The 71295-nt window shown below is 41.7% G+C and overlaps 3 protein-coding genes across 7 annotated transcripts; 1 reads left to right on the top strand and 2 right to left on the bottom strand.

Moving 5' to 3' along the window:
* Positions 1-4954: 4954 nt before the first annotated feature.
* Positions 4955-28190, bottom strand: GPBP1 (GC-rich promoter binding protein 1). Of its 3 annotated transcripts, none has more exons than XM_083576203.1 (13): positions 27704-28190; positions 25522-26537; positions 21815-21884; positions 17090-17210; positions 12402-12525; positions 11464-11687; positions 10624-10690; positions 9615-9799; positions 9105-9242; positions 8755-8904; positions 7874-8061; positions 6820-6922; positions 4955-5835 (listed from the first exon to the last, which is right to left on the bottom strand). In XM_083576203.1, exons 4-13 carry the CDS (start codon positions 17150-17152, stop codon positions 5677-5679), a joined length of 1401 nt encoding a protein of 466 aa, XP_083432329.1. In that variant the 5' UTR covers positions 17153-17210; positions 21815-21884; positions 25522-26537; positions 27704-28190; the 3' UTR covers positions 4955-5676. The 3 variants fall into 3 exon arrangements, with proteins under 3 accessions (XP_083432329.1, XP_083432330.1, XP_083432331.1); XM_083576204.1 differs by having other exon boundaries at positions 27692-27877; XM_083576205.1 differs by lacking the exons at positions 21815-21884; positions 25522-26537; positions 27704-28190 and adding an exon at positions 21331-21557.
* An 11695-nt stretch (positions 28191-39885) lies between these two features.
* On the top strand, positions 39886-61477 carry MIER3 (MIER family member 3). Of its 3 annotated transcripts, none has more exons than XM_083576191.1 (13): positions 39886-40211; positions 41089-41166; positions 43416-43561; positions 44667-44801; positions 45696-45816; positions 47613-47698; positions 49011-49086; positions 52259-52410; positions 53699-53780; positions 54752-54843; positions 57191-57318; positions 57484-57629; positions 57732-61477. In XM_083576191.1, exons 3-13 carry the CDS (start codon positions 43463-43465, stop codon positions 58187-58189), a joined length of 1575 nt encoding a protein of 524 aa, XP_083432317.1. In that variant the 5' UTR covers positions 39886-40211; positions 41089-41166; positions 43416-43462; the 3' UTR covers positions 58190-61477. The 3 variants fall into 3 exon arrangements, with proteins under 3 accessions (XP_083432317.1, XP_083432316.1, XP_083432318.1); XM_083576190.1 differs by having other exon boundaries at positions 40118-40211; positions 41089-41113; XM_083576192.1 differs by lacking the exon at positions 39886-40211 and adding an exon at positions 40620-40688.
* Positions 60987-70773, bottom strand: SETD9 (SET domain containing 9). The gene is made up of 7 exons (XM_083576272.1): positions 70027-70773; positions 66705-67069; positions 65494-65617; positions 63893-64008; positions 63369-63474; positions 63040-63167; positions 60987-62051 (listed from the first exon to the last, which is right to left on the bottom strand). The coding sequence occupies exons 1-6, from the start codon at positions 70110-70112 to the stop codon at positions 63080-63082; spliced, it is 885 nt and encodes a 294-aa protein (XP_083432398.1). The 5' UTR covers positions 70113-70773; the 3' UTR covers positions 60987-62051; positions 63040-63079.
* Between the last annotated feature and the right edge of the window lie 522 nt (positions 70774-71295).

Raw genomic sequence — 71295 nt, 5'->3', positions numbered from 1 at the left:
AGAACTATCTTCTGAGTAAACAACTTACTACAGAATCAGATATCAGAATCTGCTTCTTTATTGCATAAGACCTTATTATTATTATTTTGCATTAAAGGGACTTTCAACTGCGTCAAAGCACTAATTTCTAGTAAAGTTTACAACTGCCCAGAGATATTGTATCAACAATGGACAGCTTAAACTAAACACAAATGAGCCAAACTCAAGAGCTGGGGGGGGGGGGGGGAGGTGAAATGGCTTTTAATGTTGTGTGATTACAGACTCTGCCATAGGACCATCTATGAATCACCTTGCTTTGAAGTATAAACAGGATATAGCTCTTTCAACCACTGCACTGTTTACTAAAACGCCTGCAAGTAAACTGTGCAGTGGTTTAAGGTGAACTTAGGCAAAGCAATCATTCTAATTATACCAGTTTTGCATCTGCTTGCACCAGCATTCAGAGTTCAGAGCTGATGCCTACGGCTGTTCCAGCTTCACCCAAGTATTTCTGTGCAAGAGAAAACTGTTCAGTGTTGCTTCTTGAAATAAGACCGTTTGGAGAGTTCTCGTCGTGCACAAGCCATACACAAACAGCTCATTATATGGGTCTGGTGGTTTGTGATTCCACACCAAGAATTAGCAGAAGTGTACATGCATGCCTTGCTCCATGCTGTTGGTGGCAGAATGCCTTTGACTACCAGTCGCTGGAGATCAAGGTGGAGATTGCACTATTGTGTTTAGATTCATGAGCATCTTGGTGGCCACTGTGAGAACAGACTGCTGGGCTAGATGGGCCCTTGGCTTAATCCATCACGCCATTTCTTCTGTTCTTATGCACCTGCTGCAAGATTGCTGAAGAAGTTTCTCCCAAAGAACTCACAAAACTCCTGACATGAATTTCAGACACTTGAAAATGCTGACTCCCACATCTCCCCAAACTTCTTTTTATGACATCCTTTGGCCATCTTCTTCCAAAGCATGAGCAATGAAGAGTGATTACAACTGAGGGTATAAATCTCAGCATAAGCGGGGCGGGAAGAGAAAGTAGAGCAGAAGAAATATTATGAGACAAGAAGAAATTTGGCTAAAGAGATTGACAGGAACGTGTTAGAAATAAACCAAGTTCTCAAATAGGCACAAAGGCAACCAAAATACTTCCTGGATATAATTTCTGTGAAGAGGCTACTACTGCACTGACATCTTCTGGCCGTTTTGGGCTCAGCAGGAAAATGCGTAACTGTCTGAACCATCTATTTTAACCTGTTGTGGGGTTGGGCATAGAACAGTGATATTTATGTCAGTCTTTCAAGAACTTGTGGGATTCTTATCTAAAAGAGAGTGGTGTTGCGGCATTATTATTATTTATTTGTGAAGCCCACAAGCCATGTTTGACCACAGGGATCAGGAACCTCAGGCCCAGAGCTCAAATAGGCCTCTTTATTTATCCCTCAAGACTCTTGCCAGACATACACCTCACCAGCCCTGCTTCACACCCTTCCTGAGTGCTTTTGCCTGGCTAGAATGTGTCCCTGAACTCAGATCCTGCCCCTTGTTTGCCTGGATGGAGGACAGAGGGCTGTGTGGCAGTGCATATAGAGACTCGCTTGAAATTATATTAGTTGCTCTGCCCACCACTGTGGCATGTGGCCCCTAGAAGGAAGAAATGTGGCCCTCCAGCTGAACGGGGCTCCCCACCCGATTCACCATATTGTAGCCTCAGCTTCTGAGTTACGTCCCAAGAATCTTCTTCCTCTGGCCTTACGGTGTATTCTCTCAGTCACCAATACCAACCCTGCAACCGGCTGACGAAACAGTGGGATGAAAAACTATTTGAACAACAGCAGCTGCACCAGCAGAGGCTGGTCTGTTAGGATGTGTGCAGCACTGCCCCACCAAGCCCAGTCTGCCCTCAGCCTGCTTCTCTCCTGATATGCTTCCTACCGGTCTAGGGGGAGGTATTGGCTGTCGGCTTCCTTCTCCTTTGTCTCAGCATCATCCTTGTAGAATTCAGCAGGAAGGAGGACAAAACCAAAATTAGTTGGCTCCACGTATTATTGGCCTTTCCGTCTTCTGCCCTCCCGGTCCCAATGGGCAGCAGCCTCCATTGGCAGCTGGTATTGTACAGTAATACAGAATCAGAGCCAGGTTTGCCGAGAGCCAGAATAAAAACACATTTTACAAAGGAACAACTTCAGCACCACCTGGTGGTTAGCGAGACTCATTCACCATCAACTAGCACATCTTGCAAAGGTACACATTGGCTGCAAAAGGGAGCGTGTATCATTTAGAAATGGAATGTTGAGATAAAAGCTGGATTGTAGCGTCTGTAGTCCTTACAGCGTACAAAGGTGGGGCGGCAAGTCAGTCTCTCTCTCTCCTTCACCTGGCATCAGACTATATTCAATGTGCGGTTAGAGTTATGCCACGGGAGCACCTCTCCTGGTTCATGATATAAACATGCATACACCCACGCCATTCCTACAACTGGTTGTCCCGCCAACCTAGCAGTTTGAAAGCATGCCAGTGCAAGTAGATAAATAGGAACTGCTGTGTCAGGAAGGTAAATGGCATTTCCGTGCGCTCTGGGTTCTGTCACGGTGTTCCATTGCGCCAGAAGCAATTTAGTCATGCTGGCCACATGACCCAGAAAGCTGGCCACATGTGGACAAACACTGGTTCCCTCAGCCTGAAAGCAAGATGAGCGCCGCAACCCCATAGTCGCCTTTCACTGGACTTCACTGTCCAGGGGGTCCTTTACCTTTACCTTTTACAACTGGTTGGCAAAACAGAGCTAGACAATAAAACCGAGCCAAAGTTTCACCATCCTAGTAACAGAAGAAACCCACAAGAAATCATGGAAGTGCAAGCTTCCTGCACATCTGGCATTTTAGGATACTTGATTGAGAGAGAAAATGTAGCCACCCATGCTTAGTGCTTAGAGCCTACTGGTACATCTCACTATGCCCCTCACCACACAATTCTTCCTCTGCCTGCCTACACCTATAAGGCTGCATTACATGAACCTGTCTGTCCTGTGCAGTGGGTGGAGATAACCCATGTCTTGATCTGAAACATATCCAGTTTTTAGTTTAGCACAATGAAGTAATACACTTCACAGCATCCACACTAAGGGTAAAGGTGTTCAGTGTGTTCTCCGTAAGTTTCACTTTGCTCCTTCCCCTTCTGGAAACTCTTCATTAGGAGAGACTAGAATATTAGGCAGCATTCAACTTAGACTAGTGCAATAACTCTTGGCTGCACAAGGTAACTTTGCCACCCTCTCCTCTCCCCACTGGAGACGCGGGTGCTGCTGCAGGTTAAACCACAGAGCCTAGGGCTTGCCGATCAGAAGGTTGGCAGTTCGAATCCCTGCAAGAGTGAGCTCCCGCTGCACGGTCCCTGCTCCTGCCAACCTAGCAGTTCGAAAGCACGTCAAAGTGCAAGTAGATAAATAGGTACAGCTCCAGTGGGAAGGTAAACGGCGTTTCCGTGCGCTGCTCTGGTTTGCCAGAAGCGGCTTAGTCATGCTGGCCACATGACCCAGAAGCTGTACGCCGGCTCCCTTGGCCAATAAAGCGAGATGAGCGTCGCAACCCCAGAGTCGGCCACGACTGGACCTAATGGTCAGGGGTCCCTTTACCTTTACCTCTACCTCTCCCCACCGAGTCATAGTCTGCTCCGGAGGATTGAGGACACACATGGGCTAGCTATGCTTTAGCTGAGTACTACCAGTGATTACTTACACCAGGTTAAGTATCATCTCTAGTTCAAGATAAAATCCTATCAAAACAAATGTAGTGGTAAGTGCGTCATACTGAATTAGAGGCACATGGTGACGTTCACTTGTAATATTTACAATATTTGCAGCCTGGCTCTTCCAAAGTGAATACAAACCAAATCATTTTCCAAAGATTATCCAGAGCAACACCTTTAAAGCACAATTGGTAAGATAGCATGGGGTGTAAGCATATCCATCTGAGAAATCCAAAGGAACACTTTAAGAAGCATCAGGTCTAGGTGTTTTGTCACCAATCCTGCTTTAAAACTAGTTAGTCAACACTGAACTTGAAAACCTTCATAGTTAAAAGCTAACTTTCAATGAAATGCTTGTCTTCATTTTTGTGAAAATGTTCATTTCCTGCCATGAGGCTTCAATAAAGGTGTTCAGGTCCAAACAGCCCTTGATTTTGTAAACTACCACCAAGCCATGTCTGTTTTAATAGCTAACTAAAACTCTGGATATTGTCCATTTTCTTAATGATACTACTTTTGAGGATTACTGCCATATTTAGAAGTGTATTTTAATATTCCAGTAACTCTTTCTGGTCATTCTAAAAGCAATTCTTGTATTTGCCCAGGTACCATCCATAGCATAATCACATCATTTTCTTTTGCAATGCTTGTAGCTCCAAGTATTTATAAGTCAGCTATAAGGTGCCAGACTAATCCTGTTTCAAGTTAAAATCTGAAATTGGGAAGGAAAAAATAACTAGATATTCTATCGTAGTAAGGCTGTAGGGGACTATGCACCTATCTTTGTTGGAAGCCACCCAGAGTGGCTGGGGAAAGCCAGTCAGATGGGTGGGGTATAAATAATAAATTATTATTATTATTATTATTATTATTATTATTATTATTATTATTATTTATTATCATCATCTGCATGGGATATGATTAGTGTGAATATGACCACAGCCAAATTTCATACAATTATTTAACCATGTGTACATTAAATAAGATTTCATATGCAAAACCTTAAGAAGAAAAACCCCTTCTTGTTGTGCAGAAACACAAACCAGAAGTTAGAATTAATTCTCAGAAGTGTGGAGGCAGAAACCCTGGATAATTAAAAGAACCACAAGGTATACACAAGTATCTTCAATGTTATCTTCCAATATATTAAGTGAAGACATTTTATTTTTGCATGTGTTAAGATGGATCCAGTCAGAGAAATAAGCTTTCTGCATCTGAATAATTTATCAAAATAATGTTTATTTTCCCCACAAAGAATCAGCACTCATTGTGGAGGATCCAGATTCCTGGGTCTTGCAGCATCCAAATAAAGCTTTTGATTTACACCAGTTCTGTGAAGTTTAGAATTGAAGCAAGTCTTTTCATAATTACTGTAGTACAAACTGCTAGAGAATTACTGGTATGTGGAACAATTACAACAGTTCAGGAAATGGATGTCTTAGTGCACTTATGTCATATTTTTTTTGTTTAGCAAACATGCTATATTGTCTATTGTCTGTGCACAAAGTGAAAACTGTAGATTCCCACTGTAGAAGAAATCCGTCTCAGTAAGCAACACACTGTGTCAAGCTGCCCTTTTCTCCCTTAGACCTGCAGTCTCAAGACAAAAACTTTGCCAAACATTACATAATCTTTTTATTATTATTAAATGAGAAAATCTCATTCTCTTACATTGTCACATTGCTCGTCAGAGAAATGCTGCAGTGATGAAGAAAGTCAATGTTGGGGCAAAGTCCTCATTTCTACAACATTCATTTACAGAAATTATAGTCATGTTCAACACAGCTCATCAACACAACATTCTTAGGTTCCTTCACGAGGAGTCCAAAAGATCCTTCCTCTAAGGGGGCATGTCACTATGTAAAATTATAGTTCTCCCCTCTTTTGAACGATTCATTCTCAAACTGCACAAGATGCAAGGCAGACATCCTCTAGCAATCTTCACACATCGTCATCATCTGATGTGTCACTGCTGCTTGTCTCCGTGTCTTCATTCTCAATTGTTGGTTTGAAAGTGCTGTTTTTCCAGGGACTGAATTTGAAGTCACAGATGAGGCCATTTTTTAGAATACCATTTTTCCTAAGGCCATTTTTTTGTAACTGAAATTTAAAGCACAAATCAATTTAGCTATCTGAAAATGGCAGATTGAAAAGCATTTATTTTTGTACAAGGTGTTAAGCATGTGTATTTCACGTGTGGCAACAAAAATTAACTTCGCAAGATTCAACAATGGCATTAGTACTATGTTTTGTAGATGCTTGCATTTCCAGGTTGTTGTTTTTTTAGTAACAAACATGAAAATAAACATGTAATTAGATTCCTGCCATTAGATCTCAAGTCAAAGTGTGAGGTTAAAGAGAGCCATGAACATAGATGTAAATCCCAATTACAATTCCATTTCCCATAAAATGAGTATGGTTTACATATTGTCTGCATATATACAGTAAGTTGTCTCTACTGCCACATCCCTGAGTCTATAAAGCTGAACTGGATAAAGAGGGGAGGCTACTTTAATATGAATACACAAAACTTTCTGCAGCTATTAGTAAGCTGACCCCCATTTCAAACCCAATTCAAATAGTTCAAACATCCCTTCAAATAGGGGTCTATGGTCTTATAGGAATTACCTAGTTTCTAGATAGCCATCTTCCCCTCCTGTATCTCTGAACCAGTAGATTTACAAAATATTTCCTCAGACTAAATATTGGAAATTCCCCCTGCAATATTCAAGGCTCAAATCCAAGGGAAGGAACAGGAAAAGTTTAAATAAGAAGTCAACCAACAGTAAGAAACATCTTGCCCTTGTAATTTAAAACACTCACCAATGTGTATCTAACAAACAGGCTCTTATAGGAAAACAAGATTCCCATTGCCACCATAAATAGTTGTGCCGGCAGCACAAAATATGGAGGCTTATATGAGCTATCGGTTCTCTCAGGCATTAAGAAGGTACTACAGTTGATCATTTTAACACTGAAATGCTTCAATATGGAATGTAAGAAAGATGTCCATCTCCTATCCCACTCAATAGAATATTTCACTTGAAACATAACAAGTTATGTAGGGCTAGCTTTCGCTCTCACCTGTTCACTAATGACCTGAAATTCCCTCATTTCATCCTCAGTTAGCGGAGCACAGGTCTCATCGTTTTCACTGTCTTCCTGCCAACCCATCTCCTTTAACAATCTTTACAAAAAAAATAAAAATGTGGACATTTATAAAAAGATCAGCAACTTTCATTCTCCAGACCCAACCTAATTGCTCTGAAGGGTGCAATTTAATTCATCTTCTGGCCAGCTCTCACAACCTTGCATTCTTAAGACTTTTTGAAGAAAGTGGTTGAAAAAGCAAAAGGTTTGCTTCACTTCCCTGCCCATTTTTTCTTCATGCCTCTCTTCTTCCCATTCAAGAAAGAACAGTACAGAAAGAACATCAATACATCAGAAAACCCAGTGCACGACAGGGGGTCTACACATGGATGCTTATCTAATGTATTTCTAACCCATTCTTTAGGATACAACAGAGGCAAATGTTCAACTTAAAACAATATAAATAAAACAACACTTCCAAGGACCATACAGCTGAATGACAATAACTATTTATGTGCAGTATGTGAAATACTGAATCAAAACTATCAAGTTAATTCCTATTGTTAGCCAGCTTAACCTTGTATACAAGGGGTGGGGAACCTTCAGTCCTCAAGTCAAATTTGGCCAGGCAAGGGGCTAAATTTTGCCCATGATACTATTTTCCCCAAACCAGAGACACCTGCCCTACACCTGTCATTATGTGACATCAGGTGTGGGGCAGGTGGAAGTATGGCTTAATCAGCTGCGCTGTTGTTCCCCTGAGAAACTTGATAGCATAGCTGATCCTTGCAGAAAACCAAGATGAAGTCACTGCCCATCAGCTGAGTTCAAGCCTACTGGATCAACTGCATGACTGAGTTCCACTGGGAATTGATGTCAGTCGACTGACAGGTTGTCCCACCTACCTGTCAAAAGTTGGCCCATGGACAGACAAGGTTCTGCTCCACCAGGTCAAAACATTTCCCTGCCGCTGCTGTATACCTATCCTTCCAGCAAGCAGTATTTTTCAACAGGTTAAAACCATGTCAATAATTGGAAAAATACATACCGATGCTCTGCTTCAAGTGAGCTTGAAAGGACATCGGTCTGCGGAAATGTTGAAGACCGAATGATCTGCTGAGACATCATTATAGCATTTCTATTTTCTTGAGGAATTTCATTTTCAAAGTTTCGGTTTATGTCCCTCTCTTCGTGACCATTGTTGCTGTTATGTAAATTAAATTCATCATCATCATCCTGTTAAAGAAGTCACATATTTGAGTAAATTCCAAAAAGATTTGTCCACGATTTGCATGAATATAAAAAGATGCAACAAGCCTACATATTGCATCCCACTGGAAGTTAAGCCCATAGAAGAGCACTGCTAGTGCTTGTCCAGCATTCCATTTTCCACAAAAGCCAATAGATGTCTCTGAGAAACCCACAAGCAAGACAAGAGTGCAATGGAACTCTGCTGCTGCTGCTCCCACCGAAGCAAGTGTCTTTCAGGGGCATACTGCCTCCAATTCTGGGGAGAGCATATAGACATCGTGACTAACGAGACTGTTATCTCTGAATTGTGAAGCACAAAGTACCTTTGTTTACTTTTGGGGTGTGATACAGGACTGACTAAAACAGCTGAATTTTAAGCTACATAGGATAGAGGCAGTAAGTTCTGATGACCAACATATGCTAAGCTCACTATGGAAGATATTCCTTTAAGTAGATTCCAAATAGAAGACAATCCTTATCTACATTTTACGTCACTCTTTATGATCAACATGGCATCACAAGTCTTAAAGACGCTGGCAATCCCACCTGCCATGGAACCCATTGACTATACACAATTTTGGCTTTATGCACTATCCTCAGAACGCAGCCCCCATGTAAGCTGAAAGTCTGTAGTAAAAAATGAAACACACGTGACCCTCTGTACAAAATTTGTAGTACCTTCTCTTGCCCATCATGCTCCTCTTCCACTCGATCCCGTTTCAGTGTCTTCAAGAATTCACTCTTCTTATCAGTGCGCATTCGAGTCAATTTGGTTAAGCGAGGCTGGCCAAGTTTATCAACTGGAGATGAGGAATTTGATCGATTACACTATGGTGGAAAAACACACAATACTGAGATGAAGAAAAACTTCATGGCAATGCTTCATTTTGTTCAGCTGCCAGTATTTCTGTTTTATTTATGTATAGTTTCAAGTTTCCATTTAATTCTCAAAAATCACAAGTTCATGAAACATAGCTTCTCAAAACTAGAAATACCCCAAATAAAAAAAGTAACCAATTTTTCTGTACCTCTTTCACTGAATTTTGTGATCCAACAGCCTTAGCAGTAGATTTGAAAGCACTAAAGTTTCCAATACCATATGGAGAATCATGAGGAAATGGAGGGCCAAGTTTGTTGTCTTTTGTTTGGCTTTTCCACTGTGTTGTCTAAATAAATCAAAATGATGAATAATTTTTGACCATGTTAATAAACTAAATTCTTTACATTATTTAATGTTTATGACAAGAACCTGAACATGTTTATATAGCACCATCAGTCTACATGACAATATATGGAAAAAAAATTTAATTGAAGAGAGGGGTTGGCGCCTTCCTTGAGAAGCTTAGAATCTAAATTTTGAAAAAGAGAAGGCAATGAGAAACAGAGAGAGGTAACAAGAGATAAAGGAGTAAACAGGGTTGCATTTATTTTGGTTTAATATGTGTCTTACATGTAATGTTTTAACACAGAAAATGAAAAACATTACAAAACAATCTGCAATCCCCTCCTCCAAGACACATTACTTATACGCATCTTACCTTTGCAGGTGGAATGACAGGCTTAGGAACTAAACCTTTATAGACACTTGTACCAGTTCCATTCTTGACTGACTGTGAATGAATATTTCCTGCTACAGGGAATCCAGATATCTGTAAATCTTTCGTACTGCCTTTTTTTATAACCAGCATGCGTGGAGATCTAGATTTTGGGTTCAGAGGATATTCTGCAAAGAAACAAAAGTTTCATCTTATATTGCTTTGATATTTTTTAATTCAGGAGGAAAACACTGAAGAGGCTCAGGTGATACGGTTCTCCTTGTACTCTGTAGATCATCATAGCAAAACAAGTGTTCATGTTTATAACCAGGTATCATGGAACTGAAAGAAGCCGTCTGACCTAAGAAGAGACAGTATTTAAAACAGTCCAACAGCTTTAGGAACAGAACATCATCTTGACCCCACCAAAAAAGACTGCCAGCAGGACATGAAACAAAACAAAATGATTTTAAAAAGAGGGAGGCATCAGCATACTTGAAGGAACCCCAAATTCTCTGTGAAGTACAAAAAAAATTAAATACAAAACCTAAGGTGAGAAAAAACCCAAAACATGGCCCAATAATAACCAAGCATGCTTAGTAGCCATGTGATGCTGCATGATAGTTGGAAAATAAAAACAGAATGGAGCATGGAATGGACTATCCTGGGAGGAGGGCACAGCTGGCTGACACCTAATTCTTGTTAGGTGGCATGCATATTGAATCAGAAATTTTCTCTATCAATGCACAGCCATCATGGTTTCAGGAACACTAACACGTGATGGCTATCTTTAGTGCAAGAATGTGAATATGAACACATTATAACTCCTTATGAGCAGCACAGCCACATTATTCTGATAGTTCTCAATGCTCAATAAATGCATCACAAAAATCAAACAGCATCACAAAGTATAGCCGACTTAAAGTGCAATAATAAATATCATTTCAAAGGCACTTTCTAACAAAATGACACTCAAAAGGCTTTACTGTAATTTAAAGCCCAGTGCTCTTACCCCAAACACCAGCAGCTAATGATTTATTCTGGTTTGGTTCTCTCTCATATTCAGGATTCAGGGATGGCTGAAAAGAAGGGGGGAAACAAAATACAGTTTGATTTAAGAGCTGCTGGAAAATATCCAATATTTAAAATTTAACGTGCCAGATCATAAATATTACAATTTAGAGAGATGACTCAGATCTGGCAAATGATGTTTACCAATGAGGGTGCTGAATCTTATTTCAGCATCACTCAATGAAACCTACATCTAACAAAATGAAATCTACATAAAACCACCAATAGAGGTCACCCAAGGTTTTGGGGTTCAAAGTCATCACTATGCAATATCCAATTTCTATCTTTACTTTCCATCTCACTCCAGGGAGGCTGTAAAGCAGGGTTTGGGAACAGAATCCCACTGGCAGACCAGATCTTGATGTCACCTACACCACACAGGCCATTTTCAGACCAGATCTTGATGTCACCTACACCACACAGGCCATTTTCACAGGCTGGCAAGGCCACTCACCTGTTAATCATCTGGAACCACCCTGAAATCATAACTCAAGCCAGTCTGAAAATTAAGATCCCTGCTGAAAGTAGGGCTCAGCACTGACTGCAAGCCCCTGCTTTCACCAGATTGGCTGTACTAAGAAGTTCCCAAATGGGAACTCCCTACTGTAGCTGATCCCAGTGGGGGCTTGCTCTCAGCACCTATCAGCACTGACACCAAATTCCCATTGTCAAGTAAAGGTCAGGAGTGCACTTCTACCAATGGAGGTCTTGATTAAAGCTCAATGAAAGCACATAAATGATTCACTTCTGCACGTGAATGAGTTCATTATGATTAACTTACAAAATCTTCGGCTTCAAATTGTTTGGGTTCTTCCTTGTCTTCCTTTTTCAGAGTCTCACTTTCCGGTGCATTTTTTTCATGCAACCCTTGGCTTTTTCCAGACTGAAAGCTACTGGCGCGAGCACGTGAACCTCCGCTATGATATCCCACTCTGTGGTGTGTGTTTTCAGTGCCATTTCTACCTTGTGAACGCCAGCCATTTCTCTCTTTTCTTCCCAAATGCCCTTGAATTTTAAAATGGCAAAGTTACAAGCAGTTTCCAAAAAAATTACTTTGCAAGGGGGGAAATGTAGCGTGCTAAAAATAACTGAAGTTTAGTGGAACTGTAAATTAGGAACTGAAATAATTGAAATGACTGATGAAATAAAAAATTAGAATAAGATCCCATGGTTAGTCGCTCAGCAAATCTAAGAGGAGTAGCGTCAAGAAAAGACAAAAGTATGTTGTGTAATAAGTGAGCGGCAGCAGAAGTATTAATTTCAAAAGAATAAACAGAAGCTATCATCCATAAAAGAATGGAAATAGGCAGTCCAGCATAGGATTTCAATGTATACATTTTTAAAAAACTTTTAGAGAAGGGACAGTGAACATGCAAAAAAACTCAGCAAAACTTTGAAAAAGTTTGTTCTTTCTTGGTGTAGTAATATGCAATATACAAATTGGGGTGGTAATTTTATAAAATACATCCAAGTGTCACTCACCCTCCTATAGCTATACTACAGAGGATAAAGCACAATCTATGACTCTTCGTCCAAAGAGCAGTTCTGTAGTTGTGCTGCATGGAGTTTTCAGTTTATCCAATACAGTCACCCATATCAATTTCAGCTTACGCAGTGAACTGTTCAGAGGATTTATGAACTAGGAGCGACTCAACACTTAAAAAACAGTAAAAATAAAATAGGGTTACACTGTATCTGGAGGATTAAACACATACAAACCTCCATTTGAACGACCACTACTAGGATCAAATCCATCAGAAGAATTGTGTCGCCTACGGTTAACTTCATAACGATTCTCTGTCCATGAAAAGCTGTCGGAATGCTTCTCAAAATTCAGTGATGACTAAAAGTAAACACAAATATTAGGTGAGGTCTACAACAGCAACACTAAATAAATCATCTTCAGCTACTTTGTTGGCATGCAAGAGTGCAAAGGTTTGCTGTTTAAACACTTTTCAGTTTTTCTAAATCTGAATCCACTAAAATATTATTATTTTTTATTGAATTTATATACCACCCTATACCCAGGGGTCTCAGGGCGGCTTTAAGAATAAAATCAAAATATAAAACCACAAAATACATAACCAAAATAAAAACAACAACCCAATAACCCCCCCCCCAAAAGCCACATTTTAAAAGAGCAAGAGTAAAGGGGGGATAAAGTCATAAACTTCCAGAGCAACTGACAAGCAGCACTCTGCCATTTTACCTGCGTTCCGTGGCTGCCAGGTATAACTGTCATGAATTATATTTGTCTGTATTTACATATATTTATTTATCACTGCTTTTCTTCAAAAAGCCTCTAAGGCAGTATACAGATAAAGAAACTTCATTAAAATGCATTGTAAGTATATACATGTATTTAAATAAAAATAAGCAGCAAAAAAACCTAGTAAGCACAACAACAAACCAGAAAAATGAACCTGCTCTACAGTAAAAACATCTCACAAAGCACAATTTTAAACCAACTATTAGAATACAGTATCTGTAAGATGAGCAGCAGACTGGTTTCCTAGATGAGTAAGTTTGAAAGCCAAGGCTCCACTATCAAAAAGGTCCTACCATATAGCCTCACCTACACAATGGTGATGAGTACAGGGTCTCTAACTTATTACCTCATCTGGCGCTCCCTCCGCACTCTGTGTTGCTTTCGCTGAAGCCTGGAGAGTGAGAGGGGTCGGTGGGCACCGACCCCTCTCGCTCTCCAGGCTTCAGGGATAGCCGCCTGAAGCCTTCGGAGCACAGCGCAAGTTCCCGCTGCGCTCCGCAGGCTTCGGGTTCCTTTTGCTGAAGCCGGGAGAGCAAGACTCTCCTGGCTTCAGCAGAGAGGGAGAGCTGCGCAGCGCCCCTTCAGCCAAGCAGGAGGAGAAATGGAAGGGGCTCCGTTTCTCCTGCCGCTTCGCTGAAGGGGCGCTGAGCAGAGAGGGGGAATTTTTTTCTTGTTCTCCCCCTCTAAAACAAGGTGCATCCTATAGAGCGAAAAATACGGTATACAGTGGTACCTTGGTTTACAAATTAATCCATTCCAGAAGTCCATTCTTAAACCAAAGCGTTCTTAAACCACGGTGTGCTTTCCCATAGCAGTGGGGGACTCAATTTACAAATGGGACACACTCAACAGGAAGTGAAACATGTTCTTATTCCAAGTCACAAACCAAAACACCTACTTCCGGTTTTGCAGCATTCTTAATTCAAGTTGTTCATAAACTAAGCTGTTCTTAAACCAAGGTACCACCGTACTGGCCAGCTAAGACTGCCAACTATTTGTAACCTCCTGGATTTTCATCCTCGTGACCACCTATTCTTTGAGGTATGTCCTATACAGGCGTACCTTGGAAGCTGAATGGAAGCCGTTCCGGAAATCCAACTTCCAAAATGTTTTACTTCCAATGCGCGGCTTCCTGCAGCCAACTGGAAGCTGCGGAAGCCCTGTCGGACATTCAGCTTCCATGTTGGCAAACCAGAACACCCACTTCCGGGTTTGCGGCGTTCAGGACCCAAAATGTTCAACTGCTAAGTCAACCAAGGTACGACTGTTCAAGTCACTGAAAGATCTGCTACCTTGTGTAACTATTTCCATACAAGTTTCAAGAAATCTTGCACCTAAGTGCAAACATGCAGTCTGCAATTTCAGCACATGGTGGAGCTAGTGTTCCATCAAGCATGCTGATATTGCAAAGTGAGTTGTTAAAAGTTTGGTTGATTTATGACCTTTCAAGCTATTATTGATCTTTACACTATTGCAAGGTAGAAAACAAGTTGAGACCAAAGAACAGGGGCAGAGAAGTATTACATCTTGCAAACAGAATCTAGGTGGCATTTTCACTTTAAAGGTTTACACAGCAAGATCTTTTCTGGGTTTTGTTGGGGGGTTGTTTCTTTACACACCACACGTATTTCAAAGTGATAAGTTGCCACCAGAAAGTCATTTTTAGCTTAAACTACTCTACACATTATTGGCATCACAATGTATTTCCAGTTTGCTTCTCCCATTCCCTCATGAGGTTTTAAATGAATGTTAAGATAAGGTCAATGAGAAACAAATGAGCACTACAAAACATATTTACATTGACCGGTCACTTTAGTGACACAGCCCCCACCCCCGATTTGCGTGTGGGTTGCATTCCAGGTTATTGGGTGCAATGGCCACTTCCAGGTTGCCACAATGTGTCTGTGTGTGGTTGCGCATCAATTGGACACACAAAAATCGTTCGTTGCCTGTACTATAATAATGCAGCTGATGTTGCTTTGCAGTCACACCAAATACCAAGAACTCATGTCCAGAACAAGTCAGAGTGATTAAAAACAATAATTACATTCAAAGCCACTCACACATCAAACTTCACTTCCTCTCCTTCCTCTTACAGGCCCCTCAAATTTGCTCCAGAGGGTCCTGAACCCTTAAGCCAACTTGAGGGTGCAGATAGACAGCTGCAGGAGGGAGGAGAGGAAGATAGAAATCCCATTGCATGAGTGGAGCTCCACTTGTACGAAGTTGGATTCTGTCCAATGTGATAAACACCAGATTTAAAATATACATTTACTTTTCAAATAAGTCCCACATTTCAGTAAATGTGCATAGGTTCAGGCTCCAATAAATGTCAAGAAATGAAGGCTAGGCAAAATTATTTCTCTACAAGTCATCCATGCTGCTTGATTTGAAGAGGTTGATTATTCATAGTTAGAGAATTTAATCATTTTCAATCGCATGTAAGTTGCAAGCATAAAGCAGGACAAGAACTTAATGAGCTTTGTCTCTAAATGGATGTCAGTTCCACTGCAAAGTCCACATTAACACAACGTATGACTTGTTCTTTTAAACCATGGTGATCTTTTGGGGGCATCTGACTAGTCAAATACCGAATTTTCCATGTATAACACGCCCCCGTGTATAACACGACTCCTATTTTTTGGGACTCCAAATAAAGAAATCTCCCATATGCGCTATCCATGTATAAGATGACCCCCCCATTTTAAACTTGAAAAAATATGGGGGAAATATAATCTTATACATGGAACAATACGGTAATTATCAAGTATTTTTCCAGCAAAACACTATGGGTAGGATCCAGAGACAATTGAGTAGAACTCTGTTCACACATCAGTTCTTCTGGCTCTTCCCTAGATCCAAATGCTGTGACTGAAGATTAATGGACCCCTGGAACAGAGTGGAGTGGGACAAAGGAGTCAGGAAAGGGAAACTGGACAAATCAGGCAGATCTACTTTGTTCAAGGTGAAGCACTTTTCCACTTGTACAAAAAAAAATCTCTGGATCCAAGCTGATGAGATAAACAGGGTTGACACTTATGCCAACTACACACACACCACAAAACCCCAAATTACACAGCTGTTACTGTGAAACAATGATATAAAAAAGAGCAATAAATTATTGGGCAGATCTGAGCATTACATGAATGGACTTCTGCTAACAGAATGGGGCTTTGCCTTCCCAAAATCTGCTCCAGAGTTCCCCAACCCTCTAGAGCAGGTTTTGAGGATGTGTGGAGAGCTGCAGGGGCGAAAGCGAGGAAGGTAAAGTTCATTGAACTTGCACATGGACATGGTTAAAAAACTTTTTAAACCAGTCCTTCCTCCAGAGAACTGACGGTGGCAAACATGCAAAAGCTGAAAACTATTCATAAAAATAAGCACCACAATGCAATTTGGGGAGGCAAAGTGGTAAGCTCTACAGAGTGGGATTCCTACTGCTGTAAAATAATGGCCAATTTACAATGTTTTACCTGTTTAAAACATAATTCTATTAACATGCTTGTATCATAATAATGTTTCATTTAAACTAGGCTATTTTTACAAAGAGGGGCATACACCAATAGGATTTTAAACAAAAAACCCCAGAAAAATCTGGAAGAAGATGGGGTCAGCACCAGCTGACCACTTTTCTTGCCTGTTTGCTTGCTTACTTATTTTAAATGAATTTTACAGTCAAAAGGAGGTGAGCCAGGCATGCACTTTTGGTGATTATTCCCAAGTTAATTGTAGTGTTTACTATTAGGGCAGCAGAGACAAATTACATTTGATTGCTGCAGTCAACCGCCCTGAGACCTACGGGCATAGGGCAGTATACAAATTTAATAAATAGTAATAACTATCATGGTGGCATGATCTGTTTAAATTGCGAAATTTAGGCTCCCTTTTGGAAAACAGTTTTTCTTTGAGATTTTTGTTCTAATATCTCTTGAATATAAAAACCAATGAAAAGCATGGGGGGGGTTGGGGGGGGATGGACGAGAAAAGGGTTGGAGTCATTACATCATGAAGTCCAGGATCTAACAGTAGCTGCACTACTGAGTCTAGTATACTAATCAATGGTTTACACAACCTCTGCTAATTTCAAAAGTGAAAGATAAGTTGATGCTGATACTCGTAATGAACTGTAAGAACAGACCTTTGATGATGATGGTGGAGTAGGGAAATTAAGCCAGGCTGGAGCAAAGTCATGCTGCGCCATTTAGGTCCAGTCTCTCCAAATCAGTGAAAACAAGGCTTCAACACCTCATGGCAAATACCTATCAGAGAAGGGAAATGTAGGATATATATTTTTAATCACATATCATGCAGTAAGACTAATATCCCCAAAGAAACTTAACAAGTGAAAAGAACCACAATAACATTCAAGAATCACAGCTAACACAAACACAAATTTAAAAAGCTATTCACCATGTGTACTTGGAAAAGCACTGAAATAAACTGGGAGTCAGTGAAGATTTTAACACCAGCAATCTTAATGTCTTAGACTGCAATTCTAACCACACTTACCTGTGAAAGTCCCACTGAATTCAGCAGGACTTGCCTGTAAGGAGACAAAGTTAGGATTCCTCTGTAAGTTCCGTAAGAAGCCACTGCTTCTGTGTGCCTTCCTCCTTGCTTTTCACCTCCTGGTGCTGTTGTTGCTACCACAAATTCAGAAGCAAGAGGAAACAATTCCTCCTGCCACTCTTTATAGCAATCCATGGCAGCAGCACCAGATTTCAACATCAGCCACAGACGAGGAAAGTGGCCAGTAGCAGCACCAGCTGGCCTGTGGATCTGGATCCTGGGCCCTGAGACTGACAGATGAAGGAGCTAGCAGAGCTGGAAGACCACTGCAGGCTGTTCTGGGAATCCCTCTATGAGCTACCTATCCATCACCTCCCAATACACTGAATTTTGGATTGCCACTTATCTATAGTCAAGCAAACTGCAGTGTGAGATTATTACATTTTTATTATATGGGCAGATATATTTTGAGCTTAGCCTGTCTGCTAGGTTAAAGGCAGAAAGACTGAAGAGAGGCATGCTCTCTACCACAAAAGGCATGTCACAAGTCAGTTTTGCAGCAACTCAGTGAAGAATATTCCCTTCTATCATACGAAAATGAGGATTTTCGAATGACAGTACCAATTCCTACCACAGAGTAAGTGCTTGGTATCTAGCATTTAAGTTTTCTGAATCTTCAGATACTGTGTGTATTCAGACTTCCATTTTTATGTGACCCTCAATACTGAACAAAGTTGCTCAGCCCTTTTACAGGCTACAATGATCTTAACTGCTGAGCAACAGTATGTGACAGTTCCTTTTCAGTTCAGTTCATATTCAGTTGCAGAATATCTGATAGCCATCTTTATCTTCAGCACTTCATTAATTATGGATTTCATGTATAATATGGAAGTTTTACAAGGAGTTTCTCTAACCAACTGACAAAAAGTAAGATCTGCACTCATTTTCACTATGCCACTATCTCACACCTGGCAATGCCAAGGCCAAGCTCATGTAGTAGTTTTAATACAAGCATATGCTAAAATCCACCCCAGTAAACAGTCATTTGACAACCAGGTTGCTTCCCACCCTTCATATTCTTAAGGGCAGTCACTGCATCCAGTCCCTTCTGCAAGCTTTCCATTCACAGAAAATCAAGTCTGGATCTAACCTAGTATAAACAAAAACAGTTTTAAATTGTTTGTGTGTGTTTTTGTTGCTTTTGTTTCTAGTTTGAAATAAAACAGTCCTCATCATTAGAAACTGTAAACTCTAGGGAGAGTGAGCATATCAGGTTACAATCAAAGTTGACAACCCAATAAAATGTCGCCTAAGTTTAATTTTATTCCACATCAATCCATACAATCACGGGTGCAGTTATTTAAACTGCATCTCACAGCTCTAGAGTTGAAGGTCACCACTTTCCGGAAAGTACTACAGCTCAGTCATGTCATCATACCAGCTACACTACACAATTCAAAAGCAAGAGTGGATGGGGTTTTCTATTAAGTATCTATCTAATGGCATGGAGATGTTGTCAGTGGAGCGTGGGAGCCCTAACATCTTGTAAGCAGCAAGCTATATTTGATGTGTTTCCAAGTCTATGTTGAAAAGCACTTAAAAGTTGTTAATGACTTGCATGAGTTAATTTCTATAACTATTAACTGAATTTGCAGAGCGGTTTACAAAAATATAAAAAACTATTTATAATCAGAAGAATAAGGTGAGCCCATATTACATGTGTGTGTGTGAGAGAGAGAGGGGGGGGGAGGGAGAGGCAGAGAGAGAAATTTCAGGATATGGAGTACCCAGGTACTTATCACCCTGAATTGATTACTTTCAACAGTTATGTTACTAAGAATTAAGAAGAAATGCATCACCATCAAGTCTTAGGGGTTGCATAAGAAAGGAAATGCAGTTCAAAGAAATAGCAGAGAACACTAGAGCAATGGAGAGCCTGGCTTATGACCATACCATGTACACTTAATTTGCTCCAGGGCTAGAACAAGGTGAAACAGCCCTGAAAAGATATCCAAAGTAGAAAAAGAATCACGATTATTCAACTCTTCAGCCTTGTGCACCTCATTTGCACCACATGGCGTGATAGGATCATGGAAACGTGCAGGACAACGGAGCTAAGCCAAGGTTGGCACCAGTATTTTGTTTGTGGACACCTCACAGGCTACAGACTTGTTGTGCATCAGCTGTCATTTGCAGTGTCTTCATCATGAATAGCAGCAGGACTCACTTATAAGCATACCATGCATATACACAAGACTTGGCCAAATTGTGCAGTTTCAAAACTGTATTTTTTTTGTCAGTAAGAAACAAGAATGCACTTATAATAAAAATCATAGCTCCTTGGGTGTGCTAAATTTAGTTGTAGTAGGAGTTTCACATTTCCCAAGAATAAAGTAATTAATCGTAATTATCGATCCACAACTACACCATCCTAGAATGAACAACAGTCATCTCATCACTGTACTGCATACGAAGATCCTTACAATGCCTAACATTTCTAAAATACCATTTGCAATGTTAGGAGCCGCATATACTGTGATGTGCTAGATGACCAATTTATCATGTATGCACTCAATTCGGGCCAAAGAGAGAACCTGCAGGAATTAACTACAAACCCCAATGGATAACATGCTATGATTTTGGAACACCAAAAACCCGAAAGTAAATGCCTCAGTTTTTGAACACGCCTCAGAATTCGAACAGGAAATGCAGCTTCCATTTTGAGTTTTCCATTTTGAGGCTTCCGCTTTCAGTTTTTGTTTTTTTGAACATTTTGGAACTTGAACAGACTTCCGGAACTGATTACATTTGAACACCGAGGTACCACTGTATAGGGCCAATCTCACCTTTCTTAAGTGGAAATTCCACAACTGGAATGCTTTGTGCCATGCTTCCACCAACTTTTATTCTTTAGGTGGTGGTACATAAAACAAAGTCTCAGAAGACTATATTCTACAAGTGGGTTCACAAAGGAGGAGGTGGCCTTTCAAACCCTGGCCTCAAGTCATTTACTGTTTTATAGGTCAACATTAAAGGTAAAGGTAAAGGTACCCCTGCCCGTACGGGCCAGTCTTGACAGACTCTAGGGTTGTGCGCTCATCTCACTCTAAAGGCCGGGAGCCAGCGCTGTCCGCAGACACTTCCGGGTCACGTGGCCAGCGTGACAAGCTGCATCTGGCGAGCCAGCGCAGCACACGGAACGCCATTTACCTTTCCGCTGGTAAGGGGTCCCTATTTATCTACTTGCACCCGGGGGTGCTTTCGAACTGCTAGGTTGGCAGGCGCTGGGACCGAATGACGGGAGCGCACCCCGCCGCGGGGATTCGAACCGCCGACCATGCAATCGGCAAGTCCTAGGCGCTGAGGTTTTACCCACAGCGCGACCCGCGTCTGAATTGGGCCCAGAAACAAATTGGAAACTATATAACTAAAGCAACACTGCCTACAAAATACACACCAGAAAACAATTGTTTTTACATACACGGGGATTCTAATACTGTAAAAGCAACCACATGAACTCACTGAACGCAATGGGGCTTACTTCCAGGGAAGCTGGCACAATAACTCAGGCTAAGACAGATAACTTGCATGGAACTGTTTCTACACAATACAAAAGTTTCAGTTGCATAATCAGAAACTATAATTCTATGACTTCTATCAGGATTTGTCATCACTGTAAGATGCGGCACACATTCTGAGGCACACTTTTTAATGCTTCTGTGGAAGGAAAATTACAGAATATCCTGTTCGGGACCAAGATACAATCTATGTAGCTGGTTCTACTTCAAGCTGCAATTAAAATTAAAGACCTACATAGTAAGAAACTGCATACATTATATACATACTGTACTATATAATTCAAATTCTTACTTTTGATGCCTGAATTAAATCTGAAATTCTTGCTAATCATTTTAGCATGCACAGGTATGAAGATTTCCTTCACTTCTGTACAAAAATTGTACAAAAACTCTATTGATGTCAACATTTTAGACCTCTAGCCAAAGATCCACAGAATCGTCAGGGGATTTCTGCAAGCACTTTTAGGAAAGATGGGAAATGTCTGCACTGAGATCTCAACCAAGTATGCTGTACAAGGAAAGGGGAGATTCACTGTCATATCGACAGACACAAAGAAAAAGCTAACTAAATAGAATTTTCAAAGATAAGTAGTCCAAGTCAAAATATCAACAGAGATCAGAAGAATTGTTTATTCACTGAAGAATCTTCACTCCCAGGCTTCACTTCAATCTCTGATTTAAGGTTTTAAATTGTCAAATTTGGGGGGGGAGATTAACATATGTAAATATGCTGGAGTTTAAGGTGATTTGAATAGTGCCAAATATCAGTCACTTACTTTGTAACTAGGTTGTTTTGTCCATCTTATATATTTTTTGAGGCAGCACTGGATTCTGTTGAAAAGAAACCTGCAGGAAATTTAAAATGTTATAATTAAAGACAACTGTATTCTCATTGCCCTAATGAAGCTATCCAAGTTTTACTTCTAATAAAGTACAGAGCAAGATAAATTTAGAAGTAGTTAATCTACTCTGTTGACTCAAGTATTCTGCTGGAGAAGAAATTAAAACGGAGGATCTAAACAGCCAACTAAAACAGAACATTCTGTAGCCAAGCTAAAGCTTAAGAGACCAATCCTATTTGGTATAGAGAAACCTTTTGCCCATCCTATCATGTATAGAGTGATACCAAGCCCTTGGTCCAGTGCAGACCAGCCACCACCATTACTGCATAAGCACTAAGGCACCCAACATCATCAAAAGGGGTTTCACATCTTTAGCACAGCCATACTGCATAAATGCACTAGCAAAAATGTATTTTAAATCCCAAGCCAGTGGGATTGCTGTGGACCCTAGCAGGTGTTTGAAGTATTTTGAAATATATATTTTAGCATGCCTGAACAATTTCATAAATTGCAGTGTGCTCTTGAATGCCTTTGCTTTCTACACCCCTCAACAATTATTGGGGAAGTTGTCTTATACCATTTCAGTATTCTAGCATCTTCATTAAAAAAAAAAAAAACAACTAACAGTGTCTGAGCCTGTGTCTACTCATAAGCAAGTTCTACTGAATTCCATAGTACTTAGTTCCAGTAAGAGGGGCTAGATTACTGCCTTAACATAGCAGGGTTCCAATTTATCCCAATTGAAATGAGCAAGAAAATGAAACTATCAAATGTGTGTTTAGTAACAAGCCACTGCAAAGTACAGTACAGTCACACCTCAAGCACATTTAACTTGTGTTGATTTCAACCATACACCACATAAGTGCAAGTGAAATCCAAGCAAGAAAAGAGATTAAAAGTTATTTTCACGCAGGGTTCACTTGGGTTACCCAGCAAAAAGAGTTTTCAAGCACTCCAGCTTGCTTGCTAAGCAAGGCCTGCTGATGTGCCAGCTCCAGGAGTACTAGGAATTCTTTCTCTCTCTCCTCCACCCTCCCCATCTGCTATCCATTTGGGTTTGGGTATACGTGGAACCACTGGAACCAAACCTCTGCATAAGATGCAACCCTACTGTACTGCAAAGGCTCATTTGACCCTGGGGTAAATATTCTTCAACATGGTGGCTCTCAGACACTGGAGTATAACTGCTACGTCTAAGACTACATGGCTAATTATCTGGAATAATAGGAGGGCACTATTTAGGCTAACCCTGCTCAAGGGGGTGAATTCTTCTTCAAGCTGGGCTTTATCTTAGCATAAAGAACAATTTAACTATACAACTAGATAAAGAACTATGCAACTTTACTATAAGCCCAGTATTTCAGCTAGGTATTTTTTTGTTTCTATTTTATTTTCTCTTCTGTTATGAGTCAAGTAGTTCTCCTGAGCATATTAAGTTTCTGTTTTACTTTCTCTTCTGTTTTCTCCACTCTAACTTCCAAAGAGGATTGCTTCTAAATCATGAGTTGTATCCTTTCCATTGTCACTTGCCACTGGCTTGTCAACAAAATTAACAAATGCTCAGCTATACATCACCAGACACCAGCAGTTGCTTGGCATAAACAACTCTCTGTATGTGCTTTTTCTGGAGATGAAATATAACAATGAATAATCAAAAATCAAAAATATTAAGTTGATGTTGGCCCAGTTTGAACGTTAGCAGTAAATCATGGTCTAAAACAAACCACATCTCACCACAAACAAGTAGTGTGCTAGCACACATGGATCAAGTGTGCCTGCCCCTCTCTTCTTGTGCGTATCATAAGGAAGCAAACCAAGCTTAGCATTTCCAAAACAAGCTAGAAGCTAGAAGCAAAGAACAAACCTTGGCTTCTTGAGTTAAATGAACCACAAGTGCTGTAGTTTATGGCTTACTATTAACCAGGCCAACATGGGGGCCAATGCCATCTTTGGAAAGTGGCACCAAAATCATTTCAGAATCATATACAGTGGAACCTCGGTTGTCTAACGTAATCCGTTCCGGAAGACCGTTCGACTTCCAAAACGTTCGACAACCAAGGCACAATTGCCAGTTGGCAAAATCCATTGAAAAAGTGGGGAAACGTGCCTCAGAAGCCATTCGACTTCCAAGGCATGTTCAAAAACGAAAGCATTCCGAATCGTTTGACTTCCGAAGCATTCGACAAGCAAGGTTCCACTGTATATATTGGCAGCTAGGGCTTTAAAAATGCTTTCTGTAAAATATCAAAACAAATTGTGTACAAGGTTAATGGGCATTTAGAGGCAAAAGGAGCAAAGCATCACACATCTGCACGGGGGACAGGATATGTCAGTATGTAAAAAAAATTATTGATATCAGGTGAAGATCTGAGTAGGGTCAGGGTTCTATTTTAATAATCTAAAATTGTTCCAAGTGGCTATGGACTATCATATTATTGTTAATATTAACTATAATATCTATCATATTATTGTTAATTTCTATACCGCCCTTCATCCAAGGATCAAAGGGCAGTTTACAACATATAAATGTATACCATAATAACATACATAACATAGTATGTACATTCATAGATACTATAGTAACAAATAAAAACAATAATCCCACTCGAACACACAGTTTAAAAGGCCATAGACAGGGTAGTTAAATACAGTGGTACCTCGCAAGACGAATGCCTCGTAAGACAAAAAACTCGCAAGACGAAAGAGTTTTTCGTTTTTTGAGTTGCTTCGCAAGACGAATTTCCCTATGGGCTTGCTTCGCAAGATGACAACGTCTTGCAAGTTTGTTTCCTTTTTCTTAAAACCGTTAATACCCAGGGTGCATTGCTTGAAGAGGTGCAGTTCCATGCTTCGCAAGACGAAAAATTCGCAAGACGAAAAAACTCGCAGAACGAATTAATTTCGTCTTGCGAGGCACCACTGTAAAGGCCTGTCTAATTAAACAAAGGCCTGGGAGAAAGGGAATGCTTTTGCCTGGTGCCTAAGATGAGGGCACCAGGCAGGTCTCCCTGGGAAGAGCATTCCACGTTCACAGAAGTGTTTCTATACCAACACTACTATATCTACTACATACACATAAGAGACTAAACAGAATGAGAATTCTATCTAGACAGCTCACAATCAATTTTATATTTAGTGGCCAGACGCAATCCTCTTGTGCCAAGCTTTAATACAGCTATCTTGGATTAAGCTAACCAGTTTTCTGGTTCAGACCTTACATGAAACTAAGATATTAGTACTAAAATCAGGTGGGGGGTGTAGAGGAGAAAGACAAATAAGGCTTAATCCTGGTCCAAAACTATCATCACAGCACTATCAAGATGCCTGGCACTGACCTAATGATCACTTCTGCACATGGTTCAAATCCTAAATAGGATGCAAGTCCATTTAAGTTCAATCAGATTCATTTTCAAGTAGTCATGAATCAGCTGAAACTTCAAATTTAAGTAGTAAGTATAAGCTTCCTTAGAATCCAAGCAAGTTCTGATATAGTTAAAATAGATTTTCATGTGTTAACATGCCTCTCAAACTTTTGATAAAGAAAAATATTAACACAAGCAAAACAAAAAATGAACATCTTCAACAGTTTACCTCACTTACAATTAATATTTGTAACAATTGTAGTTTCAGGCAATACTTACAAAATCCAAGAGAACTGCACAGATTGGCATTAACTCTCCGTGATTTGCGTTTTCCAGTTTGCTTCCCTTGCAGTAATGATCCGAGTTCCTTAAAGATACTACATCCGTAGCTATGCAATACAAGGGCTGATTATTGGAAATCAGCTACCCATTCTTCACATTTAAGGACTCCAAAAAGTTATTTTCAAAAAAGTCAGACAAGTCTGGTTTTAACAGCCTGTCTTATCTTCTGACACTTCTTCACTTTCCTATTCCGCGTATATCTTACTATCATAAACATCAGTTCCAAAAGAAATAAATACACCTTTTATGACATAAAGAATAGAACTGAGAAGTCAAAGTCTGCATTCAAAATGAAGTTCATTTCTAAGAGTCGATTCAGACATCCACACACAGCAGCTATCTGGATATTCCCATATTGCTTCTTCAGAACACTACCAAAAAACCCCACTAAAAAATGAAAAATAAAGCTCTTTGTCTCTTCATTTAGGAAACAGACATCATTGTAAAAAGTAATTCCAAATTGCCTAAAAAATGAAAGCAATATTTGCCATAAATTCTACATCAATATTAGAAAAATTGGGAGCTACATTTAATATAATCTTCTAGACTTAGTTGACAAATCAAGTCAATCTCTGTTTTGACTGAAATGTTTGAACTAGAAAGCAAAAACAGTTCTTGAAAGTAGCATGCAGAACTTAAGAAGTTTATACAATTATCCATTCCATATGGGGAAAAATTAGTCCAAGATGATATCCTGAATTTAAGGGGAAGCAGAAGAAGAATCTCAAAAGTTCATAAACCGGGTTCTGCAGGCTTCAGAAGTGTTTGAAGTGGAAAAGCAACTGAACAGGTTATAATCCCAATTCCCTTTTTAGTCAACGTTTTCCCTTTCAATCGAAGCAGACTCTGCAGGTCAGCATCCAGCTACCTTTTTTTCACAAGCTGAGGCAACAGGTTGCAAAATATCCAAGCTCATGTTCAGAATCCAGATCACCTAGAAGTGGGGTAGGAGGCTGGGAAAAAGAGACAAGACATACTGCAATTAATGTTCCTTTCTCGAGACATCTAGGAAATCTGCAACATTATGAATCTGCTCTCTTGAGAATAATGAACACCATGTACTTGTGAACAAGGAAGCCTTAAAATAAGGACATGCAACGAAATCCACGCGGATTGCGCTGGAAGCATATGCTGGAGTCAGCAGCGAAAAGGGGAGGGGAGGAGGTCCTACTCCAGGGTGAAACGGCGGTTGGCGTAAGAGTACTATCATGGGAGGCAGGCGCGAAGAAAACCGGAAGAATTAAAAACTCCCACCAAGCACGTTCCTTGGCCCAATTTCGTACCAAAAAAGAAAAAAAAGAAAGAATAAAGATAAAAGCTACAACGAACCAACCGAACAAAAGGAAGATCGGTGAAACGGGAGGACTTGCAGCTGCAACCCCTAGGCATAGTCAGTCGGGAGAAGTCCCCACTCCGCGCCGCTGGGCTTACTTCCGAGTAAACACACGATAGGACCCCCCCCCCCCAGGTAGCAATCTCGGATCCGGGACCCGAGCAAAGTAGGAGGGGCGCGAGGAGGAAAGGCGTCCGCGGCTCTCCGAGCGTCTAACCTACGGGAGTGCGCACGCGTTTCCTGCCCAGGTTTCGCTCTCCCTCCTCCTCCTCCTCCCGTCCCATTTCATGGCCAGGTAAAGTCGGGGACGAGTCCTCCCGCTGGAGGTTGTCATATTTACACCCTCGCTCGCTCGCAATCCGCCCGCAGGGGGTTCGAAGCTGCTGCCTCCAACTGCCGCCCCTCGACCAAGCCGGGGCCCAACAGAGCTGGTGTCCCGTTTATCCCCCCGCTCCGCTTGGAAGAGGAAGGGAGACGGAGAAAGGACGGAGAGGCCACATGCCCAGGGCTCGATGCAGGCCGGGGGGCGGGGGGAAGAGACCGAACTACGGGAGCCGCGCTCCGGCCGAGGATCCTTCGCAGCCGCGGAGCCTGAGAGCCCCGCTTCTCCTGCCTCTTCACCCCCGGGGACGGGCCCGCTCGCCTGCCTTGCTCCGGAACCCCGCGCTCCGCACACGCAAACATTGTTTCCTCCGCCACCTCTTCCCTCAGACCGACCGACCGACCGGCGAGGGGGTGGCATGGAGGAAGGAGGAGGCGGCGGCGCCGGCGTACCGCGGCTCTAACCTTCCAGCCAAGTCCCGGCCAAGCACAGCAGCTCCTGCGGGGTCCCGGATTTGAAAGCTCCTTTTTGCCGCCGCTTCTCCCCCGCCGCGCGCACAACTCCTCGCTCCAGTCAGTCAGTCAGCCCCAAAATGGCGCCGCTCCGAGCCGCAGCAGCGATGCCCTGCGCCCAAGCCTCGCGAGAGTTCGCCGCCAACAGCCGCCACGAGCAGCTAGACGAGGCTGGGCTGGTGTTGGGGGCGGGAGGGAGCGCGCGAGCGCCCGACGTTCTACGACACTGTGTACATGTGCGAGGGAGGGAGGGAGAGGGAGAGGATTCTGGCTTGTGCGAAGCGGAGAACTCCAACGACAAGACACATACGACAGAACGCGCGCGGAGGTTTTAAGGGCCCCCCGAAAGGAGAGGTTTCGTGGAACCCCCCGCTTCACGCCTCGCGCTCCGAAACGCCACCTTTCTCCTCCCAACACCTTCGCTTGCACGGCGCTGCTTCGGCTGAAGGCGCACCAGCCCGCGAGCAGCGCCCCCCTCGCGTGACGTCACTCGGAACAATCCCGAACGTTCGGAGAGCGGCGAAAGGGGGAATCCCCTCAGCGAGCGCGCTGCTTTTTCAAGTTGGAGGGAGGAGGGAATCCCCGGCTGCCGGCTTCTGCAGCGCGGCGAGCGAGAGGAAGCCAGCGCGGCTAAAGTGGCTGTCGTTTCCCACCCTCCGCGACAGCAGCTGTATATTGCATGAGATAAAACGCGCCCGTCCCCGCCCCCCGCCGTTTTATTTGGAGATTTATTTATTTTTGCCATAACTGGTGTTTTTGTTTCGTTTTTTTTAAAAAAAATCTGTTTAATCTGCTGCCTCCTAGTTTATTAGACTGCATGTTGCATTTCGGTGGATTTGTTTTTGTAAGCCGCCTTGAAATATTATTTGTATTTTTTAAAAAGAAAATAGACTGATGGCGTGCTTCGCCCGCCTCCCTTCCCACAGCTTTCATTGTCTGGCTCTGACAGAAGGAGCGTAGTGACTCATTATTCTGCGTCATGCTATGCTGAAAACATTTGTTTGTTTTTAAAACACCATACCCTGCCATTGATTAAATAGCAATAAGGCAGCTTTATTACAAAACACTGAAACAGATTGGCCATCGTTTTAAAAACAAAAACAAACTGCAGAACAGCAAATCCAATCCTACAAAGACAGCAATTCAGGGTTACCCACCCATAGGTGCACCAAAGTGCACGTGGGTCACATGGATTCACTTTTTCCATATGTGCTTTTGTGCACATTTATCCATGCATGAGCACTTTCAATTCAATCCCAGTGTTTCCCATGCACACTAGAAAAAAAAATATCAAAATTGTTTTTAAAAAGAAAGATGTAGGTACTGCTGAGCAGGTGAAGAGTACATTTGCTTCACTGCTAGTTTGCTTCACTGAGTTTCACTTTACCTCAAGACATTAGGGCAGTGGTTCCCAATTAGCTAAGCACTGCAGACTCCCTGTTTTTCAAAAGCCAAGCAATGGACCCCTCTACTTTTGAACATTTTAATACCTCCGTGGTAGTTGTGGTTATGTGAATGGTGCCATGGGCACCCTAGGTGGGTTATGTGGATCCCCTTGGGTCCAAGGACCACCAATTGTGAACCACTGCATTAGGGGAAAGGACCCAGGCAGGACTATGGAGGCAGAAGTCCAGCTCCCCACTTGGCATCATGAGCAGTAGGAGCTCAAATGCAACATGGCTGGTTTATCACAGTAGCACAGGGGCCCCTCCATAAAACAGTTCTATCCCAAATCTCAAATTGTCTATCTACATTGTTGTTGTTGAAGTCCCATTATCTCGTTTTCCTACAAAGCACGGAGTAAGCAGTTTGAAGCAGAAAGACTGCCTTGCACGGAATGTCACTATAGCAACAGTGGTGCACAACACTCAGTGTACTATGCAGGTTACTTACATGTGCAATAGTGGGGTGAAAGTCCTAGGACATCAGTCAGATTTCATTCAGAATTAGTCTTTAATTCGACAAGTTAATGGATAGATACGCGCGCGCACACACACACAGTGAGAAAGAACATTTTCTTTTTGTTTTTTAACAAAAAACATTAGTATTAGTATTCCTATCTTTATAAAGTATTTTTATACTTATTTTTATAAAAGTGCTGTGGGTGCCAGCACAAAGTGATTAGCCTGGGCAGCAAAAAAAGAAGGTGAAAGTATTCTATACCAATGTATACCATCACAAAAAGCACTACACACACGTAGAATAATTGCTCTTTTTTTCTTTATTTCCAGTTTCCATTGGCTTTGTCAAGGGATGTGTGACCTTTCTATCACTCTTTGCATTCTTGGCAAACAAGAATTCCTTCATCATGAGCACTGTGCAAACAACACAGATGCGTTCTTGACATCTTATTTTCCACCCGGTTTCCTAAAAACAGAACCAACAGACCTGTCTCAGAAGAACTCAATCACTGTCAAATACTATAAAGTCAACAACATTCTTTGTCAGCTAGGAAAGCAGCATGTCAACAGTATGAGTCAAGATGTGGCCAAATATGGCCCATTCAGTCATGCCAAATGAAATCAAAAGCATGGATGAGGTTGTGGCTCTTCCAGTCATTTTTATAATCATGGATCACAACTTAATATTCATCCCGTGCAGCCCAAAGGCATGTAATATTATTTTGTTCCTGCAAGCAATTACATGTGTGGCCAAACTCCAAAAGCCATATGAGAGATTTGTATAAGCCCCAAGGCTTCTTTTTTATAACACCCTCCTCTGTTGTTGGAATTTTTTAAAAAGAGGTTCGTATACTGGAAACCCTAAAGAAACCCAAAAGAAACTTAAGCATAATACATAACTATATTTCAATTTCCCCCCTTTTCATGCTCGTGGTCTATAAGACGCCTGAGCATGATTATGAACCAAGAGCACCCCAAAACCTTCTTTCTTATAACACCCTCCTGTGTCACCCTAAAAAACAGAGCATCAAAAATAGCAATAAATAATGCAATAAAAAGAGAACATTACTGAAGATATGATGCATGTACAGAAGTGTTTGGAGGACTCATGCAAATAAGATAGAGTCCAGCCTATATCACTGATTTTTAAAGTTATTAACAGTGCAATCATATGCATGTCTACTTAGAAGTGTGACTGACTGTAAATCCAATAATTCAATAAAGCATTGTGTCACTGTTTGCAGGCGGAAATTTGAATTCCCTGGGAGAAAGCCAACTAGCACAGGGGCTCACCTCAGTTTTAGACATACAAAAGCATCTATCAATCACCACTAATTTGGTAGGTTCTCCAGTTCAAGACTTTATATGGCTCACATCAATAGGCCTTTATTTTGTTTTTCTTACAAGCTGAATGGTTTCTCCATGGTCTAACATGAATGAATGCAAATGAGAGTTTCACTCTGTACAATTAAGGGCCAGTTTATACAGCCAGCAGAATCAAGTGGTAAAGCTTTTTCTGAACACCCCTATTTCTGGCTGCATATAGGGTTGCATATCATATTTATCAATGGGTGGTGATGAAACATATACAAAATACAAGATCAGGCTGATGGCAAAGCAGAACTCTTATTCCTGACATCCCAGTTTGCTGGGGTAAGGGATATATATCTTTTGTATTATCTAGGGTAAAAATGTTAATGTATTGCTGATCCAGTGTTTGGAAGAAAGCCAGCTGCTATCTGAAAGATGACCGACTACAGTACTTGGAACTGGAAACTGAAATTGAGAATTATATGGTTAGCTAAAGCCATATTTAAGTACATACACAGTCTATCAACTGCCAATCTATGAACTGCAACAATATGCTTTGCCACTTCAGTTTAATTTAACTGATAACTCATAGTTCATTGTTCATAATATTCAATTATTCACACTTACCTTTAATGCTTGAAAATTAATCAAGAAGAGTTAAGATTTATGGCCAAAGATTCAAACATCAGAACACTGGACATGATGGGATTTCCCCTTCTTCAACTTCCATCTGCAGCTTTTGCCCCAGTCCACTTCAGATAGTCCCCTGACCTTCCAGAGCAGATTTTTGGACATGCAGGTTTGCACAAGCAGACATCGGTTGCACAAGTGGGACACCATAATTAGATGTTTGGTTATTTGTGTTTGGTTATTTCCCCAAACTGCATCTCTATGGAGTTAGGACGCTTCCAGACTGTCACTATTTTGGGGTGGGATTCAATCACATATTGGCAAATTCAGGCTGCTGATTATAGTTGATTGGAAATCTCGCACAACAAACCTACTTCCACCAAAGATCTGATTTTCTGAGAAAATGTGCTGGAAATGCAGGATAATACTTGCTTTGACGCATTGTCATCGGACCTCTCTGCAAACTGATTCAAGATGAATGTTCAGTAAATAGCCAATGTCATCCAGTCTCCCGGGGAAACAAATCAGAATGGATGTTCCACAATCAGGTTCACCTGGAAGAACCCTCAGTTTGGCATTGTTATAGGGCTAGTAGGTTGATTTGGGTGATGTATTTGCGTTCCAGCCAAGCCTGTGATTTTTGTACCTGTTGTTGTTTAGTCGTTTAGTTGTGTCCGACTCTTCGTGACCCCATGGACCAGAGCACGCCAGGCACTCCTGTCTTCCACTGCCTCCCGCAGTTTGGTCAAACTCATGTTTGTAGCTTCAAGAACACTGTCCAACCATCTCGTCCTCTGCCGTCCCCTTCTCCTTGTGCCCTCTATCTTTCCCAACATCAGGGTCTTTTCCAGGGAGTCTTCTCTTCTCATGAGGTGGCCAAAGTATTGGAGCCTCAGCTTCAGGATCTGTCCTTCCAGTGAGCACGCAGGGATAATTTCCTTAAGAATGAATGCATTTGATCTTCTTGCAGTCCATGGGACTCTCAAGAGTCTCCTCCAGCACCATCATTCAAAAGCATCAATTCTTCGGCGATCAGCCTTCTTTATGGTCCAGCTCTCATTTCCATACATCACAACCGGGGAAACCATGGCTTTAACTATACGGACCTTTGTTGGCAAGGTGATGTCTCTGCTTTTTAAGATGCTGTCTAGGTTTGCCATCGACTTTCTCCCAAGGAGCAGGCGTCTTTTAATTTCGTGGCTGCTGTCACCATCTGCAGTGATCATGGAGCCCAAGAAAGTAAAATCTCTCACTGCCTCCATTTCTTCCCCTTCTATTTGCCAGGAGGTGATGGGCCCAGTGGTCGTGATCTTCGTTTTTAGATGTTGAGCTTCAGACCATATTTTGCGCTCTCCTCTTTCACCCTCATTAAAAGGTTCTTTAATTCCTCCTCACTTTCTGCCATCAAGGTTGTGTCATCTGCATATCTGAGGATGTTGATATTTCTTCCGGCGATCTTAATTCCGGCTTGGGATTCATCCAGCCCAGCCTTTCGCATGATGAATTCTGCATATACCTACAAGTTTGTGATTTGTAGTAAAGGGGATTGTTACATAATGGAGTGTTGCTCTTTATTGGTTCAAGGTCCGCACAAGTTTCACACATTCAGTTCCTTGGCCGGCTGACAGCATCTCCAACTTTCAATTTGCACCTCCACATTTGAAGATGGATGGAGTATTGCTATTCTTCCTGAGCGATGCATGATTCACACATGTTCCCCTGCGCAGATCTGTTTGACATTCCCCTCCCCTCCAGCTCTCATGCTGTACCTATAATGAGTCACTTAGCTCAGGTTCATTTTTGGTCACACGTTCTCCCAAGCAGCTGCCACATTGATTTACACCTGGTTAAAATCCATCACTGAAATATACTCAGAGTCGCAAAGTGATTTCATGCTCTTTATTCAGCTCATAGTGGTGAGGAGGAATGAATGAAAGTCCCCTCAAAGCATCTGCTTTTTATACATTATTTACACAATGGGCTTCACATGATTGGCTAATTCCGGAATTCTACTGTAAGCCAATCAGGTTGTGGATTCACTTCTAACTGGAGCATGATTGGGTGGTTCCTGCCAACCAATCATACTGCTGCATTGTTCTAGGACCAATCAGACTGCTGCATTCTGAATCCTATTGTTCTAGGACCAATCAGACTGCTGCCTTTTGGATCCTATTGTTCTAGGACCAATCAGACTGCTGCAGTTTGGATCCTGTTCAACTCAATACATAACAATCACCTAGGGAAACAAGAGATTTGCCTTTTCATAATTGATGGCTTCAAAATGCACAATTTTTAACCAGCAGAAGCCTGGGGATTTATCTTTAAAGTGCCAATATTTAAGAGCTCAGCCAGTTTTACCCTATTTTTCAAGACAGATGACAATGGGTGGTTCCACAGAGCAGTTGATTTTGGAGTCAACATGCATGCAAGTTTTGCTTAGCAACCACACTACCCTTCACCAAACTGGTGCCCTCTAGATCTTTTGGACCACCACTCTCATCAGCCCCAGCCAGCACCTGCAATTCTTCACAGGGTGGGGATGCGGTTTAAAGGTCTGGTGTGGTCACAGCCTCCTCCTTTTCAGCCGCAGTTCATCTGAGCCGGCCTTGTAACGCCACTAAACCAAGAAGTAGTAGTTTGCTAAACAACGCTGTAGTGGTAGCACCAGCTCAGTGTTTCTCTGCTTTTTTTTTACTGATTCATATTTTACCTTTAAAAGTGTGTTGCTCTTTAGAACGAATATATGACATTTCTGCAGATCCACAAGCACTTGCCACCTGCTCCTTACTCAGCAAACAGAAAGTTAACTCCCATCCTTGAATTTCAAAACAGTTCCACCCACATAAACCACAAGTGTTTAGACTCTCTACACAAATGGAATGTGAAGTAGTTAGACAACTGCTATACCTGGAGGGCCCAGGTTTGGGGCCTGTGGATGGACAGAAAGCAATAGCCCTGCACTCTAGCTCCCACAATTCCCTGGGGTCTCAGTGTTAGAATTCCTGCTCCATGATTGCTGTTATGGGATTGTTGTCTTTCACATGAGGGTGTATGTTTTGACTCCACAGAGTGGGAAGTGACAGAGACAGGATATTTGTGTTACTGTGTTCCATGAAATGGGACTATTGCCCTCTGCTTTTTCTCTTTGCTGTCTGGCGCTAGAGAGAGAGGGAGCCATGTTGCAGTGCTCTATGTATGTATGTAAATAAAGTAGATTAGCCAAAATGCTGAGTTGCTGAGGTCTGTTACACAAGCTGGAAGACTCTGTGGATCCCTAAGTGTGCTGATGTCTGTTGGCATCGGTCACTGTGATGTTAGGGCTGAAGAAAGCTTTTGAAGCTCCCGAACGATCGACCAGGAGGGAGAGAACATGCCAGTTGGGTATGTGTCTCTGCCAGGGTCCTACTCGAGTGTAGGACGAGCTCCTTATTCTCAGATGAAGATTGGTAAACATGCTTAATGCACCCATGGGGTTCATAAAACTGATTCCCCCCCCCTCCATTTCTTTTCTTTCCTTTTGTCAGTGCCTCCCAGCCACTTCAACATTCGGTTTCTCTTTCTTTGCTTGAAAGAGGTTCTCCTGTTTCATTATTCCTGAATAGGTGTAATAGCATAGGCAAACTTGGCCATCCAGATGTTTTGGGACTACAACTCCCATCATCCCTGACCACTGGTCCTGTTAGCTAGGGATGATGGGAGTTGTAGTCCCAAAAACATCTGGAGGGCTGAGTTTGCCTATGCCTTGTTCAACTTCTCAGGAAAGCATCCAAGCACTCAGTCTGGTTTTGCATGCCTGTGACATAGACACTTGTTACCCATGAATCCATTGGCTCTTGCCATGACAGCCATGTTTCCTACTTTACAGAGAACAATCGTCTGTTTGACGATCTCCAGGGGCTATCTAGTGCAAGTCCAGTTTAAAGATGAAGAACTATAAGAAGAGAGAGCAGGGACTTTGAAGTGTCCAGCAAGTGATGGCACCTTGAGAGCAGATTGAGGAGAAATACTGTATAGGTTACCATCTGGCCACATGTACTGTATCTCTAGTTAAGATGCAATAAAAACTTCAAAATGTGTATCTATATATAACAATGAGCATATGCATTTTTTGTGCAAATCCCCTCCCCTCCAACATTTCCCTTCTGAAAATAGGGATGTCCTGTTGTATCCCCTCCATTTCTCTGCTGAAAAGAAGGACATCTTATTTCATCCTCTCCAACATTTCTCTGCTGAAAATAGAAACATCCAAAGGTAAAGCAAGACGGCTCCTATAACTCCAGGATTGTCCCTGGGAAATCAAGACACTTGGAGGGTCTGAAATCCTTTGCAAGGATGCATTTGCTCTTTCCTATCAATCTTTTCTAGCAAAGTGGCTTAAATATATTTATATAAATATATAAATCATTCAAATGGGGGGGACACGGCTGAAGCAGTGACCTATTTAAAGTTAGCTAGTACATTCATGACGTATCAGAGGCAAGGTTTAAACCAGTCCATTTATCATTGCCATCTATAATATCAAACTGGCTTGGTTACTTGTACATTACATGCACTAATTTGGTATAACCAGTGCCTGGCCGTTGGGTCATCTATCCGTCCTGGTGTGCTGCATGTCTGCACAGCAACTGGGGGCAACAGTACAGCTAAGCACAAGATCCAAGGTGGAATGTTGACATAAGGATTGCCTTGCTGGCTCAGACCAAGGTCCAGCATTCCATTTCCAGCTAGTGGCCAACCTGATGCAGGAGATTTCCTATGCCAAGTTGTACCAAATCTTATTTTCTTGATTTACAAAGTTTATGCAGCATGTTTCAGCCACACTTCCACAACAGTCTACATAAAAAAAAAACCAGAATAAGGAATGCAAATTACAAATATAGTTTAATAAGAATAATTTTATTATTTACGGTATATGCTGCTCATCTGACTGGGTTGCCCCAGCCACTCTGGGCAGCTCCCAACAGAATATTAAAAACACAATAAAACATCAAACATTAAAAACTTCCCTATACAGGGCTGCCTTCAGATATTAACTGCCCCCCCCCCCAGAAAGCTTATTAAAACCACAGCAACTGGAAAGCAATGTAAGCTTTAAAAGCATTTTTGCCTGATGCCAAAAATAAAATAAGATAAATAGCAGTGCCAGAAGTGTTCTGAACCGCAGGCCCAAGGGAGTACTCGTAGGAGTGGTTGGGTGCAGGGATACCAAAGAAGGATGCCAAAAACATCAGCATGGCCAATTCTAGTGCTTTATTAAGAAGGTGCAGACTTGCAGCAAAGCAGCCTTTGCAGACGCACAACAGACACTGCACCAAGGAGATGGTTTGCAAACATGCAAATATTCTTTATACAGAAAACAGCGTATGTCATTTCCCCTGCCCAGGTGAGGGCATAGGTGGCAAACACCCAAATCTTACAGATAGTTCCCATTTCTGGGCTCAGAGCCCAGTACCCCAACCTCAGATAAGGATAACACCAAAGCAAGCCAATTAGCTCACATCAAAGAAAGTGAATATAAACATCTGTGAGCTCATTGCTGCAAAAACTAACAGTTAATTGTGGGGTTATCTTGACTACCAAGATGGTTGTTAGCAAAGCTTCTGAAACAGTTCACCTTTAGCTCAACACAAGTAGTGAGTATTCCTTGAGAGGGAATTCCACAGAATTCCTTCTCCAGGGAATTCTGGGGAGCACAAGACCACAGAGAAGGCTCTCTCTTCTGTTCACCACTTGACTTCTGAGGGCAGTGACACTCGTAGGGCAGTGTCCAAACATGACCTCAATACATGGACATTCTTTTGGACCACCAGGCTTTAAGAGAAGCGGCAGCACCATTAAGTTTCTTGTGTGTGGCTCTCTCTCCAACACTTTCAGTCTGGTTGTTAAAGCATGAGTCTTTCCTATCAGCCACACCATTAGCACCTTTCACCAGCTTGGGTTGGTTCATCAGCTGAGGCTTTTCCTGGGTAGGGGTAGTCTGGCCACATTGACCCATGCTCTGGTAACCTTCAGGCTGGAGTACATGTGATGCTGCCCTTGAATTTTTTAAATCTTTATTTCTGTCTATCAATGCCAATCAATTTCACTGAATGACCCCCAAGTACTAGAAAATGAGAAGGAAAGGAATTTCTCTCTGCTTACTTGCACCTCACCATGTAAAATTTTATAAACCTCTCTCAGTCCCCTTTGCTTACTAGCTTTCCCCCATAAATTAAAAAAAACTCTATAAGCATTTACCTTTTACTCACTGGGAAGTGTTACAACCTCATCGTTTTAGTTGCTCTTTTCTGCACCATTTCAATTTATGGATTATTTTGAATTCTATATGCAGCCATACCCAGGCCTAGAGTTTATAAAATGACATTGTGGTACTGACCCTTTTATTTCCTATTCTTTCCTTACAATACCTAGCATGCATTTGTCTATTTTAACTGCTGTTGCACATACCTGATACTGTACTTTCATAGAGCTGTCAACCATTACCCAAAGATCTCTTTCCATTATTTACTAGCACATCAGATCCCCATTTATACAGTATGTAGATTGGGGGGGGGGGCTTGTTTAAGTGCACATCACTTAATATTGTTATGAGTTGGAGGGAGGAGCTATTTGCAGAGGCTCTTACAATTCCAGGTTTCAGCAAGTATTGGAATCTAAGCAAGGAGTCAAATTCCTGCAATAGCCAAGGCTAGCTTCCTTGTGATGTAATGGGCCATTAAGGTAACAAAGGAAGTGGCTCGGCACCAGAGAACAAATAGGTGGACCCCACTCCCTCAACTTGCTGGTAGTTAGAAAGACAAAGGCCAGAATAGGGAGTATGAGTTATGTGATCTAGAAGGTAGCAGCTGGAAGCAGCCACCTGGGAAGCCAGAGACACAGAGTGATGCCTGATTTCTGTTTGAATCCAAGGTTGCAGTTATGAGAGAAGCAAGACCCTTGGGGTGCTTATGCTGTGAACCCCTCCGTTGTTGGCTCAGGTTGTGTGTGTGTGTGTGTGTGTGTGTGTGTGTGTGTATATATATATATATATATATATATATATATATATATATCATAAAGACACCAGTCTCTGCTGTCCCTCATTCCAAAGGAAACAGTAACCCTGGGTAAGCGCTTGGAACCCCTGGAAACTAGCACTGCTCAGAGATTGGGATGGTGTGACACAACATGTATTTGTACTGAACATTCTTTGCTGTCTTGTTGCCCATTCACCTTGTTTGCATAGATCACGCTGAAGTTCTTTTCATTCTGCTTGAATTTTCACCCAGCTGAATAACTGGGTGTTGTCTCAAACCTGGCTAACTCACTGCTAATCTGTGATTCCTAATGATTTATGAATAAGCTAAATATCACCAGTACCAGATCCACTGTTTGCCTCCTTCCATGATGAGAACTGCATGCTTACTCCTATCCTCTGTTTCCCTTTATTTAACCAGTAATAGATCCATATGAGGCCCTACACCCTTATCCCATGATGTTTACTCAGGAGGACCCTTTGTGGAGAGAGACTGTTAAAAAAAAATTTTAGAAATCCAAAATATAGTACCTTTCAGATCACCCCCATTTATTTGTGGACACAAGGCATTCTAAAAAGTTGGTGCGGCACATCAGCACCGTGTGTGTGTGTGTGTGTGTGTGTGTGTGTTATAGAGGGAAATAACACAATTGTCATTGTTCAGAACCAGCTAAATAATGCATTTTCGATGACTGAAAACAAAGCTATGTATAATATTGCACTCTTATAGTGCAATCCTATGTGTGCCTACTCCAAAATAAGTCCTCCTTTAAATGTTTATAGGATTGCCATTTTAGACTCCTCCTTGTGTGACCTGATTTGGGAGAGCTCTTACTACCTGCTTTCTTATGCAATGCTCTTTGGAAGTGGACCACATATTAACGTCAAGTTGACGATTTTTGCAATCACCGTTTTTCAAAAAAAATGCGGCTGGCTTCAGGAAGGGCATTCTACAGGTTGCTGTATGCCATATGCTCTCGTCCAGAAGATATAGAAAATATTGGACCTTTTTTGCGGGGGGGGGGGGTTGGAGCTGGAATAACATCCCACCCCCCTTTATATAGGGCAATCCCCTCTCTTCTCCCTAATCTATGCTGCGCTGGGCCTCTCTCTAAAGAGGACTCTTCTCTCTTCCCAACCCGCTCCTGCCGCGTCGTCCCGCTGTCACTTAAAGTCGTTTCTCCGCCATTCGCCCCCTTAGCCAGGATGCGAGAGACGGAGGAAGAAACTCCCTGTCAAACTTCAGCAATAGGCTCGGGGGTTGCTGTCAGCTGCTTGAAGGGAACTGGGGGGGGGGAGAGGAAATATCCCCCTTTCGTACCCCCGAACATATTGGACGCTCCTATCAGGACACTGAGGGAAAATTGGGGGAAGAGTTTTGACAGGATGGGAAGGTCTGCGCTGGCTCCCACAACCTGCGCTTCCGCCGCCGCCACCTTCCCCACATCAACCAGCCCGCCCGGCTAAGCAGGCAGCCTCGCCTCCCTCCCTCTCCGGCCGGCTCCAGCCCCAGTCCCGGCCGGGCTGCCATTGGCTTAGCGGCCCCATCCGGGCACTTGGCGCATCGCTGCTGCTCAGCCCGAGCGCTCCCAATATGGCGGAGGTGAGCGGGGAAAGCGGGTAGGGGCGCTGGGGTCCGGCGGGCTCCTGGCGGGGCTCCGCTGGCGGGGCTCCCCCTCCGGCCCCCTGGGCGGCCCCGTGACTCCCTTACGGGGGTCGCCGGCCCGCCTCGGGGGCTTCGGGGGCCGCCGGGCTGCTGCTGGAGCCGCCTGCCCCGGCGGAGCGCAGCCTGCGCGAGTAGGCCGCGGCTAGCTGCCGTCCGTCTCCCGATGGCTGTCTGCGGAGCTGCCCGGCCGGTCTCCACCCACAGTCCCGCGGCTGGGCGCGGAGGTGGAGGGCGCTCGGGCCAAGCCCTTGCTCCGCGGGGCTCCCGAGGAGGGCCAAGGCCGCGGGATGGAGGGGGTCTGGTGGGGCTGAGCGAGTTTTGTGGGGTGTGAGTGTTTTTCCGACGGGCGGTCCGGCTGCCTTCGCCGCTGCTTTTCGGACAGCCCCTGTCAGCGCCCGGGCGGGCCCGGCCGAGGTGGGGACGCGGGTGTCGCGGGGCCCTCCGGGTCGCGTCAGTGGGTCGGTGGGGATGGGGAAAGCGAAAGGGGCTCCGAGAGGCGACGCTCGAAGGGCTGGGCGGGTGTGGGGGGAGAAGCTACGGCGAAAGGGATGGGCGGCCGGACGAGGGATGGAGGCTCCGGAGTTGCGCCCTGGTCGTGGCGGGTGGGGAAAGAGGGAGGAAGGGATGCTGAGAGACAAAAAGGGAAGGCGAAGTTGGGGGGGCGGCGGCGGAGAGAAGTGTGTGCGAGAAACTTGAAATGTGTTCCATTAACAACAAACCCACCCACCCCTTTTCGCCTCCCTTTTCCTTTCCACCTTGTTTTTTTGGTACAGCTCATCTCTAACCAGTTCTTTCTCCCGTTGCTTGTTTCCAGGCTTCCTTTGGGAGTTCGAGCCCAGGTTTGTCCTGTTCAGTTCCTTCTTCTGTGATTCCGGCAGTGGGAAGCTTTTGGGTACGGTTAAGGGCCAGGTTACAGGCGCATCTGTCAAAAGATGCTTTGTGTATTTTCTCTGTTTACAGTGATTCCCCCACCCCACCCCACCTCCTCCATCTTTCCTATTTTGTTTCTTGGTTTTTTCATGTTAAAAGTCACTTGTTTGGCTCTAGAAGGGCCGAGCCCTGTAGAGCTGTTCTCTCTTGTACAATCTGCAGTGACGGGTTGCAAAGCTGTTGTGGGTGTTGTAAAAGCCAGGCATTTAACTTTCTAAATAAAATCTATGGTACATGCCGGGCAACTTGCCTTAAAATGTAAGTCAGTAAAATCCCTAATGCTAGTTGTTTGCTGCTTTCGGGAGTCACTCCTTCAGCAATCCTCAAACTGCTTTCTGCTTTGCTAAATGTATGCTTCTGCAGAAGTGTGTCCCCCTGAATTGAGAAGAACTTTCTTATTGAGAAATGAACTTAAAGTTGCAGCCTTGAAATCTGAGATCTTCAGAATTGAATAATGTTGATTTAAATGGAAGTTAATTATTCTTTTATTTTTTAAAAAGTTACCCTGGCTCTTGGTGGCTCACAACAGTAAGAACAGCAAAGTACAGCCAAACCAAAGTACATCAGACAGAATTCATTTTTAAAAATAAGAAATGCAAGTTATTCCTAAGTAAGATTGTGCCCACGTGAAAGTTGCATATAAATCTCATTGAACTTAATGAAACTTTGTTCTAGCCATGGCTAGAATTAGGCTGTGAATGTAGGTAGGATCCTTTTTATGTAGGATGTAGGCTTGGTCTTATTGCTTTAATTGCTTTTGTAGTCATTATTGTTGCTGTGTTTGTAGAACTTACATAACGTCAATGAATAGAAGCAGATGTGGAACTATTTGTCAATGAAATTGAAGTGTAGTGAATGTTAATCTTAATTTGTCTTCTAATGAAATCAAATGCAAAATCCTGTATCCTACATATTTTCAAAAGTTGCCAAATTACCTAAACCTATTAATAGAGTAATTGAGAAAGATTACTTAGTTTATGTAAGAAAGCTTAACTGAATTAACTGAGTATAGGATTCTGTTATTAAATATACAGCCTTTTTGGGAACATCTACTTTAACTCTATATACAAAATAAAAGAAGCTACAAGAGTACTCGACAAACAGACTCATGCAAAGGGGCTCCTTTATCCCCCTTGCAGCCTCCCTGTGCTCTCCATAGCTGCTCTGCATGGTTGGGTAACCCTTTAACAGGTTTTTGTTACTTTAGATTAAATAAGTACATTTTATACTTATAAATAAGTATATTTTTCAGTATATTTTAGCATCAAAGAGAGGAAACTTTATTTTAAAAAATGAAATTGGAAGATCTGTGTGAAATTTTTATTTACATTAGCATTTCTCCATTTCATCAACTTCAGGTAAATTAGATTTCATTGAAGTATCATCTATGCATTTAAATTGTCCTGATTCAGATACTTCACAGTTACTTGGAAATGTGCAGTTCAAAGTTGGTCCAAAGATATTGGGTTTCTTTAAATCAAGGAGATCTTCTGATATCCAAGCTTATGCAGTCCAAGGAAGTGGGCATTCACCACTCCGATATGTTACCATTAATTTGCAACACAATATATACTGTCTTGGTGTGTTTATAACAAGCATGTTGCATATCTGGGGCTGTTTTACACAGCTTTTTAATAGTATAACTTCTCTTGCTAGTTAAAAATGACTTGTCAACGCTTAATGTTGACTTGTTTAGATGGTGTTTCCCTTTCCTCCAAACTGTTTTTAACCATATTTTCAAGTGAGTCAGCTTCTAATCAGCGACATTTTTTCCTGTTCAGTAGGTGTTTGTATACTGACACTACATTTCTGAAATCTGGGATCCAATTTATTTATTTTTGCGTTTCCTACAAATAAAGAACCGTGCTTACATTTGAGCTCATACATGCATAGTTAATATTCATGCAAATAATTAACATACAGTACTTGCAACAAAGGCTGTAATTAAGTGTCACTAGGACTTTTCTTCCAGAGCAGTCTCTTCACTTGCCTGGTAGAGCTATTCCAGAATAAGAGGCATGAGGCTCATTCTCTTTTTGATTTAATTGCAGTCCATACAAGTGTGTGTACAACTTGTGCATAATAAAAATGGATGCTGATGCTTCTTCGTTTGGAGCATTAACTTTGGAACTTAAATGATTTTTTACCATTGTTTTTTAGTGTTGATATCATTTTGTGTGTTCCTAAAGTGATTTAAATTGTTTTTTATAGTTGGCTCTTTATCTTCTGAGGATCATGACTTTGACCCTACAGCTGAAATGTTGGTACATGACTATGATGATGAAAGAACTCTTGAAGAGGAGGAAATGATGGATGAGGGTAAAAATTTCGGTTCTGAGATTGAAGACTTAGAAAAGGTAAGGAATTCTTCCCTTAGGCATGCTCGATCTTTAGTATAACTTTGGTTAAATTGTGTGTTCATTCTTAAACACCAAAGAAATTGTGGGGAGAATTTTCGTAGAATACCACTGATCTGACTCAATCAGTTTAAAAAATTATGGGAACAAATACTTAAGGAACAGCAGCAGAAAAACTTATCTATTGATATGACAACAATGCAAGATGATAGAAAACCACTCCCGCACAGCATCCCCTTACACTCTGTCACCTTAAATACCAATTCTAGATTCAGAAAAAAAGGTTATTGTATATTTTTTTTTAAAGCAAATTTGTTTACTAAGCAGCCATCAGTACTGCCAGCACTTTAAGGAGATCAAAGGGTAGTATAGCTGTATAGTCGTACCTTGGATCCTGGACGCCTTGGTACTCAGACATTTTGGCTTCCGAATGCCGCAAACCTGGAAGTGAGCGTTCCAGTTTGCGAATGTTCTTTGGAACCCGAACGTCCGACAGGGCTTCCGCAGCTTGCAATTGGCTGCAGGAGGTTTCTGCAGCCAATCAGAAGCCATGCTTTGGTTTCTGAACATTTTGGAAGGTATGACTGTACTGTGTACAAGGCTGTTCAGGTGCTATTGCAGAACCATATTATAGGATGCCCAAGTGATAGAATGTTTGTCCGTTGCAGGTAAAGTGACAGCACAGGATCAGATTGCAAATGTCATCTCTGTTAATTTATATTGCATATTTAAATCCCTCTTCTATTTTATTTATTTGTAAAAATTATATCCTCTCCTGCCTCATAAAATGATCACAGGACAGGTCATTGCAATCAGACATCTAAAATTTAGAATCTAGTTTTTTATATAAGATCTCTCAATACAAGGCCAATTCTGAGAATTCAAAAAGTTTGAAGAAAGAGGAATGTTTTTACTTGGGCTGAAAACTTAACTAAACCTTAGGAGAAAGAGTATTTAAATTAGATTTTCCTATATCTTAGATTTGGATAATCTTTTTTTTTTTTTTTGGTAGTTGTTAAAACCATTTTGTTTCTGCATATTTAAAAATACGTTGTTGTTTTTACAAATGGCAATGCATCTTTTTTTCCTTTGAAAAAAACCCCAGGAAGGAAGCATGCCCTTAGAAGATTTATTGGCATTCTATGGCTATGAACCGACAATTCCAGTTATAGCAAGTTCCAGTGCAGATAGTTCCCCAAGTGAACTTGCAGATGAACTGCCAGACATGACTTTGGATAAAGTAAGTCGTAAACATATTTCTTTGTTACAGTGTGAGGCAGGAGACTCATGGGTTCTATGGTTACCATGAAATCCCCTCATTGCACTGAACGTTGAGGCCCAAATGTTCTGCATTTATGCAAAAATCTTTGAAATCTGACAACAATTTTCCTTTAACTTGTAGATAATTAGTTTCAATTCAGCACATGCTTTCCCTGGAAGTAATTTTTTGTGATGAAAACAGTAGTACAAATGGTTAGGATTGGGCTATAAGTTGAATAACTGAGTTGTATCCAATGGTGCCACTCACTTGAGAGTAACTACTTCCAGTAGCAAAAATGAGAAGAAGTTTTCCCTCTCTCCACTATAGCCCCTCACCCTTATGAAGGGCAATGATTTCATAATAACTGAAAATTGCCTGCCTTACCATCAGCTAAATAACAGTGTTGGATATAACTCATGTAACTCAAAATGAAAGGAAAATGAGATATTTATAATGTTAAAGACATTTTAAAAAAGTAAAAGTGATTTCAAATAAATAGTATGCATTACATCTACATATACCTCCTTTATCAAATGTTACTTTGTAGTTTCTTTTGAACACCCTTTTCTTTCAATTGGTCACATTGTCAGTATTGAGTTGCTAGTGACAGGCTGTAATTTTTCATATATACAAAGCTCAGGTGCTTTATGTAATTACTGAAACCTAAAACTACTGGATGTTTTAATTGTTTCCCTTTATCTCTTGCATTTTCTTAACTCTGACTCTAACTGAGTCTGATATAAGTAGTAAACGAAATTATAATACGAAGGTCCCTCTTCTCCGGGCTTCCACATAAGGAATATGATGAATTTCAAGATACAGTTACTTCTTCCAGAGTGGAATGATACTAATGATTGACTCTTCTGATTACAGGAGGAAATAGCCAAAGACCTATTGTCAGGAGATGATGAAGAAACACAGTCTTCTGCTGATGATTTGACACCATCGGTTACTTCACATGAAACTACAGACTTTTTCCCTCGGCCTTTAAGATGTAGGGGAAATAATCTTAATATGTTGTGTTTCAGAAGATTGTGTCAGAAGTAGAAGTATTAGGACTGTTTACAGATAGGTAGCCGTGTTGGTCTGCCATAGTCAAAACAATTTTTTTTTTTTTTCCCTTCCAGTAGCACCTTAAAGACCAACTAAGTTAGTTCTTGGTATGAGCTTTCGTGTGCATGCACACTTCTTCAGATACTGTATCTGAAGAAGTGTGCATGCACACGAAAGCTCATACCAAGAACTAACTTAGTTGGTCTTTAAGGTGCTACTGGAAGGAGAAAAAAAAATTTTTTTTATTAGGACTGTGAGATTGATTCAGTCATGCATTTTGCTCTCTAACTGAAGGAACATATTCTGTCTCGGCTTGTTGCACTCAATTATTTCAAATGCAGCCAAGGCAGGATAGGCTTTTGGTCTACACATGGTCCATTTTGTACTGGTAAATCACATGGTTGTGAGATAAAAGTGTGAAATTTAATGTTGCAGCAGTGCAGAAGTACTAACCACACCACCTAGTAGACTTTCAACAAACTGCATAACTTTAATTTATCTAAAAAATGGGTGCCATGGCAGAGTTGGTGAACAAGTGTGCATCTGTGACCATGCTTCATTTTCAGGAAGAATAATTCTTAGTATGTTAGGAATAATCACAAATCCTTTTTGACACGTATGCTCTAGAGGAGGGGTTATTGGTAACCAAAATTCATAAAACTATCCTGAAACACTTTATTCATGTGTTTTGAACTTGCAAACCTCCAGATAGTGAAAGAAACTATAGTGTGGAAATTACTGAAGATCATTTAATAGGGTCAGTATTACATATGTCTCCCCCTCTCTTATTATTCTTTTGTGGTGCCTTGCTGGAGAAAAAATTGTCACAGGAATTTGTTGCAGTTCCTTTTATCAGCCACTTACTGTGCATTTTAACTTATCTGAATAAATACTTCTTCGTGTGCAAATTGGGAGCAGCAGGCACAGAAAACATTAGAGCAATCCAATTTTCATTTAATCACTGGCATACTTTGTATTGCTTTAAACTGAAATGTGATATTTCTAATAAACCTATGTAAACAGAGCACTGTGCATAAAGCAGTGTAAAATGCAGGGGCCATGCCCTCCGCTTTACAATTTAAGTAAGACGAGAAACACAATGAAAGAGAGCAGTGGGAAATGTAATTTTGGTTTACAGAGTTCTGTAGAGGCTGGTGTACATGCATTTGGTAATTGATCATCTGAAAGCGCTAATGTCCTCAGCCTTCTGAATCATGGTTCTGGACTTAAGCTGCACTCCTTTACTCCAGCTTTGACTACCCTGTGGCTGTCTGAATGTTGCTGGACTTTACCTCCCATCAACCCTAACTACTGGCCCTGCTGACTGGGGCTGATGGAAGGAGTCCCAACATCTGGAAGACCACACAGGTTAGCTTTTCTAGACATGTTTAACCTGGGAGTAAATTCTACATTACTCAGTAGGACTAACACCAGAGTAGACATTGGGTGGTATTCAGTGCTAGTCCTTGAAGTGAATGGACAGGATTAACTTAAGTTCATTCATATCAGTGAGTCTACTCTGAGTAGGACTTTGTTTAATACAATCCAGAGGATTACCCTGTCAGACTCTGATGCCTACCCTTTTTGTGCAGCGGAATGTAACTGATGATTTTGCTGTCTAGTGCCCAAAACAAAACTATAAAAAACTGTTCTCGGAACTACTTACGTTGCAGTATGCGAAATTCAAGTTGTTAAATATGCCTGAATTAAGACTTGTTCGTTTTCCATTATAAAAAGCAAATACTACATGTGATGGTGATAAAGAATCTGATGGTGAAGATGTGGAAGTGGATGCGGGGAATTCATCTGAAGATTTGCGGAAGGTAACCCTTAGAATGACCCACACTAGTAGATTTAAACATACAGTGGTGCCCCGCAAGACGAACGCCTCGCAAGACGAAAAACCCGCTAGACGAAAGGGTTTTCTGTTTTTCGATGCGCTTCGCAAGACGAATTTCCCTATGGGCTTCCTTCGCAAGACGAAAGCCCATAGGGAAATCTCCAGGACAGCGGGGAAGCGCAGCGCGTCTTCCCCACTGTCCTCGGACCTCCTCCGAAGGCTGGCGGTGGGGCGTAGAGACCTCCCACCGCCAGCCTTCGGAAGGCTCCTCCCAAGGCTGGCGGTGGGGCGGAGAGACCTCCTCCCACCGCCAGCCTTCAGAAGGCTCCTCCCAAGGCTGGCGGTGGGGCGGAGAGACCTCCTCCCGCCGCCAGCCTTTGGAAGGCTGCTCCGAAGGCTGGCGGCGGGAGGAGGTCTCTCCGCCCCACCGCCAGCCTTTGGAAGGCTGCTCCGAAGGCTGGCGGTGGGGCGGAGAGACCTCCTCCCGCCGCCAGCCTTCGGAAGGCTCCTCCGAAGGTTGGCGGTGGGGCGGAGAGACCTTCTCCCCGCGCCAGCCTTCGGATGGCTGTCCTGAAGACTTGCGGTGGGAGGAGGGTTTTCCTTCCCACCGCCAACATTCAGAATGCTGTTCTGAATGTTGGCGGTGGGGAGGAAAAACCCTCCTCCCACCGCAAGCCCCGGGAACAGAGGAGAAGCGCTGCGCACCTTCCCCTCTGTTCCCGGACCTGTCCTGAAGGCTTGCGGTGGGGAGAAAAGCCCTTCTCCGCACCGCCAGCCTGGCAAGCGGTCTCCATAGGAACGCATTAATTGATTTTCAATGCATTCCTATGGGAAACCGTGCTTCGCAAGACGAAAAACTCGCAAGAAGAAAAAACTTGCGGAACGAATTAATTTCGTCTTGCGAGGCACCACTGTACTTAAATAACTAAACTGAGCCGCATATCTTGGATACATAAAGACTGAAATTAAAATATATGAAATATGCATTTCCCTGGACTTACATTTGATGCTGCTTTGGGGCATCATGGGCAGTGTTCTGCTTGCCTGTGTAAGCTTTTAGCTACCCCTCCCAGTAGCAGCCCCTGTGAAGGCTCCTACAGAAGTCAAGGGGATTGGCAGCTCTCAAAAGAAATATTGTTGCTTCCCCTTTGTATTCTTGGAAGTGAGAAAGTTGGATGTTGTGCAAGGAGAGAAGATGGTGTTTAGATAATCACCATTTAGTTTACAATTGTTTTTTTGAGAGCTATATATGAATAAACGTATAATTAAATACTTTGAAAAAAATGTTTCTTCAGGAAATAATGATTGGTGCACAGTACCAAGCAGAAATTCCACCTTATTTGGGCAAGAGCAGCAGCAATGATGAAAAGGGTGAGTTCTCATTATTTTTCTTGATTAATGATTATATTGTTTAAACTTGTACACTGCCTTGTGACTGTTGTATCAAGATTTGAAAATTGCATTTTGGAAAGTTGTAGTTGCAATACTCTCAGGGTAGAATGTCAAAGGGCCATGGCAGTGCAGGGAATGGAGTAATGCATTTGGATCCTGGACATCCAGTTCTAAAGTATCACTCATCCATGGAGCTCACCAGCTGTGTTTTACTATCTCAGCCTTATCTCTAATTCACAGGGTTGTTTTGAGTCTTACTGGTGTATTATGAAGCACTTTGTTTTCTGAAAAGTAGTACAGAAGCAGGTGCAATCATCTCATTATTTATTCTTAGATACATGAAAGCTAGACTCAAGGTTGCCTTCCATAAACTTGTAAACAGAGGGCAAAGAATGCAAAAATATTTGTAGAACACAGCAAAACTTCCCATGGGAAAAAATCACTTTGAATGTCACAGCTAGCACACCCTTTACTGCCGGCCGACACTGAAGATTGTATTTGTAACAATACAGTATTTGTAACAGCATTTAGTCGGGCAAAGATATGTGGAAGATGGCTAACACAGATTTTCTGGGCTGTTGATTTAGTAACATAGAATGAGGTGCTAGCATTTTGGCACCAGTGCAGTTCTGCCATACAGCAACAGTTCCTTGTAGTCCCGGCAAGGGGGAGAGGGTTGTTGGCAGCCTTGCAGCATGGTATCTTTTTTTGAATGGGTATCTCTTTTTGAATTTTGGTATCTTTTTTTGAATCACGTGAGAGCAGTCCTTGTTACCTAAAGGCCGTCTGATGGAATCTTTGAGGCATCCCTCCCCTTGAAGTGACAGTCCATTTTCCTGTCTTGCTTAAAGCAGACTTGTATGTTGCACCTGCTCTTCTGGCCTGATTTAATTGCTGAATAGCTTGTGCGTCTTGCGTGTTGGATGTGTATGTGAGTGGTGTGCCTCCATGCTTAGCTTGCTTCAAGTGTTTCCTGGCTGTGTTTAAAGGTCTTGTGGTTTATTTCCCCTCAGAGTGTGTGGCCATTAGTCTTCTGTCTGTCATTGTACCCCGCCCCGCCCCCCCCCCCCACAATTTGCCACGTCATGTTCTCTCAGGCTTCTCCAGTAAGGAGAAGATTGGTGGCACATTAATGAAAGCTGTGCTCCTCTCTGATTTAGTACCACGTAGGGTATTTGGAGCAGGTCTTCCCAATAGGAGGCATCTCGGTGTGCTCCCTAATGTTTTGTGGGTTTCAGGCTTATTGGGACTATGTTTTTTAAAAAATGTGTTTTTATTAAAGATTTCTTGATTTACAGAAGTATGTTCAATGTCTCTTTTTTCAAGTTTCATTTTCTACAGATCAGTTTCATTTGTTGAGACATTAGTGTTACATTAAGAAGAAAAGGGGGGAAGAGGTGGAGGGGGCCATGGTGGGTGGGGGTGGGGTCGGGTAGCAATGTTTCTATTTTACTACTACTACTACAGTGGTACTTTGGGTTACAGATGCTTCAGGTTACAGAGTCTGCTAACCCAGAGATAGTACCTCGGGTTAAGAACTTTGCTTCAGGGTGAGAACAGAAATTGTGCTCCAGCAGCGCGGCAGCAGCAGGAGGCCCCATTAGCTAAAGTGGTGCTTCAGGTTAAGAACAGTTTCAGGTTAAGAATGGACCTCCAGAACGAATTAAGTTCTTAACCCGAGGTACCACTGTACTACTACTACTACTAATTTATTATTTATACCCCACCCATCTGGCTGGGTTTCCCCAGCCACTCTGGGCTGCTTCCAACAGAATATTAAAATACAATAACCTATTAAACATTAAAAGCTTCCCTAAACAGGGCTGCCTTCAGATGTCTTCTAAAAGTCTGGTAGTTGTTTTTCTCTTTGACATCTGGTGGGAGGGCGTTCCATTTAATGTATGTGTGGGGTTTTGTGTCAGCGTCGCTTGTGCAGGTTCTCTGCTATTCACTTGTGTACCTTTGGTGGTGAGAGAGGTTGGGGTTGGCCCAGGGTGTGGTTGTTTGTTTGTGATTGGCTGCGGTGAACTTTGTTTTCATGTGTGAGTTTGGGGTGTGTGTTTTTGGATCAGGTTAGCCATATTCATTCGTATGCTGTTGGTGGATTCTTGTTGTTGTCTTGTTGGGCTGTGTATGTGATAAAGGGGAGCCATACCGAGGTGAAGGCTTCTTGGGATTATGTTGATTAAAACTATGGCCTTGAATTGTGCCCGGAAAGCAATGAATCATCAGAGCTTCTGTTCAGAATTAGATTTTATCTTCATAAAACTAAGTGCTAAGCTTAAGTGAGATTAGTAAACACAGTTTTATAAAGAGTACACAATATTCCTTTTATGTGCTGAATAAAACCTGAGAAGTTTTTTCAATAACCCAAAGTGGTTGAACTGCAATATTTATTATTTTTCTTAAATTTTGATTTATAGTTAAAATCTTTAAAGTGTGGCTTAAATGTTACATTTAAACAAATTCAAACTTTAACTTTGACATTGTTTTTACTCGACTACGTGTAAATGCATCTTAAATATGATTGCTCAGTCTTAATGCTGATGTATATTATTCAGATGTTAAGGAAAAAGGCATAGAAACCACTTAGGTAAGAACTCAACACAGCACTATAGCAATCATTTCATTAGTACAAACATTTCAACTTGTGAGATAGAATGATCACCCCTTTCCTCTCTATGCATGCTGTTTTGGGGGTTCTCCTGGCACACACCCCAAGCCAATTTGGCGGGGGGACATGGGAGGAGGAGAGGGGGGAAATCACTGTCCTTGTGTGGGCTTACACTAGTGGGAGTAATTAGTTAAATCTGGCCTTTAATATTCTAATTTTAGCATGTCTGAAGTTCTGCATGTGTTTCTTGGTGAGAGTCACCTGAAAAAGTTAATTGCAACTTTTGATTATTAGGTTTGACAAGTATTATACCCATTTCATTTGCCCCATTTGACATTTTGTGGAGGATGATTACTCACCAATAGTTTTAAAGGATGTTTGCTTTTCATTAGCTCTCTTTTACACGATCTGTCTAATGGCTAAGTCTCTTACATCTTTATTTTTGTGGCCAATATGCTCTTATTTTCACAATATTTTGCTTGTATGTTACTGAAGAGTATTTCCTATCATTTGTGTTCCAATGATTTTTCTTCACAGCATATAAAAATGAAGACCAGCTACTTTGGCAGCCTGATATGATTTCAGAAAATAAAGTTAGAGAGTACCTTTTTGAGACCTCTTTAAGAACTGGAAATGAAAAAACGATTGGCAGAATTCCTGAGGGAATGCATACAAGGGATAATGAACAGGTATGTTTCTTACCTGAACATATATTGCCTGCCTAGGGCTTTTCTCTGCTTATGTTACAAGAAAAGACCACTCAAATCTTTTTGCTTTCATTTGATTTGAACCTACATTTTGATACATTTATATTAATAAACAATTGCAAGAATGGCTTATTTTCATCACACTTAAATTTATGCTATGACATGTCAGAATATTTCAAAAATAAATGAAATATCCTTACCCTCTTCCCTTCCCCCCAAGGATCCTTATTCTTGGGTGATGAAAATCTTACTGTCATTTAAAAATAAATAGGTTTTGAAAGGGGCTCAGAGTAAATTTACCAAAAGCTCAAATTGGTTTGTTTCGCTAATGGATTGTCATAATTTGAATTCAGATCCATCCCCATACACACAGCAAATGTATGGTGGCAGGTACAGCCAGTCAGGGCTCCCCAGCACTCCTCCTCTCCAAGTGCTTTGAGGCAACGGTCTTTCATACCTTTATGTGTGTTTGCTGCTTTCCATATCTTAAAATCCCTAGTTTGAGCTTTTAGGAAACTTCTTCAGATGTAACCAGCAGCAACCACCATTCTTTATGGCTTTGTAATTCTCACGAGGCACAATATCTTTGGACACTGGGTTGTCTCCAATGTAGTTAGAGTTGTGTAGAGGTACACTTGTTGGCAAAATGTTTTGTGCCAGCAGGACATTGTTGTGCAAGATAACATACAAACTTGTTGCTGGTTACTTCGTTGCACAGTAGATTGGGAAATCTGTTGCACAAGTGAGTTTCCGCTAGCCTAACTATTGCATTGGATTCCTCTTGCACAATTTTCAAACGCACCTGTCTGCCAGTGCAAGAGCCCTTGTTCTGGCAGAGAGAAACCACTGGACACAGCCCTGTTCTGGTGTTCATATAATCTTTATATTAATGATAAATATTTTGAGAGCCAGTGTGGTGTAGTGGTTAAGAGCGGTAGTCAACTAATCTGGGGAACTGGGTTCGTGTCTCCGCTCCTCCACATGCAGCTGCTGGGTGACCTTGGGCCAGTCACACTTCTTTGAAGTCTCTCAACCCCACTTACCTCACAGAGTGTTTGTTGTGGGGGAGGAAGGGAAAGGAGATTGTTAGCCGCTTTGAGACTCCTGAAGGGGAGTGAAAGGCGGGATATCAAATCCAAACTCTTCTTCTTCTTCTTCTTGAGAAATTGCACTATAATAAAGTAAACAATTTTTGGCTGGTGTGGGAGTATAACCATTCTACTGTATACTTTTGACTTCTTTTAACAATAAATATTTTAATCTCACCTAGGCACTCTATGAACTTTTCAAATGTAACCACAACGTAAAAGAAGCAATTGAGAGATATTGCTCCAACGGAAAGGCATCTCAAGGTAAGAAATCACTGCAAATAGTTTAAAGCTACAAACCTTTCCTCACTTAAGTGGGAGTAAGTCCATTGAACTCTATGGAGCTTACTTCAGAGTAAACAAACATATGATTGTGCTATAAGAATGGTTTAAATTGTTTTAAGTTGAAAAGTGCAGAAATGAGTTGAGGTGGCAAGTCATCTACCCCAGTTCCTCAACAGTTTGTAACAGTAGAACAGATCATTTTTACTGCCAGCAGTAACAGCTGGAATGTTCATGTAATTAGATATTGGAAGACAATTCATTCTTGGGCAGCAGAGGACTTAACTCCTTGTGGAGGCAGTCAAAAGGCATTCTTGAAATTTTCTGTGGCCAGCCAGAAGTGGACGTAATCATCCTTCAACTTCCGGTTCTGATTCTACCTTCAATGAGTTAACAGAGTCAGGCACCTTGCTCCTTTATTTCCATCCTGTATCCTCAACTCTCCAAACACCTTTTCAGTAAGTGTGAAAGGAAGAATTGGCAAAAATTGCCTTCTCCTTTTCATACAGCAGGAGCATCCTGTGAGTGGAATTTTACTCATAGGAGCTCTGGGTCTTAAGCTCTATTTTTCAGGTAATGCAAATTAGCATTATTATTATTTGTCTTGAGCTTGTACTAAAATAGCCATAAATATGATTGTCATTGGTTGCACAAAAGTAGTACAATAGAGCTAATAGCTGAGCACCCCATAAGAATATGAGTATGTTGCACTTTTTTAAAAAAGAAGCAAAAACTGTGTAGTCCAGAATAAGCTTGCTTCCCATGAACCCAAATGGAGTAACATATGTAGTTCTGCACCTATGGTCTTCTTACTGCTAGGTGTGAGCTTTCCACTTGTGGACTGCTACTACCGGGTGGGTGAAGTTTTCTTTGCTGTCCAAGTGCTGGAGGGTGGAATGGCTATTAATTTGAACAGACCATCAATCTTAATTGTCCTTTCTGTCCTTCTTAAGAGATGACAGCCTGGACAGAAGAAGAATGTAGAAACTTTGAACATGCACTTCTGATTTATGGGAAAGATTTTCATCTCATACAAAAAAATAAGGTATGTTGATATACAAATAAATGAAACAAATGGTGCTTGTGTTTTTAAAATTGGAGATGTATAGACAGCATATTGTTACTGACTGGCCATTGGCATGTTAAATGTATTACAAACGTTGTAAATCTGTTCATTTAGTAAATGAGTCAGCCTCTATGTATGAAGCAGTCTGTAGTGGAATGTCATTACTGTGCATGTTTATACTTTTTTAAAAAGCAAACAAACTTGATTCTGTATTCATTTACTCTGCTGCTATTGCATTACCTTATACAAGAACTAAATTATTGTTTTAGGTGAAAGGAGGAAAAATATCTAGTTTACTACAGCTGTTCTGCATCACTAGTAACTACTTCTGCTTTTGTTCTGAAATCAGAAAGTTGATATTTGCTGATGACCAAGTTAGATGCATTTGACAAAGTGGGCTCTGGCTCATAAATGCTTATTCCACAACAAATTTGTTAATGCACAATAAATAAAAACTTTTTGTTGATATTTTCTCGGGACTCATGGATGACATAACATTATAAAAGCAGCAAGTAAAATATGAGGCATGATGAGTTAATTTTCTAACCCTCAGGTGGATTGTGGCCCTTCTTTACCACAGAAGCATTGTTGGGTTTGATGGACTTAGCAATTTATTAGCTAGCTAAGAGCCATTTCCTGGGTTTCCTGATTTGCTGGATTCTGTGGCTTGGTCATGGCTAGATTTTCAAAATTGTGTATAATCTTTTTCTCTATTACAGATAGGTAGCCGTGTTGGTCTGCCACAGTCAAAACAAAAAAATTTTTTTTCCTTCCAGTAGCACCTTAAAGACCAACTAAGTTAGTTCTTGGTATGAGCTTTCGTGTGCATGCACACTTCTTCAGATACACTGAAACAGAAGTTGCCAGATCCTTCTATATAGTGAGAAGGTGGGGAGGGGTATTACTCAGAAGGGTGGTGGGAATGGGTGATTGGCAGATAGCTGTGATGAGCCTGTTGACGACTCTTAACGACTGCAATAGGTCTTACAGGAAAAAGCAAAGCCATTTTTCACCTTCTCACCCCTTGCTTTTTCCTGTAAGACCTATTGCAGTCGTTAAGAGTCGTCAACAGGCTCATCACAGCTATCTGCCAATCACCCATTCCCACCACCCTTCTGAGTAATACCCCTCCCCACCTTCTCACTATATAGAAGGATCTGGCAACTTCTGTTTCAGTGTATCTGAAGAAGTGTGCATGCACACGAAAGCTCATACCAAGAACTAACTTAGTTGGTCTTTAAGGTGCTACTGGAAGGAAAAAAATCTTTTTCTCTATGCAGTTGATCCCTCATTTCCTCTCCAGGGTTGCTGGCCCATTACTGTTAACGGAGGGACCAATTCATTCATATGCTTATCCCAGCAGCTGGTTGGAAGATGTCTCAGTGGTGCACAAAGTCAACTTAGTGCCGCTACCTTTTTTGTTCCCCTGATATCATCTGCCAATCTGGAAACAGGAGGAAGCAGGCCACATGGAGCAATAAGACAGCCTCTTCATCCAAATGGGAAGGAGGCTTGTCTACCAAGCTCAGAGTTGTGTTTATAGACATGTTCCTTTTTCTAAATCTATTCCTGCTATTTCTCCATCCCAAGACCCAGGAGAGGATGGTTTTCAGAAAGTGTGTCATAACTTTTCCCTTTATCCATGATTCCAGGTGCTTTCAGTGGTTTTTAATAAGAAACCTTTGTGACAGGGAAGGGGAACCTGTGGTTCTCCATATGTTGGTGAACTGTAACTCCCATCATTCCTGGCAATTGGCTATCCTATCAGAGGGTGATGGGAGTTAAAGTTCAACAGGATCTGGAGGGCCACAAGTGACATCCTCCTCTGAAGAAGGCATGGCCGGAAAACTACATATGACTTGGTTTTTTTTGACTAGAAAAGCTCTTGTGGAACTAGAGCAGAATCTGGATGATTCAGACCTCTAGTTGCAGGGGCGTACTTTCTTGTTTTTGTAGCAATGAACCAGCCTATGAATTCTGCCCCCAGTCAAAATGAGCCAGAATTTGGCATCCTTATCCTCCCTGTTCCCTCTCAGCATGCTAATGGCCAACCACAATTTTTTTGTATTATGTAGTAAGTATCTTCTTACTACATCCTGCAAGCAAGTCTCTCCAATTTAAGAATCCTTAGAATATTGTTGGCTTTCACAATGTGAATTTGGGCACGATTCTATGATTCAACATTATGAGTCCCTCAGGATTATATTAATTTATTGGGGGAGTCAGGTCCTTCTTTGCCAGCTCTTTCAGAAGGAAGTCGGCATTTCCATGTACAGATTTATTATGGATATCAATATCAAGACTTAAATGTGCCAATTCTTTTTAGGTGAGAACAAGAACAGTTGCTGAATGTGTAGCATTTTACTACATGTGGAAGAAATCTGAACGATACGATTACTTTGCACAGCAAACTAGATTTGGAAAAAAGAGATACAACCACCATCCTGGAGTCACGTAAGTTCAAAGTCCTTGAAAGGCTTTATTTTTGTGTTTTGTGATTTTCTCCTCTAGAACATCATGTCCATGTTATAATATTGCATTGATGCTGTTCTGGAGATGCATATCCTCTGATTATAGTCAGTTAAATTACTTGCCTTAAGATGATCATTGTCGTTCCAGGGACTATATGGACCGGTTGGTGGATGAAGCAGAAGCTCTTGGTGGAGCTGTACATTCTTCAGCCATAACGTCAAACAGCAGATCGGAGCCCACGCCTGACCAACAGTTAAGCATTCTGAGCTCTATCACTGCCAATGATTTGACAGGTAAATTAAAGGGTGCACAGATGATGTCTTGGAATAGCTTGTTGCGGCTGTATGTCAGGATAATGGTGACATTTTGGCTAATATTGCTTTTCTTTCTTCTAGCACTGACCAACAGTGTAGCCACAGTCTGCCACTCTACAGATGTGAACTGCTTAGATGATGCCTTCCCACCTCTGGACAGCTTGCCTCGGACAGCAGTTAATCATGTGCCTGTTGTAACAGAAGATTTGCTTAACTTGCCTAGTAATGGTGAAAGTGATTGTTTTAATTTATTTGAGACTGGATTTTATCACTCCGAGTTAAACCCAATGAACATGTGCAACGAGGAGTCTGAAAGGCCTGCCAAGAGACTAAAAATGGGAATTGCAGTCCCAGAATCGTATATGAATGATGTTTCTGTGAATAACTTGGGTGTTGATTTTGAGAATCACACGCATCACATTACCAGTGCCAAAATGGCAGTCTCAGTGGCTGACTTTAGCAGTCTATCTGCAAACGAGACAAATGGCTTTATTAGTGCTCATGCATTACACCAGCACACTGCCCTCCACTCAGAATGAATTTTATCAGCAAGCTGAAGAGACAGTGGACACTGTTGGTGGTTTATGGTAAACTTGATGGGAACGATCAGGTTTGCTTAGTCTTTCACTGGAAGTTTGAACTATGTGACATCAGTGATGTCTTTATGTACAGAACTATATCTTGATTTATCAAGAGTATTTTCACTTTTTTCCAATCCATAAATGTGGAAACTTCATACGACGTTTAGCAGAGTTTGGGGACTAAGAGAACTCTGTGGTGCAGCTTTAAGCTCTGCTTCCTCTTTCTTTTTTAAACCTGTAAACAGAGACTGATGTCTCAAAACCAGCACAGAAATTCTGAACTGATTGGAGTGGCTTTTTTAGTCTAAGTTGCTTCTGCCGTAATGGATGCAGTGGAAAAGCGATTGTTTACAGGTACCAGTCCTGATCCCTGTTCAATGTAGCATTAAAATTAATGAAAAGCAGGGAAAGGTTTCTTTAATTTAAACTGCACAAACATACGATATTTTTAAGCGGAACCTTCTCTCATACTAAACCAGAGCACTTCAGTTTACAGAACAACAGGTTCATCTTGATGGATACTAGCACAAAGGACTGTAGGAGCACTGTCTAAAAAACGTGTTTGGATGCTCTTACCAAATTATAGGCCATGGCTACCTTACACAGAAACAATTATACAGATTTCTGTATGTAAACCTATTGGCTGAAATGATACAGTATACTGTTGGGGTGGGGTGGGGAAGTTGTCCACACTTCTGAGGAGTGTAATGTGAAAACATCAAATGTTATGTAACTTTTCTTAAGGCCACTGAGAGGTGAGGGTACAGCTTAGGATTTTCCACTAATGGTTTACATCTTAGGAATTGCCTTAAGTTCAGAGCACTGCAGTTCAATGTGTTAAACTTATGAGGGACTCTAGATTCATAGATGATACACAACTTTGAAGCATCTTCAAGCATGGATGTATTTTTTTTTCTTGGATTGCATTTCATGTTCTGGAGAGGAATCTTTGTTATAGCTGTTTTATGTTTATTGCTTAACCTTTCATTCTAGCTTTGCCTGTCATTTATAATATTAATCAAAAGGTGTTAGCAATGTGTCCCGAACGACACAAAAATGTTGAATTTTCCAACAATACAATTGACATGCAGTAAAACATGTCTATTTTTGCACTGGCCACTATGTATATTTAATTTCCTTTTTAAAATATTGCAATTTTTTTTAAAGAAAAGAGTAAACTTTTCAGTGTTGGTAGTAATGATTTCATGGTTGCACTGCATAAATAGAGAAAGCAGATGCCTTAGTTAATACTTCAAAGGGAGGGTATTTATTCTACATACTGTGAACTGCATTGACATCCTGAGTTTGAGATGCAGCAAAGTGCTGTGTGTTCTTCATGGCATTGTAACAAAGATGGCTTCAAAGAGTTAATATAGCACACGTAACATTTTAGCAAATTAATTTAGCACAGTGGACAAAAGTTGCTGTTGGTGATCTGTTCTGAAATATACATCTAAAAGCTGTCATTCTAATAAGTACACAGTCAATAATGGGGTAGCCTTGGCCCTGTGTTGTATTCTGATGCTTTTAGCCAAATTGTCGGCTTCTTGTTGCTGTGATTTGTGCTGAACTCTGTATCTTTGTTCATTTTTGTTTTTGAATCGACTCATCACAGATAATTTTGTAAAGTAACTGGCCATATTCTTTTTGTGTTATACATTCAAGTTTATGGGTTTACAGTGGCTGGTCTGTATAAAAATCATTATACCATGTCTGAATGCTTATACCAGTTGCACTTAAATGACAACACCCATTCTCATTAGCTGATGCAGTACTACGTTCAGTTTATCTATGCATTGCTGGGGTCTTAATGAAGACCGAGAGTCTAGTTTCTCGTCTAAAGTTTTGATTGTCAGCAAGTTGAATGGACACTTTAGTTATTTAATAAAGACTTTTGACCAAAATTCTGAAATGGTATGAAAGAACAATGAATTCCGGCTAGTTTTAATAGATTTTACTTGCTGATCTAATTTAGCCTGTTGGCTAGCTAGCTGGTAATGTTTACTTTTAATTCCTTGTTAAAATGAGGCAATAATTTGCAAGATTATGTAAATATGTACATTCTGCATATCTTTTTAGATATCTATTTCAATATTTTCTGACTACTTCTGTGTATAGTAACATTTTGTGCATGCTTGATGTGACATTCATAAATTTGTACCACTATGACTTTATTCATGTAAAATAGCTATTTATTGAATTTTTCTTTTAAAAGCTGGACTTAACCTGTTTTTCTCTGTGTTAAACATTTTAAATGGAGAACTTGTTACCGTTTATTAAAAGAATTGCGTTTGAGGGAGAGCATGAAGATGGCAGAATTGCAACCATATGAAGAAATCTACATTGCCTTGATTCAATGTGGGTAAAGCACAATTCTTCTAACAAACTGTGATGACTTCATTGTTCATTGCTGAATATATTATCTCTCCTCTCCTTTTTCATAAAAACAAACCAAAAATCCATCATGGGCAATTGCAGTTTGGTAGATGTATCACTTAACTACAGGGATTCTGAAAAGGATAGCTGATTCACATAGAAGTGTAACTGGTGCTGTGATTAGAGCAATACTTTTACTTTTGTTAAGTCATTTCATCTTCTCATCGTTAGCTTTTTAAATGCTTATTTTTCCCCTCTTGTTATGGTCAAACGGCTGACTTTACTTGAAGGCTGTACAATACTGTCTGAAGTATACTAAATTGTGTACGATTGGGTTGATATGTGCAGTTTCCTTATAAAACCAAGTCAAAACCATATGTTAATTTCAGATCCAGTAGTGTATTAGAAATACAGTTTAATTTTAACCAAAGTCTTTAGTGGGTATTTCAAGTTTGAATGTAAACTAGTGGATAAACTGACCAATAGAAGACTGTTTGCCCAGTGTTAAAAGCACATTGTCTATAAATGAGAAACTGAATTTACATAGTATCATGGTTATGATTTTTCCATGTGAGCGGGAAAACTTCTCAATAGTTTTTTTTTTTGCTAACAGTTAAGGTCTGCAGTCCTTCCTGAAGCAACCAGTAATTCCAGTCATTCCTAGATTCAGGTTGGAATCCCCTGTGCATAGCAAAATAAATTAGTGACAATCGCAACCAGTTTTAGTATTGGATGCCCAAGAGGAAGTTGCTATTGTTGCATTGGTTTTAATATTTGTACATAAACACTGATTTTTTTGAACATTATTTTGTATTTGTTGTACTTTAATACCTGGTGTACAGTTCCAGAAATAAATGTCTGGAAACCCTTTTTCTTTTGTGACAGTTTTCATGCCTCTGCAACATTTGTCACTTTAGTATATTTGAACACACAGGGTTATTTTAAAAGGAGTTTTCAGATGTTCAGATTCTAATCCATAAAGAACCAGATTTATATTTTCAGACAAGACTACATTCTGATTGCATAGAGAGGTTTCTCTCCCACTAATTCTAAAATTTGGGGCCATCCGATGAATCTGAATGTTGGAAGATTCAGGATGGATAGAATAAAGTGCACAGCACCAAGTTACACTATGGAATTAATTTTTGTAAAATGCAGCAATGGCTCCCAACATGACTGGCTTTAAAAAATCATACAAGTTCATGGAGGAGAAGGCCATCAATGTCTATGTTCCATTAGAGGCCGTATGCATCTATATAAAAGTTTTTGGGAATCCCAAGCCTGGAAAGTACAAAGTATGGTGTCAATCCACTTGGAAATTCTCTAGTGCAGGCCCTGTTCAACTGCATAACTTGTTCATGTCAACTAGTACTTATGCAGGAACATCTTCCCATGTCTGTGTGGATCCAGAGTTGCAGGGAGTGTGATTCCACCAAACGGATGTCTGTAGGTAGAAGCAAAATAGTTGATCAGCAGTGACACGGTGCTGAGAGGGCAGGTTCAAAGAGGCTTATTGTAACAATTTCTCAGTGGATTGGTGACTTCAGGGAGGTACCTGTGAAGTCCACTTTCAGGAAGTGGTTTGAATCCACAGGGGTTATTGAAAGTAGAATGTTCTTGTTCTCCAGACACCCTTTTGAAACCACACTCCCAGCGCCAATCAGCTGACTGCCCATCTTCAAAGGAAGGTTGTAATTGCCGTTAAGCTGGCCAGCCTGTACATTGATCCCCTTCGAACCCTGATAACTCAGTCACCTGAAATCACTATAATGTCAGGTGGCTAACAGTAGGTCAGGGGTCAACAACCTTTTCCAGCCGTGGGCTGGTCCACTCTCCCTCAGACCATATGGTGGGCCGGACTATATTTGGGGGAGTGGGGGGAATGAACGAATTCCTATGCCCCACAAATAACCCAGAGATGCATTTTAAATAAAAGCACACATTCTACTCATGTAAAAACACCAGGCAGGCCCCACAAATAACTCAGAGATGCATTTTAAATAAAAGGACACATTCTACTCATGTAAAAACAGGCTGATTCCCGGATTGTCCGTGGGCCAGATTTAGAAGGCAATTGGGCCACATCTGGCCCCCAGGCTTTAGGTTGCCTACCCCTGAGGTAGGTGGTGCCCCACAGTGGGGTGGGGTAATTAAAAATCCGGCCTACGGGTCAGATCCAGTTCCCCACCACTGATTTAAAGCAATCAAATTTACAAAGTATACTCAGTTTATTGATATAAAGGAACAGGAGCAAATCCTAAGATACAATAGTAAGAAAATATGTAGGCTGAAGAACACTGATGGTTGCAGGCACTGTTTTAACACTGCATAAACCACTAATTTTGCACTAATTTTTCTTTTCTTAAAAGGCTCAGCCAAAAGGATGCACCAAACCCCTCACTGCCACCAAGTATGCATTCAGTAAAAAATACCTCAGGAGTCCAAAACTGGTTAATCTGTGGCTCCTCAGGCTCAGTTGATGATTGTGTAATAGTTTGAGAAAAGCTCTTCTCCTGGTCCAATGTCTTGGAGAGCAATCAGAACGACACATCTCAGGGGCCTGCAGATTGCATAGTGGAGGAATTTCAGATACTATTATGCACATGCACTTATACATGCATAACACACACGTTTTTCTTTCTTTAGGTTCCAATAAGTGAAGGTTTAAATATGTAACCTATTTGACAATAATGAGCTAGTCAAATTATCAAACTTAATCCAATCTATGAGACTGTAACAAGTATTTGATTAAACTTCTCACCTCCGTATCTCATGACAGTAGTTTATGTTTGGAAGATACTGTTTAAATTCTATAGGAAAATTTTCAGGTACATCAAATTCCTGATAGCATACATTGGCTGCTTTATCTGATGGAAAAATAAGAGGAAAAATATCGAAAAAGATGAGATGCACTAATATTGGTGCAACTCTCAGTTGATGTATCTTTTGGATTTATTTACATAAGTCATCACTCGCAATATTTGTTTATAACAGAAACCCTGTTCAGATGCTCTAAAACCATTTATGTGGAGCATCCTCATTGATGTAGTCATGTGAATGAAGTAAATCTGACCTTACAATAAATATTATGTGGAGATGTACCACTTCCCTCTATTTAAAAGATGGGTCCAAGCATTCACCCAAACTGCAGATTAGAAGCAACACTGGTAGCTTGGTAGCAGTGAGCCGGAAGTTAATCTCCCATAAAGTATCCTTGGAGAACTCAACATGATGGTCTTTAAAGTGCCTGAATCTAGTCTAGGAAAAAGTCTGTTTCCTACTTACCAGGTGAGCAATTGTTAACATATTGGCCCACTGCCAGTGGATTCTGCAGACCAGTTGTAAGCCAAAATACATCACTCATTTTCAAAGGACCAATCTGATCTCTCTTGCTGCATGACCTGCAAAAAACTTACAGTGTTAACTAAAAACCCCATTTTGACAGCTTCTTGAGCAATCGTATCTTTTCAAAGCAAACACGTGTACATACACACCCCACAAATTAAATTCATTTGCTAAGACTATGCTACTCATTACCCACATCCTATTCAGCACCTGTAAGTAGCAAATACAATTTGATCCTCTACAGAATTTGAGACATAGCAAATCAAACGCTGCCCATTCAGCTGAATACACAGCACATAAGTTCCACTTCAGATTAAGGAATGGTCAAGCATCTGCCAGACTTTAATACATAGCTGATGAGCTGCATTTAATCTGGTGGGTCTTGCACATCCGAGCTATGTGCCTTCACTTTTGGTAACGAAAAAGGTTTTCGCTCAAGTCTAAGGGCGGGCTGTGATGGCAAGGATGTTACTTTGCAGCAGATATTTGCAGATGCAAAGAATACCTGCCAGACATTTAATATTTAAATCATACTCTTAACAACCAAGAACTTGTGCTTATCCAGACAACCATTCCATTTGGTTGCAGAAGACTGAAATGGGGCAGCAAGGCCCACTCTTATCAGTTCTGCTGAGAAACCAACTTCATTTGACTCCTTTTCTCCCTGGACTGCAATAAAGATGTAAATTAAAAGTTTATGTCCAATTTTGCTTGTTTTCCTCCTCCCTCCTCCCTCCTTACCCCCTTTTCCTTTTGTGTCTTGTCTTTTAAACTGCAAGCTTGAGGATAGGACTATCTTGTTTGTTATTGATCTTTTTCAAATCACTCTAGGAGCCTTTCCAGGGTAAACATGCTATAAATAAATATATAGTACTGTGTGAATTTCTGGCACAAGCACCATACCTATATTAACCTGTGTAAATCTGTGGAGTCCTTTCCAAAGCACAAAACGTACCATAGACGAGACCAGCACATCAACAATTGACACATTATATTGTTAGTGAGTATACAGAGAAGGAAGTGATTCTCACATCTGCAAGCACTGGATACAAATCAACATCAGCCATAAAAAGCAGTGCACAACCCACTACTTTGCCATTAGTTTGTTGTAGTAATTTGTGCAGACGTGAGCTTCTGCTTTTCTGTTAGCTTCCAAATTGTAAATAAATATTGAGTCACGGAACAATGGAATATTCTACAGTAAAAGTAGTACAGGTTTTGTCAAATATGGTTTTATAGACCCATCTTACTGGCAGATGTTCTCCCACCTTCAAGGTTAACTTCTTTCAAATGTTTAAAAAAGTCACAGGGAAATAAGACAACCACTTGTACATTACCAACATAAAAGCTGTGCAACTGCAAAAAAGGTTATGTTCTATGGCCAGAAAATAAACTCACTCCCAAATCTGTGGCTAACATTTTATTCCATATAAAAACCTGAAACAGACAACTTCCAGGTTCTTTGGTTTTACTTAAAAACACTATTAGAGAAGTACAAAGGGTGAAACCTTGGGGCTGACATTTTTCTATTAAGGACCTACCTGTATATAACTTTTGATATTCCCTTGTCATTCCCATCAATAAGCACCCCATCTATACATCTAAATATAAATGGATTGCCAATGGACTGGAAAAATATGGGCTCATACTTTTCATAGACTGTGCCTGTGTGAGACAAAAGTGGCTATTTTAGATTCCAGCTAATCACAATCAACAAGATGGGCAGTCTCAAGCAATGCACAGAGTGGATATACCCATTTTCTCACATACAAAAGACTGCAAATCACAAAACTTCAGCCTGATGTAAAGATCAAGCTTTCTGGGAAATACAACAGTGGGTGGGTGTAGAATTAGTACCATTAAAAAAAAGAAGATCACAAAACTTCAGTGTCCAGGATGGCAAAATATTGCTTTCTTCCCCCACATGAACCAAATATACTTCTCTCTGCATCTGCTGGCCTGGGTTTAGATATCTGCAAGAAAGACCCTTCCTGTGTTCCCAACAACAGGAGTGGTCCATTGTGGCAGTTGACATTGGTTAGGACTCTTGTCATAAATAAAGTGACAACTTTGCACAGACTGAAACTAAACTGTAGAAACAGGCACTAGGGGGCCTCAAAGAGGAACAGGGCTCCTGCACCTTTGACAGTTGTGTAGAAGAGGGAATTTCAACTGTCCTCTTTTCCCTCTGGCCAACCCAACAGTTCTGAATAAAAGTTTCAAAGCTTTCTGGCTCGGGTTTGCCAGATTGCCTCATGGTTTCAACGGTTTCTTCTCAATCACAGAACATAGAAATCCTCTTCTAAGGATTCTCAGTGATCAGCCACAGCTCAGTGGCAGAATGCATGCCGCATGCAAAAGCTCCTGGATTCAATCCGTGAGAGCCCTCTGCTGAGACCTTGGGGAGCTGCAGTCAGTCAGTGGCTACAATGCCATGTAATGCTCAACCATAAGTATGGTCCATTAAACCATTATGCGAAGAAAGCTGGCTTCAGTTGTGGTTTGTCTGAACTAACACTAAGCCAGCCACTCCACGTTTTGCTTCCTCAATGAAGGAAAGGAGGCACGAACTAGGAGTATTTGGCCAGCATGCAGCTTGTGCAGGATGTTTTAACAAACAATACTTTTATGGTTCAGCGCGACATGAAAACACAGTCAATTATGATAACACTGATTAAGACGGGCTAATGATCTGACTCAGCAAAAAATGACACCATATGTTTATGTATTTGTAAATACATTCTTTCCGTACCAGGATACATAGATACAACTGCTCCTTTGGGAACAAAACCTTTCGTTACAAAGACTCCTGTTCCAGCAGAAATAAGTGAGCTGTGCCTTCGAGTAACGCTGAATCCTAAAGTGTGAAGGAGAACGTCTTCTGGATTGAAGATGATTTGATTCTGACGGCTGTCATCAATTGTTTGGTTTGTCTCAGGCTGAGCTTTCTGCAGGTCCAGGTATTTAGATTTAACTTTTGGAAGAAAGCTAAGAAGAAATGCTTGTCTCCTCAAGTCGTTTACAAATAAAGCTGTGAAAATTTTCAGGAGTGTTTGAAGTACATCTTCATCAGAAACCATTTTGTCTTTAGAGCCTTCTGGTACAAACCGCAGAGTTCTGCAACAGTCCAATAAACAACAGAACTGAGACATTTTGGAATGTTGTAAATGAGAGTTTGGAAACTGTAGCAAACACTACTTGCTTGCTTTTCAAACTGTTTCAAACCACTTACAGTTCTGTTAAAAACCATGGCCATCTTTTATATTTAAAAGCCGTGCATATTTTTGATTAAATGTGCTAAACATGAAGATTGCTCTATATTTCTAAATTGGCTGTACATTCACTGATTTCTCTGTGTCCCAAGAGGCTGATTGTCTGGCATGGCTCACTGTTCCTTGGAAGTAGTTTAAGGAAGTAGCAGTAGAGAATCAGTCCTACTGACAGCACAATTGAAATGGGAAAGGAAAGGAAGCGCTAACTGTCTAGCTAATTCTTATGTATAAGACTCTACTGAGGAATGGACAAAGGAGATGATAAAGTACAGGTGTTTTTCCACACTACATGAAACTGATTCTTCTAATGAGAAGAATCTGTAGGTTCTTTTTCTTTTAAGCAAAAGGTGAAATCTCTCCTAAATTAAGACAACCGAAATAACAGAATAATAAATGTTCCTTGCATGAATACAAGGCTGTGATTCATTAGAAGAGCTGCACTGAGATCATTAAACCACAAGTATTCAGCTTGCGATTTTATTAGTTCCACCAGAGAGCCAAGACTCAATTTAATCCTTTATTCATTCCATGCATCTGCTTATTATTACAGAAATTAGAGAGGGGGGAAAGACCAATTACACCTAATCCACACCTTACCCAAAGAAAAATAGCTCCCTATATGATATATTCAGAAATATTTCACTTCTAGTTTTAATTGCTTATTTCCCTTGAGAAACTAGTTCATAGCCTCTTTAAATGGGGTGTCTTCATCCATTATATATATGGGGTCTTGAGGGGCACAACAAAATTCCTATTGGGTAAATTGTCGGCGGGGGGGGGGGGGGGTTGAAGAAAGTTTAAATGAGAACATTTAGCTCTGGTGGTGGAGAGAGAGAAATACATTGAAAAATGACGTTTTATACAAAAAACAGTTAATCCAGCTATTTAATTATCAGCCCATCACATTATATTATTTAAAATGTAGTAAAGCTGTTGTTTCTACTGCTCACAAAGCATGACTGAAACCTTCCGTCTGCAAATATCAGCAGAATTTTTTGCTAGGTTTTGGCTCCCTGTTTCTTCTTCTGCATTATACAACATTGCAGAACGAAATTACTGTATTTTTCTGTGTATAAGACTAGGTTTTCCCCCTTAAAAATAATGTCCAAAATTTGGGGGTGTCTTATACACAGATAGATCTTCCCCCATTTTCTTAAATCGGAGTCCCCCAAAATAGGGGGTGTCTTATACATGGGGGTGTCTTATAGACAGAAAAATACGCTATGTCAGAGAAATGCTCATTTTAAGGTTGCCAAATGACCAGAAATTCCACCTGGTCTGCTGTCCAGCCCTTAACTTCTGCAGACATTCACAAGTGAAGCTTTTCATGGTTCAGAGATAATAATCATTGCTTCACTAACATCTGCAGATCAAACTGCAGCACATAAGGCAGAGAAGGTACTGAAAGCAACATATACAAGATTACCCACAGATCGCAAGAGACCTCAGCACTACCCAATCCAAACAGCAGTCAGCATGGAACTTCTATGCCAAACTCTTGCTTCTATAACTGCTGCTAAACTGATGTGGTTCTAGTGGCTTTCAAGGTGGTGGCCATGATAATATGCTCCAACTGGGCTGATTTACCAAGGGAGTCTCTTTTACCCCATAGTAAATGTCTCTGGCAAGGTACGTGGGTGGCGCTGTGGGTTAAAGCACAGAGCCTAGGACTTGCCAATCAGAAGGTCGGCGGTTTGAATCCCCGTGACGGGGTGAGCTCCTGTTGCTCGGTCCCTGCTTCTGGCCACCTAGCTGTTCGAAAGCATGTCAAAGTGCAAGTAGATAAATAGGTATCGCTCCAGCGGGAAGGTAAACAGCATTTCCATGCGCTGCTCTGGTTCTCCAGAAGCGGTTTAGTCATGCTGGCCACATGACCTGGAAGCTGTACGCCGGCTCCCTCGGCCAATAAAGAGAGATGAGCACCGCAACCCCAGAGTCGGTCACGACTGGACCTAATGGTCAGGGGTCCCTTTACCTTTAAAGGTCTCTGGTAAAGCAGTTACTACATATAGCCTTTGGAGGACGCCTTTAAAAAAATTATGTGTACATATGTCCAATCAAGTTCATTTTTAAACTATTCTGTAGAAGTCAAACCTCTGAACAGTCAGGACGCATCTTAATCCTAGCACACACGCACATGTAAAAAATGTCAACACACTGCTTCACTTGCACCAACACCACACCACCCAACAGGAAATGCTGTGGAAGGTGTTTGCAGGCATCCCTGGGCAGCCCCCACCGCTGATGCCTGCACTCATGCCTCATGGGAATCGATTCACTGTGGAAGGTATGATTTATTATTACTTCTACTAGTAGTAGTAGTACTCCAAGCAACATTAGGTGCCTAGGTCAAGCCACCATTATAATTTAACCACAAATCCTCCAAACGCAGTCCCATCCTGGGGAATTTAAACGTTGGACCAAGCTGCCTAGCGCCGGTGCAAGCCCCAGAAGAACAATCCCACATAGCCTAAAGGAGCTGCTTGCGGGTCAATGGGGCAGCTCAGAGGATGGGCCAGGATTTCCGCAGGCATGCCAGCAGCAGACCCCACAGTGGCCATTGCCCCCAGGGATCCGCGTTGCTTTGGCCATTGCCCCGGCTGCGGAAGAACCCTTGTACTCCACGTGAAAAGGCTGGTTTCCCGGCAACACCGCCGAACTTCTGGCTTTACTTTTACTTTTTTGCCACAAGTGGCAGAGAGACCTCTCGGTCGCCTCCTTCTCCCGCTCTGCCCTGAATGGAGACCCGGCGGGACGGAGGGCGAGAGAAGAAGAGCCCCCCCCCCCCGCCGCCGCCTTCACCTGCGCTTGTGGCCGAGGTTGAGCGCGATCCAGGGCACGAAGCGGTACTTGTAGGCCTCCCAGCGCCTCCGCAGAGCCCTCAGCATGGCGGCGGCGGGGGGCGGGTCCCTTTCCCCGGGGAAGAGCCGAGCTCGGTTTCTTGCTCGGCCGCAGGAAGGGCGGCGGAAAGGCGAGGGAGGGCGCCTTGCTGCCTGGCCGCCGCCGCTGCAGCTCCTCCTCCCTGAGGTCAAGCGGCGCAGCTCCCTTCAATCGTCGTCGGCAGGCGAAAGTATAACTCCGAGGAGCCTGCCTTCACACGCGTGTCTCCTGACCCGCCTCGCAGCGCATCTGCGAGCTGTTTATAACCCCACCGGACTCTCTGGCGTGCGCTTGCTTCGTTTGTTTCCTGCAACGGATGGGCCAAAGTAAATTCGGGCGTCAGGAGGAGTTTGCCTGTAATAGCTGCACAAGCAGCCGCCGAAAACCTTATCAAGCGCGGACATGGAAGCAGAAGCAGCAGCAGCAGCAAACAACAACCAACAATTCAGACGACGCTCATTGAAGAGAGTTTTGAATCCGCGGAGAGAAACCTGCCGGTGGAACCAAATGTACCCCGGGCGCAGTTTCGCAGGGGGACGTTTTAGGGAGACGGAGTTTACTTCCGCTTTAGGCGCTCAATCTGCCTCCTAATGCGCCTTATTCCATTAGCTTCCAAGGTGGGGATTTCTGGACAGTTCAGAAGGGCTCCCCTTTTCCTATTGGTCGCAGCACCCTTGGGAGAGTAAGTTACTTGGGAGAGTAAGACCCACTGGACTTGCTATTCTCAAGCAAATGTGCACATGGCTCGGACCGCACCTTGCAGCCAGCGCAGTGGGTTTTTGGGAAGTTTTAAAAGCCACGCGGGAACAGCATGTATACACCACATAGCTGTCAACCTTCCCTTTTTTTTGCGGGAAATTCCCTTATTCCAGCGCTGCTTCCCGCTGCTATCCCGGATTGTTAGATATTCCGTAGACTGTCCCCGGGACAGGTGAGGCTGCTGATCCCTTATTTTCAAATCTGAAAGTTGACAGCTATAATACACCACGGATGGGGGAACTTGTGCCCCCCCATGTTTTTGGATTCCAGCTTCAGCCCCAGCCAGCAGGATCTCCCAGGTCCTGATCCAACTCGCCAACTCCTGCACCACTCCCCCTTGTGTGGCTGCTGAAAGATGGGCATTTAATTGATATCTAAGGAGCTTCAGATGCCATTAACCATGGGATCCTCCTCAGCCTACTGAGATGGGTA

Source organism: Podarcis filfolensis (assembly GCF_964270895.1).
Source record: "Podarcis filfolensis genome assembly, chromosome: 11".
Lineage (NCBI taxonomy): Eukaryota > Metazoa > Chordata > Lepidosauria > Squamata > Lacertidae > Podarcis > Podarcis filfolensis.
Note: the sequence above shows the minus strand (reverse complement) of the source record. Positions and strands in the feature narration are given on the sequence as shown.

Bases quoted from the DNA above. Each gene is read 5' to 3' on its own strand.
- GPBP1 (XM_083576203.1), bottom strand. From the start codon at position 17,152: ATGGCGCAGCATGACTTTGCTCCAGCCTGGCTTAATTTCCCTACTCCA. The intron at 8,905-9,104 runs GTACAGAAAAAT...TTTCCACCATAG, and splicing joins CACAAAATTCAGTGAAAGAG to TGTAATCGATCAAATTCCTC. The intron at 6,923-7,873 runs GTATGTATTTTT...TTTTTTGTAAAG, and splicing joins TCACTTGAAGCAGAGCATCG to ATTGTTAAAGGAGATGGGTT.
- MIER3 (XM_083576190.1), top strand. The intron at 43,562-44,666 runs GTAAGGAATTCT...AAAAAACCCCAG, and splicing joins AGATTGAAGACTTAGAAAAG to GAAGGAAGCATGCCCTTAGA. The intron at 57,319-57,483 runs GTAAGTTCAAAG...TTGTCGTTCCAG, and splicing joins AACCACCATCCTGGAGTCAC to GGACTATATGGACCGGTTGG.
- SETD9 (XM_083576272.1), bottom strand. From the start codon at position 70,112: ATGCTGAGGGCTCTGCGGAGGCGCTGGGAGGCCTACAAGTACCGCTTC. The intron at 64,009-65,493 runs GTAGGTCCTTAA...AGTTTTTTGCAG, and splicing joins ATATCAAAAGTTATATACAG to GTCATGCAGCAAGAGAGATC. The intron at 63,475-63,892 runs GTAAGTAGGAAA...TTTTTCCATCAG, and splicing joins TGTTAACAATTGCTCACCTG to ATAAAGCAGCCAATGTATGC.